General features: G+C 32.6%; 4 protein-coding genes and 1 non-coding gene across 7 annotated transcripts; 4 read left to right on the top strand and 1 right to left on the bottom strand.

Moving 5' to 3' along the window:
* The first annotated feature begins 23,007 nt into the window (after positions 1-23,007).
* Positions 23,008-27,075, top strand: LOC139857118 (calcium uptake protein, mitochondrial-like). Of its 2 annotated transcripts, none has more exons than XM_071845842.1 (7): positions 23,008-23,372; positions 23,488-23,555; positions 24,499-24,722; positions 24,859-24,942; positions 25,368-25,581; positions 26,256-26,552; positions 26,640-27,075. In XM_071845842.1, exons 1-7 carry the CDS (start codon positions 23,051-23,053, stop codon positions 26,802-26,804), a joined length of 1,374 nt encoding a protein of 457 aa, XP_071701943.1. In that variant the 5' UTR covers positions 23,008-23,050; the 3' UTR covers positions 26,805-27,075. The 2 variants fall into 2 exon arrangements, with proteins under 2 accessions (XP_071701943.1, XP_071701944.1); XM_071845843.1 differs by lacking the exons at positions 23,008-23,372; positions 23,488-23,555 and adding exons at positions 23,854-23,993; positions 24,081-24,121.
* A 2,113-nt stretch (positions 27,076-29,188) lies between these two features.
* LOC139858297 (protein ROOT INITIATION DEFECTIVE 3-like) lies at positions 29,189-33,524 on the top strand. Its single transcript, XM_071847154.1, has 8 exons — positions 29,189-29,462; positions 29,935-30,048; positions 30,294-30,427; positions 30,515-30,662; positions 30,822-31,021; positions 31,302-31,429; positions 32,270-32,514; positions 33,169-33,524. The coding sequence occupies exons 1-8, from the start codon at positions 29,247-29,249 to the stop codon at positions 33,337-33,339; spliced, it is 1,356 nt and encodes a 451-aa protein (XP_071703255.1). The 5' UTR covers positions 29,189-29,246; the 3' UTR covers positions 33,340-33,524.
* A 2,291-nt stretch (positions 33,525-35,815) lies between these two features.
* LOC139857111 (protein PHOX1-like) lies at positions 35,816-40,377 on the top strand. Of its 2 annotated transcripts, none has more exons than XM_071845835.1 (3): positions 35,816-38,105; positions 38,367-38,574; positions 39,548-40,377. In XM_071845835.1, exons 1-2 carry the CDS (start codon positions 36,032-36,034, stop codon positions 38,513-38,515), a joined length of 2,223 nt encoding a protein of 740 aa, XP_071701936.1. In that variant the 5' UTR covers positions 35,816-36,031; the 3' UTR covers positions 38,516-38,574; positions 39,548-40,377. The 2 variants fall into 2 exon arrangements, with proteins under 2 accessions (XP_071701936.1, XP_071701937.1); XM_071845836.1 differs by having other exon boundaries at positions 38,367-38,579.
* LOC139857112 (uncharacterized protein At1g05835-like) lies at positions 39,855-41,361 on the bottom strand. Its single transcript, XM_071845837.1, has 2 exons — positions 41,230-41,361; positions 39,855-40,360 (listed from the first exon to the last, which is right to left on the bottom strand). The coding sequence occupies exons 1-2, from the start codon at positions 41,303-41,305 to the stop codon at positions 40,053-40,055; spliced, it is 384 nt and encodes a 127-aa protein (XP_071701938.1). The 5' UTR covers positions 41,306-41,361; the 3' UTR covers positions 39,855-40,052.
* A 3,484-nt stretch (positions 41,362-44,845) lies between these two features.
* Positions 44,846-44,918, top strand: TRNAA-UGC (transfer RNA alanine (anticodon UGC)). Its single transcript has one exon. It is a non-coding gene; the product is annotated as a tRNA-Ala (tRNA).
* Positions 44,919-72,089: the final 27,171 nt, after the last annotated feature.

Genomic DNA, 72,089 nt, shown 5'->3' with positions numbered 1-72,089 from the left:
TCGTCTTTTATATCGTGTTCATAATAATGATAATAATAGTAATCAAAATAATTAGGTGTTACTAATATTAGTTTTAATTACAATAATACTAATAATGATAATTACTATGATATTATTAACGATAATACTAATAACTATTTTAATGATAATAATTAATAATAATAATATTAACAATAACAATAACCATTTTTAAATAATGATATATATATATTAATAATGATCATAATAATAATAATAATAATAATAATAATAATAATAATAATAATTAGATAATAATAATAATACTAATTATAACTTTAACGATAATAACGATAGTAATAATAATAAAAATAACAATTTTTAATGATAATTCCTTTTATTGATAATGATAATAGTAATAATAATATTAAACTAGAACGACGATAATAACGACGATAATAATAATCATTTTTAATAATAATACAAAAATTCAATTGACTATAACTTCAAATCCGTTCATCGAAACCATTCGATATCTAGATGAAAAGTTCTTAATTTTTCGTTAGCTTTCCAACGACATGCATATCTTATACCTTATCTCAACCGCATACGTAACTAATTCATGATTCAACATATCCTATCTAATGGCAATATCAAAAGTACAAGCATGCATAATCCTATATTCTCGAGCACTAGTCAGGGATACACTATTAATATATAAAAATTAAATTATGAGTACTCACGTATCAATATTGAGATTCAATATTGCAGGAAAAGTACGTAGACGCAACGGAGATGATAAACACTAGTTTGACTTATGAGCAATACTCCCGAACCATACCCATAACCTCCATAGCTATAACCCATAATTCCTTAGCTCTATCCCGCTCGAAAAATAATTTCGAAATCACTCGGATAGCACTCCGTCGTAATATTTTATGTATGCTAATAATATCTTGAAATAATACGGAGTAAATATATATATGTAAATCGATTGAGAGAGTTTAGAGAAAAATATTTTCAAGTTTCTATGAAATAATGAAACCTATTGAATTCTATTTATAATAGATTTTTGAATTATTAAAGTGAATTATTAAAGTATGAATTATTAAAGTGAATTATTAAAGTATGAATTATTAAAGTGAATTATTAAAGTATGAATTATTAAAGTGAATTATTAAAGTATGAATTATTAAAGTGAATTATTAAAGTTAAAGTAAAGTAAAAATAAAGTAAAGGTAAAGTTTAAGTATAGTAAAAGTATAAAACTATGTACGTATAATACGCGTATAAATATATATAATATTAATTTAAATTGTTATATATACTTAATAAAATAAAATATAAATATCGTTATCTTTATCATACTAGTTAAGTAATGAGTTGTCAAAAGTGGTTCTAGATATTTGTAAAAGTTATATACGTTTTAATAATAAAGTTCTTTTTAAACTGAAAACATTTTTTTTGTACGTTTGAAACTAAATCAAATAAATATGATAATTTTGTTTTCCAAAACTAAATATATTTAAGAATTATTTTGTTTAAAGGTTAAAATAATGGAAATCGTTATATCATAAAATGTTTTAGAAAAGTAGAATCATATATATTCATAATAGGTTTCAAGTTTTTAAATTACAGTCTGTTGGTGAAGCATGTGATAAAGTCCAAAGGTTAAATAAACGTATGAAATCATCTTAATGAAAAATGTCGAGTTACTTAACTTGTCGATATCCAATATCTAAGTTATTTACACTCCACGTTCTTACTTATAAATCACTTTACCATTTTCCGAATGTTGTCAAAAAGAATAGATTTCTTAAATCACAGTGGACCTCATAACATAGACCCGTAATCATATCACAATGTATCTGATAAATCAGTCATTTGATATTATCTTCTAATTCCGTTGATAACTATTAGAATATATTTTGAAACAAATACGTTTATATAAAGTATTATACGCCTAATACTTTGTTAATGTTTTCAAGTTATAATATATACACATATACATATATAATCATGTTCATTCAATTTAATGGTTCGTGAATCGTTGGAACTTGGTCGAGGTTTAAATGAATGTATGGACACAGTTTAAAATTCTTGAGATTTAACTTAACAAACTTTGCTTATCGTGTCAGAATAATATAAAGATAAGTTTAAATTTGGTTGGAAATTTTCGGGTTGTCACAGTACCTACCCGTTAAAGAAATTTCGTCCCAAAATTTGAATGGGATGGTCATGGCTGACAATAAATATGTTTTCATGACGTACACGAGTTGAAAATTAGAGTTTTATTATCATCAAGTAATATAGATAAAGCAATTTGATTTTTGTGAAGAGTATGAGTGAAGTTAACACAAAAGAATGAAATGAGTAAATGCACGTTCTTTTTAACCAATGACATAGTCACGGTTGATTTTCAGAATTCAAGGAATTTAGAGAAAATCTTCGTAATAAGATTTGGTTCTTTGGTAATTAAGGAAGTTAGGATCCGCTTGATTAAATGCGATAATCTGTTTTGATTGCTCTGTCGGATATTTTACTATATATCCACCCCCTTCGTTTCCTTATTTCCACAACTCACACCTTTTATTCTTTCTCCCTCAATTCATACTTTATAGCATTCGCTAATATGCTCCATCCAGTTCTGATTCTTGATATACTCCTAACTTTCATATCTGTCATTCTTCTTTTTCATCTGCCGCCGTAAGAATCTATTTACTTCTACTATACTCTTGGTTTTATAGTGTTTTTAGTTCTCCCGTGTCTTTATATTGCTATATACATCGATATATATGGTTTGTAATTTCTGGGTTGTTGTTGGGTTTTATATCTTCCCTTATATTTCGATGTCCTTGCTTCTGTCTTCTATAATCATTGTCATCTCCAATTAATACTCTCTTTTATTTGCTGCGATTTATATCCCAATTTCTGTTTCGGAGTTTTGTCCTTTCGTTTCTTCTTCTTGCGAGTAAGTACCGCTTATAATGGTCCATAATTCGCAGATAAAAATTTTAGAATAAACATTGTTAATGTTCTAAGAAGGAAATCGTAATGGCACGATCTTGATTTGTCAAATTATCAGAATACCTCGGAAAAGATCGAATCATCAAGAAAATATTTTCTTGATATTTTTAGAGATTAAGTAGAATACATGAGTCGTATAACATGGCACATGATGATGTTATGATATGTGAATCATCATGCTCCATTTAAAAACTCAGCATGACTTACTGTAATATAATCACGTTGATCAAGTGTCATTATATTATACTAACTCATGCTTCAGCTCACAACACTACTTCAAAAGTATTCCTATTTTAAACTCGAATGTTTCAAAATTTAGAAACAAAAAAAGTTTCTTTTATGATGTAATACAGATAGCGCGAAGAGGTAAATGATTTTAGATAAGAATAATTATGAAAATATCTTCAGAAATATGGAGGATATTTATAATGAAAGATACGATGATATCTTAGAATTTCTAATATCATAGGATGATGAAGAATATTGTCCGCAGGGGTTTAGAGTCAGGAGCAAGGTATTCGTTAATGACTTCAGCAGGTACTGAATCATTTGGATTCTTTGAAGTCAGGTTCAGTCTTTGTGATTTGTCCACAGCCTCCTTCATACTTTGCTCAATCCGGTTTTCAGTTCCAAGACTTCTCTTTTTCTGCGCTTTGCCAGCACACTTATTTATTATCATCAAACTTTTACTGTTAAAGTCGTTTATAGTTTTTGCTGCTTCATCAGCATTTTTCCATTTTCGGAGAACCAATTCGTAGTTCGGAGTGTTTTTCAGAAACTTCACATTCAAACTAAGTCCAGAAGATAGACGTTATATATACACATATAACTGTTGGTGTAGACATACTGCGAGATTTCAAAATACTGATTGCTAATTCCCGATGATTCATATGGCAATTCTCGTTACAAGATGCGAATGATTAAATGATGGAGTTTCGGTAAATATAATGATTCTTCGGAAGGTCAAAGATCAGTGAAGTTGTGAATAAGTTTATTGCTAATGTGGTGGAACATGAAAGGTTCTCTGGTAACAAAAGGATAATCATATATATCAAGATTATGATAAGACTACTCCGAATGAAAAACCAAAGTTGTCTTGCTGGAGCTGTGATAGAATTTGCTACTTTGAAAAGGAATTGCAAAGTTATTTTTGCTAATAAAAGCCAAAGGATCTGACACATATATGTGTTGAATTATGACTTTGGTTTCGAGAGCTTTTTAAGTACATAACTGTGGGTAATATGTGGTTAGATCATCATCTCGATTGCTCATTATTTGAAATGTCTTCAGAAATTTTTCGAAGGACTTGAACACAGATTGTAATCGTTAATATACATTTGATGTTCTAACACAGTTTTGAAGTCAAAGTATAGCTCTGAAAGATGTAGGAATCTAAAAGTGATGGTACCGGTTATATCTCGAATTGAATTCCGAGGTTTCAAAATCAGAATATGTAATTGAGTTTGAATGAGTATGGTTGTTTTGATTTCTATGAAAGAATGTATATTATTGTGAAAGTAGGAAGTATAGTTGATAATTTGCTTAATCAGATTCAAAGAATGTAACATATTAATTGTGAATTTATATATCTATCGGGTATTACCTACCCGTTAAAAAAAATCACAATTAATATTTTGTACAAAAGAATTTTTATTACAGTCTTTATGAAAAAATATATGTATATATTCTCTTCAGATGTAACATAGATTTTAATGAGTTAATACTAAATTAAACTCATTCAATATACGGTTGGAACTAGAATTGAATAATCCCTTAAAGGCTTTAGAGATTACATAAGTATTTCTTCAATAATATTGAAATTATGAATCAATACTTCGTTATTTGTTGAGGCGTGATGTTGGTTTTCGTTAAATTCTTGTGAACTTCGCAAAGTACGAATGATGTTATCTGAAAAGTTTCGGGTACATCGATGATGAAAGTGTAAAATCAAATATATACTTGATTTATTATGAATTAGAATTTGTTGAATTGAGAAAGAGATTGTAGTTAACGATGGTTAAGTTACAGCGAAGGACGTACATTATTGCATATTTGTAATATGAATTAACCGAGTAGTTAAGATTCACACACAATAGCTTAGCACGGAAAGATTTATTTTTATTTCAAATATATATATATATATATATATATATATATATATATATATATATATATATATATATATATATATATATAAAATATACATATAATTTCTTCAGAGGGAATGAGTTAATTCTTCATAACTCGTTGATAAAATATACGCATTATTGATTTGTAATGATGTCCACAGTGATTCTTGAACTGACGGAGTTTGTGATGTTATAGGTGTTGCTGATTCTGATGCTGACTGCACTGACGATGCTGGTGACGCTGATGGTACTGTTGATGCTGTTGGTAAAACAAGTTTAGCTTGTTAACCACACACCATTTTTGTCAGGGTTTCTACTCTTCCTTCTATCATTTTGATTCGCTTAACTGATTTATGATTAGGGCTAGATTAGATAATCTCTAAGACTTTAGAGATTACATAATTGCCGCGAAATGTTTCTCCAATGAAGTTATGAATTAATACTTCGTCAGTTATTGTTGTTGGTACTCCTTGGTATCTGAGACGATCGCTCCAAATCCATATGGACGAATACGTCATTCATCGATTTCATTGCGAGGTATTTGACCTCTATATGATACGTTTTGTAAACATTGCATTCTTTTGAAAAGGCACACCATAAATGAATATTTAAATCAAAAATTTTGGACATCTGATGATTTCTACATATAGACAATCACCGTAAATAATAATTTACAATAGTACTTCCGTTGACAATGTAGTCAAAATAAGATACATGGTGATGATTTGGTGAATGCAACATTTCCTTGAAAAATATGCCATGTAAGACTCCATGCACATAGCTTGTCTAACATATAAGCAAACAGCGGAAGACTTCTAGGGAACCTGAGAATAAACATGCTAACAAGTGTCAACACAAAGGTTGGTGAGTTCATAGTTTTAATGTTTCGTATAATCTGTATATAAAGGTGGATCACAAGATTTCAGTGGTTTCACCTGAAACGTTTATCAAAAGATTCTACAAGATTGAGCACCCTGGTAACTAAGCTTTAACGTCTATACTAAGTACCCCTGTTTTAACATACATGCAACCAACATGTACAATACACACAAACCAACGTGTACTAAACTCAAATAGCATACGTCTGTTTTATAGTTCAGGCTAGGGTTTCTATACCTGGAACAGACGGGGATGTCAAGCCCTATGGATCCATATATAACTACTCGCGCCCACCAGTTCTTATAACCGGCAGTTACTAGTTACCAAAGCTAAGGGATTTTCGGTTCAAACTCGGTGTAGAATTTAGTATGTACTTGTATCCATTGCATTTAAAATAAAGTGCATGTATTCTCAGCCCAAAAATATAGATTGCAAAAGCAATTAAAAAGGGAGCAAATGAAACTCACCTTAGCAGCACATAAAGTTGTTCACCAAAATGTGATCGAAACTCGGAATAACCAAATAACCGTAGATCTCAACCTAGAGAACATATGTTGGTCAATAAATGTTTAACAAGCTAGGTATGGTCATAGTGTATCACAATCCTAATGCTCGAGATCGACATACAAAAGTTATCCAAAGTCGTTTCGAAAGGTCAGTTTTGACAATAGTTCAACAAAACGAGACGTACCTTATATAAGGATTCATTTACTCGGTTGGTAATATTCAAAAATTCAATTTATCAAATCTTACCAACAAGTTGTTTAAATATTAATTGCAGATTCAAAAGCAATTCCAATTAACGTCAATTATAATTCAGTTGACCGTATCTTTTGTTTCGTTCATCGAAATTACGCGATTTCTAAATGAAAAGTTATTGATTTTTCGCCAGCTTTCCAAAAACATGTATATCATATACCTTTTACCAATAATATATGTATTTAATTCGTGATTCATTATAAACTGTTTAACGACGAAATTTAGCATACAAGCCTGTATAAATATATATACTCGAGCACTAGACATGGATACACAATTAATTTATAAAATATAAAATATAAATGCTTACATATTATTATTGTGATTCAATATTTCAGAAACGTACGTAGACGTAACGGAGATGATAAACACTAGGTTTGACTTGTGAATATTACCCACGAATATTACCCCTAACCTCCATAGCTATAACCCATAGTTTCCTTAGCTTTATCCCGCTCGAAAAACTTGTTTTGAAGTGACACGCTCATGACCTCATCGTAGTATTTATTTATAATATTAATTAATAATAATACTACTAATAGTATTAAAATTATTTATAATATTAATTAATTAATAATAATAATAATAATAATAATAATAATAATAATAATATATAAATATATATTACAGAGGGAGATAGATGGATTGGTGTGTGTGTGTGTCTCGAAGCAAAACGAATTCAATTTATAAACTTTTCCTGAAATCTGACCCCATGCGATCGCATGGGTTTTATGCCTATTTTCCATGCGATCGCATGGCCCCAAAATCCAGCTCACATTTTTTTGTATTTTTGTTTGTCGACATAATTATTAATAATATATATAATATATTTAATTTATATAATTAATTATATATTATATTAAATTCACATGCATAGTTAACTTGTAATTTTTGTTCCGATAAGTCGTACGTTGTTACGCGACTTATGTCCCGGTTCCGGTTTTTCGAGTGTCCCTTCGTACGCTGAGAAAACTTATAATTTACATTCTGGGACACGTACCTTTGTCAAAATATAGCCTTAAATTATCCCTAAATTATACCACCCAAAGTATATCTTACACTTTCGAGTATTTTGGTCATTTACTTCTATAAATCATTGTCTCGTTATTTATTAATATAATAGTATTTATCAAACGTTTCATAACCAAGTTAATATCTATTCTCAATATTTATAAACACGTTTTAAAATACGTATCGCAAGTTATTCATATAATTAATTCTTATCAGTTAATATTTCTTATTATTGTATGTGTCCAAATTACGTTATTTAAACAAATAATTCACCATTTATTCCGAATACTGATGTGTGATAAGTGTCGTATAAAATTGTCTTGTAAATAATATGGAAAAATACCTATTTAAGATTGCTACACACTAACGGGCAGTGTACCCGATCGTGTAGTAGTATAGAAACTGGTTTAGTTCCGTGTATCGTTCCAAGGACAGTTATATCAGTCAAACTAGAATTAGAAACTATATTATGATTAACTAAGTGAATTAAAGTAAAAGTACAAGTTTTATGTTTTGTGGCTGTTTTAACGATTTAGCCAAATCAAAGAAGGTTAAATGTAAAAACAATATTCTTAGTCTTTTGGTTTATAAGATACAAATAAATGCAAATAAAGCAAGTAAGATAGTTTTGAATTAAATCAAAGAGATGAAATGTTTATCTAGATATTTTACCCTCGGTATTGGATGTAAATTAGATATTAAGCCCTGATTGAATAATTATGTGTGTAGTTATCTAATAGGTTCACTAAGAGTTCTCTCGGATAAACACGCAAATACAATAACAAGATCAAGGGTTCCCTTTTCACTATAGTTTTTGTATTTGTAATCAAATAACTATAAGTATGCTAATCACCTAAATCGACTCGCCAAGAGTTCTCTTTAGCAAGTACTCAAACTAGAATTACTAAGCGAGGGTTCCCTATAACTTAGACCTTTTCGTTTGTGACTAGTTGATCAACAAGATCAAAGACTTGAATAACAATTGTCTTTGCGTTCGCTCTACACAATTCATTCCTATTTTGTTTAACCGTTTTAATCTAGTTTACCCCCTTGGTCCGGTTTAGCATACAATCAATCTAAGACAAGTTGATTGTAAATCAATATGATACATCAACAAGAGTTCTCTTTATCAACAACATATCAATTAACTAGATACAAATGGTTTTAACAACAATAAGCATGGTTCTCAATTCAAGCTTCAATCTATCACGCATAATACATTCAATCAATAAGATTACATCCAATACCTTGGTTATTAATCTAGACAAACATTATAGAAACTAGCCAACAATAATGGTAACAGACAACAATACAATCAAATTATAAACTGAAATCATTTCTGAGAACAAGTGAATAACCTACAAGAACAAGAGTTCTTGGATGAAGAAGATGTTGATGGATGATGCCTTGATGTTGAGCCTCTTCAAAGAGGTTGGAATTCTCCAAATAGCTCCTGAAAATCGCCTCTAAAACTCTCTGGTGCGTAACTCTCATGAAACAGTCCCAAAAATGAACCTTTAAAGTGGAGAAATTAGGTAAAAAGCAGAAAAGTCGGGTACACCTACTACGGGACGTCGTCCTAAAAGGCAGGACGGCGTCCCGGTATAAAGGGCAAGACGGCGTCCCGTTTCCCTTAGACGGCGTCCCAATTCAAAGGCCAGGACGGCGTCCCGAATAACTAGACGGCGTCCTGGTGGGCTTTTAGGCACTGTTTCGTTTTCTTTTTAATTTTAGTTCATTTGGACGAACCCTAACATATCGGAAGCCTTGTTTTATCATTTTAGAGTGCTATCTTGACCCTAACTCGTATCGGGATCGACCAATGTCATAAATCACCAAAATTCTTTGCAAATCATTCTTCCGATACAAATTCGCGCATCTTGTCTTATCACTTGTAGATCATCTTCATTATCTTCGATTATAGAGCGTTTTAAGTGATATTGCGATAGATATATATGATGTTATTGAGCAATATCAAAACACCCCACACTTAAACCTTGCTTGTCCTCAAGCAATTCTTTCTTTACAACGTAGAACAATATCAAACATAATCACACAATATAGATTACAAACATTACATGAATCACTCGAAGCATACGAAACACACACGTTGATATGAAACACAACTCACACTATATGAAACACACGCTTTAAGTAACACACTCACGCTATATACACTATGGAAACACACGCTTTAAGTATAGTACACTTTTATTGAAATCACACGCACGCTTTATACACAATGGAAACACACACACATTTTTGGTAGATTAGAGCCAAGTATCCGAAAAATTTGATCCTAGGGAAATCAGGACCTTGATGAAAACGTTTTATGGTTTTGAAAATATCATGCTAGTTTTTAATACTAGACACGTTTTCCGATTTTGTCGGATTTTTGAATTTTGAAAAAAATGAGTGCGGGTTTCCCGCTATTGGTCAAGCCAATCCCTCCCACGGTACCTAACATCATGAGATGTCGGTAGAAAATAATGTGCTTAGGAGGATACACATTACGTCCGGATATCATTGATAATCATGAGGTAATTATCTAATCCGTTAAGTCAATCATAAAGATTGAAGTTCATCAGGCTTAAAAGCTGATATATTACCTTTCCGGAGGTTATCCACTGGGAATCTGATCAATCACTGACAATTTGTGTATCATGGTGCGCTTCCCATTTGGCTAGCAAATCTCCCTCATTGAAATAAGCTTTGACTACCAGTTTCCCTGTTTGATGTTGAGGCCTGGTAGATTTCCAGTCGATTTTAGCAATGACTTTTCAAGACTTTTCGTCACCCTACAACTGGTCTGGACTACAACTTCTGAAATAAATCAGCAAGTGTGTCGTTCGGGAGACTTGACTCCCTTTAGGATGGAATGGATACATCCTGTATGGTCATAATAAGTGGTCGGACGCAACATTGTCCTTGTTAGGAGAAACAATGAGGATCGCCCTTAGGGTTTTTGATCTGGCGCGAGATCCGGTTTCCGACCACGCTATACAATCACCGCTCTCTCACGGTTTACACTCGTTTTGGTACAAGTGACCTACAAGTTAGCTCACTAAACTAGTAGGATTTTCACTCAAAAAATTGAATGATGGAGCAACTTCAAAGACTATTAATAATTTAAAATGTAAACCAACATTTATTTTCTAGATTTTAAAACCATAATGTGTATAACGTGGTTTTTGGGCTTTTAATCGTTTTTAAGGCTACTTGAAAATTTTAAAATTTTTTAAATAAGCTTATAATCAATTAAGTTTATAAAATATCTTTTAAAAATTTATATTTATAACGGAAATTCGGTTGTTAAACCTGATCTTAATCCGTCGATAAATTTTAAAATCAATTTTATAAAATTTAACCTTTTACAAGTTATGTTGCCTTGAACGCCTTAATTTTAGTAAAACGAGTTCCCGATAAATTTCTACTCCCCACCCCACACTTGAGATCATGCAAGGCCCTCATTGCATGAAATCAGAAAAAGGATTAAATTTAGAGGGCAAAGTGATAGGGTGATTGTAGAAATTTCCAATTTTTAACCTGTAAATCGTGGAACAAGTAGACGGATGCCGCTGAACTTACTGCCAGCATAAGATCATCGTCTAGTCCGCGATTATCATCATACACACATCATAATATCAAATGTCGCTGAACTTAATGCCAGTCTTTGAAGTTCAATCATGCTGCAAAAAATAAACAAACCACACAAAGCATATAAAAATAACGGTGTTTTTACAACCACATCCGTTTATCAAACCACACATTAGTATATTATTACAAACCGAAATTGTATCAAAATACATCACACAAATAAAATAGTCTCAAACCAAAGTACAAAATGATCAAATAGGCACGCAGGCCTAGTTATCAAACGGCCAACAATAATTACCCGAACCATCGCGGTACGGGCGCCCATGTGGATAATCTCTCTCAAATCTTTCCCGAGCTTCCTGCATCGCAGCTGAAGAGTTATAAATCGGATGAGGTGGAGGTGGGTGTTCCGGATCCGTGTAGTACTGTGGTGTCAGACGTGTCGTACCGTAGTACTGTTCGGGGTTAGAATAAAATAACTCAGAGTTATGGTTATTCCAATCAATACCATAACTGTTCCACCCCTGATCATGTACTTGAGCGATCTGTCATCGCTCCATTCTTTGCTGACTATCCCACATTTGTTGGTTGTGCCTCCTTTGTTCGTTCGGGCTCAATCTCATGTTGTTAACACTACCAACCAAACTGTCCCAATTCGCTTGGTACGGATGCCACGGAACCTGTTCACCAACATTAGTCTGGGCCTCCATTTCTGCCTCCTCTTCCTGCTGCTGTTCCTGTTGAACACCACTGCTACTCGCGCCACCTGCACCAGCTGCCACAAAGGGTACCAAATGCCCATTTCTGTCTTTCATAATGATTTCGGCATTAATATAAAAAACCTTTTTCAATGGTTTCATCACACTCGTAAATTCCTGTAATCTGTCGAAATCAATGTTAAAGTGTCGGGCAAATCTGGTTATGTAGTGCCCCCCCAGAAGTGGCTTCTGTAGCCGTGTCTCAGTAGCAATGGCAAGGAAATAATTACCGATTAGCCCAGGAATGTCGGTATAGGAACCCCGCTTGATTTGATCCATAATCCACAAATCTAATGTTTTCACCTTCTCATGTCCCTCAATCCTTGCATTAAAAGTGCATGCAATGAGTCGGTGAAGCAGCTTATCATCCCGGGCTGCGATTTCGTTGTACCGGTGTTTGCTTGATCGAAAATGTGCAGGCGCATTATTTGGCTTACAAATTCTGCGCCAATAAGAAGTGTCATCAAACTGATGTCGGCCAACATAATCAGAAGCCCTCAAGTATTCACCTAACTGTGTGTCGGTGAGTTCCTCAAAAATACCCAGAATTCGACAAAGCTGAAAACTGCTCAAACCCCTGTCTTGGCCTCCTAGACGAAACCGTAGAAACTCAGTTGACAAATAATCACTTACATTGCTAAACCGCATAGTAGAGTAGAATTCTTTAAGAAGCACCGGGTAGATTGGTTCATTGATGCTAAAAACATGTTCCCCGGCAGCGGCGCCAAAAACTTGATGTGTGATAAGTGTCGTATAAAATTGTCTTGTAAATAATATGGAAAAATACCGATTTAAGATTGCTACACACTAACGGGCAGTGTACCCGATCGTGTAGTAGTATAGAAACTGGTTTAGTTCCGTGTATCGTTCCAAGGACAGTTATATCAGTCAAACTAGAATTAGAAACTATATTATGATTAACTAAGTGAATTAAAGTAAAAGTACAAGTTTTATGTTTTGTGGCTGTTTTAACGATTTAGCCAAATCAAAGAAGGTTAAATGTAAAAACAATATTCTTAGTCTTTTGGTTTATAAGATACAAATAAATGCAAATAAAGCAAGTAAGATAGTTTTGAATTAAATCAAAGAGATGAAATGTTTATCTAGATATTTTACCCTCGGTATTGGATGTAAATTAGATATTAAGCCCTGATTGAATAATTATGTGTGTAGTTATCTAATAGGTTCACTAAGAGTTCTCTCGGATAAACACGCAAATACAATAACAAGATCAAGGGTTCCCTTTTCACTATAGTTTTTGTATTTGTAATCAAATAACTATAAGTATGCTAATCACCTAAATCGACTCGCCAAGAGTTCTCTTTAGCAAGTACTCAAACTAGAATTACTAAGCGAGGGTTCCCTATAACTTAGACCTTTTCGTTTGTGACTAGTTGATCAACAAGATCAAAGACTTGAATAACAATTGTCTTTGCGTTCACTCTACACAATTCATTCCTATTTTGTTTAACCGTTTTAATCTAGTTTACCCCCTTGGTCCGGTTTAGCATACAATCAATCTAAGACAAGTTGATTGTAAATCAATATGATACATCAACAAGAGTTCTCTTTATCAACAACATATCAATTAACTAGATACAAATGGTTTTAACAACAATAAGCATGGTTCTCAATTCAAGCTTCAATCTATCACGCATAATACATTCAATCAATAAGATTACATCCAATACCTTGGTTATTAATCTAGACAAACATTATAGAAACTAGCCAACAATCATGGTAACAGACAACAATACAATCAAATTATAAACTGAAATCATTTCTGAGAACAAGTGAATAACCTACAAGAACAAGAGTTCTTGGATGAAGAAGATGTTGATGGATGATGCCTTGATGTTGAGCCTCTTCAAAGAGGTTGGAATTCTCCAAATAGCTCCTGAAAATCGCCTCTAAAACTCTCTGGTGCGTAACTCTCATGAAACAGTCCCAAAAATGAACCTTTAAAGTGGAGAAATTAGGTAAAAAGCAGAAAAGTCGGGTACACCTACTACGGGACGTCGTCCTAAAAGGCAGGACGGCGTCCCGGTATAAAGGGCAAGACGGCGTCCCGTTTCCCTTAGACGGCGTCCCAATTCAAAGGCCAGGACGGCGTCCCGAATAACTAGACGGCGTCCTGGTGGGCTTTTAGGCACTGTTTCGTTTTCTTTTTAATTTTAGTTCATTTGGACGAACCCTAACATATCGAAAGCCTTGTTTTATCATTTTAGAGTGCTATCTTGACCCTAACTCGTATCGGGATCGACCAATGTCATAAATCACCAAAATTCTTTGCAAATCATTCTTCCGATACAAATTCGCGCATCTTGTCTTATCACTTGTAGATCACCTTCATTATCTTCGATTATAGAGCGTTTTAAGTGATATTGCTATAGATATATATGATGTTATTGAGCAATATCAAATACCGTTAAAAATGAATGATTTCTCAAATCAACGTGGACCTCTCAACAGTGACACGTAATAATATCATAATTCTTAAGAGACTCAGTAAATATCTTTTACTAGAATCATTTGGCATAATCTTTTAACTCTGTAGTTAAATATATCAATCAGATAATCAAACCAATAAGTTTAATGCACAGTATCATATCCTCGACACTTTGTTACATTTTCAAGTTATAGTATATGTATCTATATATAATTGTTCGCGTTTCGTTGAGAACAATCGAAGGTTAATTGAACAGTTCAAAATTTTGAGATTTAACTTCATAGACTTTGTTTATCGTGTCGGAAACGTTAATCATACAAGATTAAGTTTAAATTTGGCCAGAATTTTTCGGGTCATCACAGTATCTATGGTGCGTATGACATTGATGCTCGTGGGACAGATTGTGAAGTTGAGGTTTACGACGCGGTTGTGGTTGGAGGTGGTAATGGTACTATTGGCATTGATGATGGTGGTACTGGTTATGCTGCTGGTGCTGTTGCCGGTGTTTGTAATCTTTGCACCATATTCTCCAAAGCCATTACCCGAGCGCGAAGCTCGTTGACTTCTTCTATTACACCGGGGTGATTATCGGTTCGGACGAGCGGATAAATATAATCTAGAATTTGATGTAGTATATAATCGTGACGAGATACTCTGGAAATGAGAGCGAAAATGGTGTTTCGGATTGGTTCACCGGTAAGTGCTTCAGGTTCTTCGTCAAGAGGGCAATGGGGTGGATGGAAGGGATCACCTTCTTCTTGTCTCCAATGATTGAGGAAGCTACGAACCCATCCTCAATTCATCCAGAATAGATGATGGGTGATTGGTTGATCCATTCCGGTCACACTGCTTTCAGAGCTGGAGTGGGATTCCATTTCGGAATCCGATGAACTTGAATTAATGATGAATTCCATTTCGTACGATTGAATAAGGATTTTTCGATATGAAATGATTTTCGGTTATCGGATGGTATTCTAATTACATAGAATATCCATATATATAGAACAAAAGATTTCGTAGATTACGGAGGAATTTGCGGGATATGTCATGTAAAGTTTAAAGTAACAGATACGATAAGATGTGATTTAGCAGATACGCTAAGATATGAATTTTGTCTATATACTACTCATGCAATTAATGTAGCAAGACGTGTCTTGACTAGTAATGATAAGCATGTAATTTCCTAAGAATGATAAACAGATGATTTCCGACTAAAAATGATAAGCAAAACTTTTGACATGCAGACACGGTCGAAGTCCAGACTCACTAATGCATCCTAACGACTTATCAGTTAGACACACTAATGCAGACCTGGTTCGCTAAGACCACCGCTCTGATACCAACTGAAAGGACCCGTTCATATACATTATAAATGATTCACAATAGTTGATTTCATCACGAGGTATTTGACCTCTATATGATACATTTTACAAACACTGCATTCGTTTCTAAAAGACAAACTTTCTTTACAATGAAAGTTGATGACATGCATACCATTTCATAATACATCCAACTATAATTGACTTAATAATAATCTTGATGAATTTCAACGACTCGAATGCAACATCTTTCAAAATATGCCATGAATGACTCCAAGTAATATCTCTAAAATGAGCAAATGCACAGCAGAAGATTTCTTTAACACCTGAGAATAAACATGCTTTAAAGTGTCAACCAAAAGGTTGGTGAGTTCATTAGTTTATCATAATAATTCATTTCCATTATTTTAATTGATCACAAGAATTTCATTTCCAGTTCTCATAAATATACGTCCCATGCATAGAGACAAAAATCATTCATATGGTGAACACCTGGTAACCGACATTAACAAGATGCATATAAGAATATCCCCTATCACTCCGAGAAATCCTTCGAACATGATAAAAACGAATTCGAAGTACTAAAGCATCCGGTACTTTGGATGGGGTTCGTTAGGCCCAATAGATCTATCTTTAGGATTCGCGTCAATTAGTAGATCGGTTTACTAATTCTTAGGTTACCAAGCAAAAGGGGCATATTCGGCTTCGATCATTCACCCATATAATGTAGTTTTAATTACTTGTGTCTATTTCGTAAAACATTTATAAAAATTGCGCATGTATTCTCAGCCCAAAAATATAAAGGGTAAAAAGGCAAATGAAACTCACCATACTGTATTTCGTAGTAAAAATACATATAACGTCATTGAACAAGTGCAAGGTTGGCCTCGGATTCACGAACCTATATTAATTATATATATTTATGTGTTGGTCAATATTTGTCTAACAAATTAGGTCAAGTCATAGTGTATCACAATCCTAAGGCTCGAGAATAATATGTAAAGGTCCACAAAAGTCAGTTTGACTCAAAATAATTTCCAAAATCTATACATGATTAATATATAGTTTAAATATCGTCGTTTTATATTTTTAAATATTTTTAAAAGATTTATTAGAGTAAATAATATAATTCATTTATTAATAAATAAAATTTTATATTAAAATTTATATAATAAAATATAATAAAATATACTTTTATATATATTAAGTAATAAAATTTATAGAGTTCATTTAATATCATAAAGATAATATGATAGGTATTATTAAAGTAGTTTTATTACATGTAGTAAAATATGTTTGTATCACATATTTATTTGATAAAATAATATCTATAATAATAGTAAGTAAAAGTTATATTATTTTGTAATAATAATTATTATTATTCTATTAATAAAAATATCAATATTTATAATTACTAAAAATGACATTATGATAAAATGATAATTCTAATTATGATAACTTTAATATTTACGATACTTTTTAATATTAACTTTAAAATAATAATTCTATTTAAAATGATAATAATAGTGATATTTTATAATAACAATGACATTTCTATTAAAATGATAATTTTTGTTAAAATGATAGTTTTTAATACTAACGATACTTTTAATAATAATAGTAATGATAAAAATAATAAGAACGATAATTTTATCTAAATCAATATCTTATAATATTTTAATTTTATCATGATACTCATACTCATTATTTCCTAATCGTTTCGTTTAATAGCTTTTAATCGTCTTTTATATCGTGTTCATAATAATGATAATAATAGTAATCAAAATAATTAGGTGTTACTAATATTAGTTTTAATTACAATAATACTAATAATGATAATTACTATTGTGATGCCCCGTACAAAACCATCGTGTACGAATCATCAACAACAGGATCATTACAAGGTTAAGTACTATATGCTGTAATTAAAGAAGTTGCATTCATGATAAAAAGGTGATGTCATAACCGACATCAAATGTTTTACATTTCAAAAGCATGCTTCGCTAAGTAGAAGCAATAAATAAGTGTACGTGACCCCAAAGGTCGTTACATAACATAGTTTCAAAAGAAAATAAGTTTGAATGCAAGATAAGTAGTCATGCGATAACAACTCTAAGCAGCGGGTTCTACAGCACGACTAGTACACAGCGGAAGCAACCTCAAGCACCTGAGAAATACATGCTTAAAAATATCAACACAACGGTTGGTGAGCTATAGTTTAAGTATAACAGTATGTAAGGTAGGCCACGAGATTTCAGTGCTACAAAGAGCGTTTCAAAACAGTATGATAAAGTATATGTTAGCCGTGGGCACTTGGTAACTAACTTAACGCTTAAAAATACCCCCTGAAAGTACACTTGGCGAGTGCGTATGTTTACGAAGTATTAAACACTCGTTGACTGCTAGCGCGACTAGCCCGAGTGGGGATGTCAAACCCTATGGATCCATATCTAAGATTCGCGTTCACCGGTTCATAAACCAATGATTAAACGTTACCTAGCTAAAGGGAATGTTTCTGCCGTTATATAACCCACATATATATAAAGTTTAAGTACTCGTGCCTAGTATGTAAAACATAAAATCCGCATGTATTCTCAGTTCCCAAAATAAGTTAAAGTAAAAAGGGAATGCTATAACTCACAATGATATGTAGCGGTAAAGTAGTAGTCGGGAAAGGTGTGCAAGTAAATGGTCCGAAGTCCTCAACCTAAGTCAAATAGTACTAAGTCAGTAAATCGTCTTAATAGGTTTAAAAGTATGTATTTAAGGTCTTAAGGGTCATGATCAATCATCATCAAACAAAAGGCGTAAAGTAAGTTTCGTTTATGAAAGTAGTTTTCAACAAAGTCTGACTTCAGTCAGTCACCACGGCCTCTACCCTTACTGAATTAAGGTGAGACCAGTGGCCATGGCTCCGTCTATGAGTCCCTTAAGTGTGGTAAAATTTACAGAAGCAAACTCGTCTTGGTTTGACCGTGGCGACGGTCTAAGTGCGAGTAGGTCAGAAATTTCTGCACAACGTTAAAGGACATAGTAACGATCGGAGGGCCATAAATCCTAAACCGTAACTCGGATTAAGTCGAGTCCTATATGAAAAGTTATCTACTCGAAAAGTTCTATCTAAAAATCAAGGTTAGAACAGCCCAGGTCTACTGGTATATTCCAGAAGCATCAGGTCAGTAGGTTTTGGACAGAACAATGAGTTTAAAAGGGTTCCGGTGGTCTTGGTGCTTGATGTTCATCATGGTTCTCATCCTTGATGCATATAGCTTCAAGTGTACAACTCATTGATGTATCTACATCATCTTAGCCAAGTCTTGACCATCATAACCCTAGTGCAAGTCTAAGACATGAAGCACAACTCACTTAAGAGTTGCATGTAGTTTGATGAACCAAAGTTACATCAAAGTCTTAGATCTAACACATACTTGAACTTTAAAAGAAATATTGAACTATAAGCTTGAAAGTAAACTAACTAATCAAGATCATAAGTAGTAGAACATAGTTCTTAGTTTGATCTTGAAGATCCAAGACTCAAAAGTCTAGATCCAAAGTTATATTTAAGGAAAACTTATTTGTGTGTTCTTGAACTTTCAAGGTTAACTTAATTTGTTCAAGAGATATGAGATCAAGACTAACTTGTAGTACTTGACCATATAAACTAACTACATGAAATTAAAGTGTATAAAATAAAGAAACAAGTTAATTAAACAAGTAATTAGTTCAAGGGTTGCTCATACTTTAAAGATTCAACCAAAGTTGATCTTTAAGTAAAGTAAACTTTAAGTTTACTTCCATGACTTACAAGTATGATTTCAACAACAATGAACTTATATCTTTTGAAACAATATATGTAGAACCTAAACTAGAGAGTTTAGTTCTTGATTGTTCTTGTTAAAACAAGATAAAGGATGAATCAAACTAGAAAGTTAGATTCTTGAAACATGTAAGTAAATAACAACAAGTAATTAACTAATCAAAGACTAGTAACAATAAACAAAAGATGATGATGATTATGTTCATGTAGAAATCAGTTTTTAGAAGTAAAAAGGAGAGAAAAGTTATCTTGCTACTTACTAGATTTGAGAGAAAAGCAAGAGAGAAAAGAGAGAAAGAAGTTGCAAGTTTGAATGTGTGTTTGAATGAGAGAAAATACAAGTGATGAAGTAATACAAAAATGAACCAAAAGAACTCCCTCCAAGGCCATAAGGCCTACGGTTTTTGCAGCAGAAAAATGGGGGGAGGGATTAGTTTTGTGGTCACTTGCAAGTAAAGCTTCAAAAGTTGGATAAAGAATGGTTATGCATGGGGATTATGGCAACTAGATTCCAAATGAACCAAAACTAGCTAGTTAATGTTCAAGTATCACTTACACTTTCAAGACATGGGCTAAAAGGTCCATTAATAATGTAGGGTGGGCTTAGAAGCCCAACATCAAGAGTCCATTACACTAACAAAGCCCAAGTTCAATTAATTAACAAATAAAGTCTAACAAAAGCCCAAGTAATTAACCAACAACCTTAGTTAATTAAAATAATTAATAAACTAATCATGAATGTAAATAATACTTGAAAATATTATTCGTGCAAGTTCCGGGTGTCACAAAGACGTTTCGGGCACTTAAAAGTCAAGTTCGGGCAATCATGGCAACATGTAAATGTAATAACGTACATTCGTTTAATCATACGTATTAATAATAATTATTATTAATAAATAAACGTTGGAAATTCCAGGGTCGTTACAACTATGATATTATTAACGATAATACTAATAACTATTTTAATGATAATAATTAATAATATTAACAATAACAATAACCATTTTTAAATAATGATATATATATATTAATAATGATAATAATAATAATAATAATAATAATAATAATAATAATAATAATAATAATAATTAGATAATAATAATAATACTAATTATAACTTTAACGATAATAACGATAGTAATAATAATAAAAATAACAATTTTTAATGATAATTCCTTTTATTGATAATGATAATAGTAATAATAATATAAAACTAGAACGGCGATAATAACGACGATAATAATAATTATTTTTAATAATAATACAAAAATTCAATTGACTATAACTTCAAATCCATTCATCGAAACCATTCGATATCTAGATGAAAAGTTCTTAATTTTTCGCTAGCTTTCCAACGACATGCATATCTTATACCTTATCTCAACCGCATACGTAACTAATTCATGATTCAACATATCCTATCTAATGACAATATCAAAAGTACAAGCATGCATAATCCTATATTCTCGAGCACTAGTCAGGGATACACTATTAATATATAAAAATTAAATTATGAGTACTCACGTATCAATATTGAGATTCAATATTACAGGAAAAGTACGTAGACGCAATGGAGATGATAAACACTAGTTTGACTTACGAGCAATACTCCCGAACCATACCCATAACCTCCATAGCTATAACCCATAATTTCCTTAGCTCTATCTCGCTCAAAAAATAATTTCGAAATCACTCGGACAGCACTCCATCGTAATATTTTATGTATACTAATAATATCTTGAAATAATACGGAGTAAATATATATATGTAAATCGATTGAGAGAGTTTAGAGAAAAATATTTTCAAGTTTCTATGAAATAATGAAACCTATTGAATTATATTTATAATAGATTTTTGAATTATTAAAGTGAATTATTAAAGTATGAATTATTAAAGTGAATTATTAAAGTATGAATTATTAAAGTGAATTATTAAAGTATGAATTATTAAAGTGAATTATTAAAGTTAAATTAAAGTAAAAATAAAGTAAAGGTAAAGTTTAAGTATAGTAAAAGTATAAAACTATGTACGCATAATACGCGTATAAATATATATAATATTAATTTAAATCGTTATATATACTTAATAAAATAAAATATAAATATCGTTATCTTTATCATACTGGTTAAGTAATGAGTTGTCAAAAGTGGTTCTAGATATTTATAAAAGTTATATACGTTTTAATAATAAAGTTCTTTTTAAAATGAAAACGTTTTTTTTGTCCGTTTGAAACTAAATCAAATAAATATGATAATTTTGTTTTCCAAAACTAAATATATTTAAGAATTATTTTATTTAAAGGTTAAAATAATGGAAATCGTTATATCATAAAATGTTTTAGAAAAGTAGAATCATATATATTCATAATAGGTTTCAAGTTTTTAAATTACAGTCTGTTGGTAAAGCATGGGATAAAGTCCAAAGGTTAAATAAACGTATGAAATCATCTTAATGAAAAATGTCGAGTTACTTAACTTGTCGATATCCAATATCTAAGTTATTTACACTCCACGTTCTTACTTATAAATCACTTTACCATTTTCCGAATGTTGTCAAAAAGAATAGATTTCTTAAATCACAGTGGACCTCATAACATAGACCCGTAATCATATCACAATGTATCTGATAAATCAGTCATTTGATATTATCTTCTAATTCCGTCGATAACTATTAGAATATATTTTGAAACAAATACGTTTATATAAAGTATTATACGCCTAATACTTTGTTAATGTTTTCAAGTTATAATATATACACATATACATATATAATCATGTTCGTTCAATTTAATGGTTCGTGAATCGTTGGAACTTGGTCGAGGTTTAAATGAATGTATGGACACAGTTTAAAATTCTTGAGATTCAACTTAACAAACTTTGCTTATCGTGTCAGAATAATATAAAGATAAGTTTAAATGTGGTTGAAAATTTACGGGTTGTCACATACTTTTCATACACATTGATTTTGCGTTAAATTTTTAAAAGTCGACAATTCTATAGCGAAACACGGAGTTGCACATATATTGTTAATTTAAAATAACATTTAAATCTTTTACGGGTTATACCTTTTAGTTTGACTCGACTTGCGTTTCAACGACATCAGCGTTAGTCACGAAATAATTTTACAAACTAAACACAATAAAATACATTGAAAACCGAATTTCCGGCGCGAAGCGAGAATTCGAAAACTAGTTTACATAAAATTCCAAAAAACAATCAAACCCAATAGGAATCTGTGGGCATTGCCCGTCCTTTATAAAGCAACATGGCGGTTATTTTCGCCGGTATTTTCCAAACGACTCACAGATTTATCATTTATCAACCATCGCCATCGCCATCGCCATCGCCATGTATTCTCTCCGACGATCAACTCCTTCAATCCACCGTCAATTACGTTCAATTTCCACCTCATCATCTTCATTCATCGCTACACCAGTTACCGGTAACTCCGATTCCAGAAACCCTAGCTTAATCCGATGGATTTCCGCCGTGGTCGCCGGCTCTAGTGTCGGCGTTGGAATCTCTCTGTACTTATATTCACCATCCGTATCGTCAACGAATGCAGTGAAATCAGCTATGAGTTTTGCCGATTGGTTGACTGAAAGTGTTGATAGAATGAAGAAATTTGTTGACGGTCAACCGTTGTCGAGCTCTAATTTTTTCATCAGAGGTAAAAAAATTAATTTCTCTATTATGAATATTGATAAATTATAAATTATTATATAAATATAAATATTATTATACTTTGTTGTTAATTATTGAAGATATTTGTGATCTCTATACAGATGCATTAAGGAGAAGAATATTTTTTAACTATGAGAAGAGATTGAGAACTTTAAGTCCTCCTGAAAAGGTATAGAAGTGATATCCTAAATTCCTAATTATATGCTGTTTATATCTGCTTAATTGTGTATGTATATGTTGGTAAGATAATATCCATTTGTCTAGTGTTTAGTGGATCTGATAACATGAGTTCAGCAAATATTTGAGCTAATTTTATTGCGACAAGTACAATTAATATCTAAATTTTTGACAGTTTGTTACTGTCATGTGTATGATGCACCACATTGCTTTGTTGCAGTTGATTAAGGCCCCTATTTATTGGTTATCTTTCTTGATTTTCTGTTTAGATTTTGGTAGGAAACTAGGAATCATGTGGTTATTTGGGCTAAGATAGATCTGTTGGAGGTTATGTCTTTCTATGAAATTGAGGACTACAACTTCCAACTCATTAACCGCATTTTCAGAAAATTCCAGGATTTGATCTTCTGCACATTGATACAGCAGAAGAGTAATAATTTATCTTTGCTCAAGTACCTTCTGTTTGCTGTTTCGTATATAGTATCAGTTTCCAAACCTTTTGCGTGTTTTGTCGCAGGCACAACTGGCCTTGGATCTAGCATATTTATGATGGATATGGTTCTAAGGTCGCTTACGTTTGAATCATTTTGAATTTGGTGTATATTTTTAATATGTGTCATTTTTTGTAACTGTCATAAAAATTTCATTTCAGTTTTTTGAGTTTTAAACCTGTGACATGAATGCTAAATATAGCGTGTTTGCTACTAAGAATACTGGGTGAGGGAAGAAATGGGTCTTTTAAGCTTTGAACTGGAGGCCATTTGTTTAGCTTCAAGTTAGTTCAGTATCAATGTTTCTATATTTAAAGCCTTTATTAGCTGCAGTCTGTTATATGCTTGCTAAAAAGAAAAGCTAACAGTACACAAAGTCAGATTTTTTATGAGTTTGTATCTTTCTGTAATGACTTACACAGATGAACCCTGTTTTGTTTGAAGGTATTTGAGTATTTTGCATCGATGAAGAGTAGTGAAGGGGAAACTCTTATGACACCAGGAGATTTGATGCGTGCTATTGTACCTGTGTTTCCGCCGTCTGAGTCAAACCTTGTAAGAGAAGGATCTCTTAGAGGGGAAAGGCAACCAGGGGAGTTGCATTGTGCCCCTTCAGAATTTTTCATGCTATTTGATGTAAACAATGATGGGCTCATATCTTTCAAAGAGTGAGTTAAATCATGTCTTTAGGATCTTTACTTGTTTGCCTTTCATTGTTTGATACCATTGCGCCTTTTGCGTATGACATAGATATGATTTCGCATTGTTATGTATGCTAATGCTAATGCTGTATTTTATCTACAGGTATATCTTTTTTGTTACACTACTCAGCATTCCCGAGTCGAGCTTTTCGGTGGCTTTTAAAATGTTCGACATTGACAATGACGGGTATGCATCTATCATGAAATCTAAAGGTTTAAAAAAGTACAGAAATAGTGATATAGTAATGGCGTTCATATTATTATCTGCTTCTTGTGTTGATTTCCTTAACATATCTGAATTTCACATATGATGAGATCACTTCCTGTCTTAATTTTCTTGGTCTCATATCAAGTTGTAACTTAGTTTTCTTAACATGGAGGTGAATCATAGCTTTATGGTCATCAATGTCAAAATAAGTTTAATAAGGTGTAGATTGTAGGATTATATGATGTTGATCCATTATTGTTGAGTCGTAATACAACCTGATAATAATTTTATAACGTTGTAGTAGCATATTCCTTTTATATGCTTAAAATGTCAGTCTGCAATTTTCTTTACATAGGAAATTTGATTGTTCTTGTAACTGATTAAGTTCATGTTTTTATCCTCAGAGAAATAGATCGAGAAGAATTCAAAAAGGTGATGGCGCTGATGCGTAGTCATAATAGACAAGGGGCTTTTCAGAAGGATGGACTTCGCACTGGACTTAGAGTAGCAGGTCATGTAGAAAATGGAGGGCTGGTGCACTACTTTTTTGGTGAAGATGGCAACCAGAAACTGCAACTCGAAAAATTTGTTCAGTTTATGCGAGATCTCCACCATGAGGTATGTATAGTTGTAATATATGCAATATTCTAACCAGGCAGATGCGTATCAACATATCTTGTAATTATGTATTTCAGAAAATAGTTATTTTGTTCAGTTAGTTTCATATCCGACTCCCATTAGAGGTGGCAATTTCAACCCATATACCTATACTGGGCCATTGAAAGTTTTATTTTATTGTAATGGGGTCAAATGGGTAAAGCTAACTTGTTTAGCTAAAAAGATATAAGTAAAACGGGCTAATATGGTTTGCTCCGATGAGTGTATAGTTTTGGATTTGAATCAAATTAACAAAAACGTGTGTTAAATTTATCATTGCTTAGTTTGAAAGTACGCACACATTTTTTTACAATACATGCATGAAACTTTAGAGTTGCTGGTCAAGCCAACCTGACCCAAAGGTTTTAACTAGTTAGTCAACCAACCTGTCCCGGCCACTTTTGAAATCTACATTAGATCATCTATTCAATATACATTTTTATTATTTGTAAGAAATAGAAATGATTGAAAACACTGTTTTCTGATTGTTAGTTCAATGTTACTAAGATATTTCAATAAATTTAAGGTGTGACCCTTATAATTCCTGTAGGCTACAACTTTTGGGCCTTGCCTTAAAAAAGTTATTTGGTTAAGCTTACCAATTTAATTACATAGTTGTGCTCTATCATGTGTAGATGACACGGTTGGAGTTCTCTCATTATGATTATAAATCATGTGGAACAATACCAGCCAAGGATTTTGTGTTGTCCATGGTTGCATCAGGTGATATAAGGCATATGAGCCGGTTACTTAACCGTGTAGATGAATTAGATAACGAGCCCCATCTAAAGGATATTCGCATTACATTTGAGGAATTTGAAAACTTCGCTGAACTGCGTAAGAAGCTACATCCGTTTTCTCTAGCGCTTTTTAGCTATGGGAAAGTCAATGGGTTTTTGACAAGGAAGGATTTTCAAAGAGCAGCTAATCACGTAAGGCATCATACTATTATTGAGCTATTTTGATTATTTAAATAAAATTGAGCTATGTTTGAAATTATTTGATCTGCTTGTATACAGGTATGTGGTATATCACTCAGTGATAATGTAATCGAGCTCGTCTTTTACTTATTTGATGCAAATAAAGATGGAAATTTGTGCTCAGACGAGTTCTTACGAGTTATGCAAAGACGAGAAAGAGAGATATCTCAACTCACCAAGTCTGGAGTTATGAATGCATATTAAGATTGTGATTTCGACTCTCCAAGCAAACACTCCATTTTGAAGGTATATACACAGCATCACAAACAATATCTTGGTCAAACAAGCCGGGATTTGCTGACTTCTTACTTACCCTCATTAGCAGACTTAGGGTTTTGGGAACAGTAATTTGGTACTCATATCTGTAATTCGTCGTTTGATACCTAATTAATGTCTTAAACTATAGTTTCTTTCAGGAATGTATAGTCAAATGTGTTGCTTGTTGATTATTGTTTAGATGTGGTATTCTTGGCAACTATACAGTTTGGCACTTGTTTCTTTTAGTCCGTTTCTACTAGAAAAATGCACAAACAACAGAAACCTAGGACCAAAGAGGAATTTGCATCTAACCAACAATTTATTGACATCACATATGACATGTATACCGAAAATGTTAAACCAAGTTTTAATAATCGTTAATGAGATATAGCAACGAAAACATCTTGTCACAATACTCACTAATCTGTTAATGAGATATGGTAATCCAAAATGTTTCACTGGGGATTAATTGAATGTCTTAGTTAACATTGACGTTTTAAAGACTGGTGTAAAGATATTCATTGCACCATGGCACCATGCCACCATTTTACATAAGGTTCACTATAAAGTTGGTTAGTGAATTTAGAACCTTAGTAACTTCATGTTATTTGTTTTTTCAGAAAGTTAAAAAGGTAACTTTTACTCCTTCAATAATCATAGCAATCAGTTGCACTAAACTTAATTTAATTGTAAACTATATTACAGATGAAGGGAAGAGGTCATTTTGTAGAAGGTCTAAAGAAGGCCACATCTAAAGAAAATAAAAATATTGGATAAAAGGTCTATTTTAATTAATGATCACGAGGACGACATCGATTTTGGTGAGGCGATGAAAGATTGTTTGGTTGTTTTGAAGGAGGTGACTGTGTTGCGGGGTTGCCGGGTTTAGCTCAAAAGGACCTCTTGTTGTTTGTTCTAAGGGGCCAAGTGATAAGGTTGATGTTGGAATTTGGAAATAAATGTTTGCGTGTTCATGGCCTCTCAAAAAAACAGTCGAAAACAGGAGGATTTAAGTCATGCTATGAATAAGAGGTTTGGGCACTGTGGCATGAATACAAATGTGAAACCTAGCCTCATCAGTGGGGCAAAAGTTGTTGGTTTTGGAAGGCCTAATGGGTAAAAAAAAAATAAAATAAAAAGAAAAATGCGGGTGGTGATATTTCTCTACGGTTGCGGGATGAGGTTGATGTTGGGGTGGATCTTCTGGATAAATATGGTCCTTTTCTAGAGGGTGGTGGTGTGTCTTTTTCGTTGTGGTTAAGGGTTCGTCAAACGCTTTCATCCCGGTCCCCACTAGGTTTTCTCACTGATCAAGTCAAGGGTAAGTTTCTAAAGCCGAATAACAAAGGTAAAAAATCTCTACGGGCGCGAACAAGAATTGAGCTCGATAGCTTTCGTATTGTTTTGTGCATGTTTGTCTGTATTGTGTATGGTGGTTGTTATGTTCGGTGTGTACTTTGTAATTGTGCGTTCTCTTAGGTTTTGTTGGTTTTAGTTTCGTTTGCGTTTTTAGAGGAGACCCGGTGCGAGATAGAGTGTTTAGTTGAATTGGTTTTGAAGTCTTCTTGTTCTGAGGCTCTCGTCGGTTTTCTTGTATCATCTCAGTTTGGCTCTTTCTTTCTTTATTGATGAAATAGTCTTTAGTTTATAAAGTCTTCGTTGTTTATGTCAAAAATAAAAATAAACTTACATTAATTATAAAAAAATATTAAATATTACTATTACTATTACTATTACTATTACTATTACTAATATAACTAATTAACAAAATTTGTCTTATTAGTTATGAATAGTCCTAATTAACATTTCATTTTCCACACACCCACTCCCTAACTTTTATTAAAATACAAATTAAACCCCCATTTTATATTACTATTTAATATTTTATTTTTCACACACTCAACCCCCTAACTTTCATTAAAATACAAATCAAACCCTCCTATTTTATACCTATATTCTAAAATATTATTTATCCCATCACTAACACTAAAAATATTGAATAATAACACTCACCACACTACTACTGTACTACTTTTTTTTTCTCTCAAACGATAAAAAAACAACTTTCATAAAAGGAACAACCCTTCAATGCTAACAAAAGATGTCGAAAAATATTCTTTTTTACAAAATAGATCAACTAACTTTTTTTTTAAAAAAAACCGAACGCTAAAAGAAGCAACTTTCACAAAGGAACAACCCTTCAATGTTAGATGTCAAATTTCGTCACCAAGTTACGGACTCTACAAATAGTTTAATCTATTAACTATAAAAAAATAGTATGGACTAATAGGGTTTTGTACTCCGTTAACTAAACCCTGGAATTGCATTTCTTAAACCCTTTCCCAATCGGTTGATTCCCCCCATCCTTCTTCAATTACGCCGTTATCAATGGAAGACGAAATAGCGATTGCGTCTTCTTCCGCGGATTTCGGAATCGGTTGCTGGAACCTTCTTTCCGGTAAAGAACACCTCCGTTACAGCTCCTGCGCCTCTCCTTCCCACGGCCTTATCTCCGTCGCCGGTCGCTTCCTCGCCTCTTCTCAGCTTCGAGATCCATCTTCTTCTTCATCTTCTGGCTCCGTTCTATTCTGGTCCTGGAACAAAGTAATTCACATTCCTACTGTACATTTTTTATTACTATTATACTCTATTCGATTATTTGACGTTTGAAGGTACACAAAATGTGATAGAGTATTCATATACCTTAATAGTTGTTAAAATTTCCTTCGTATTGATTACTGAAGTTTAATTTTCAATATAATTTTGGATATAAGACTAAACATCGTTTTAATTATTTGATGTTTGAAGGTACACAGAATGTGATAGAGTATTCGCATACCTAAATAGTTGTTAGAATTTCTTTTGTAATTATTATTGAAGTTTAATTTCCATTAACATTTTGGATATAAGACTAATCATTGTTTTCAATTTGGAACATTATTATTTTCCGATTTATAAACGTGTTTCAATAGAAACATATAGAAGTTATATAGATTATTCTTTCGAAAAATAGAGTTTTGAATATCAGAATCGAAGAAGAATGTGTTCATGTTAATGGTTGTTTTGTGTGTTGCAGCCTCAGGTAGAAGTTAAGAGTTTTCCAGCTGAAGCAATCAATCCTCTGGCATGTAATAGTGATGGTACTTACATTGTTGGAGGTGGTGCTTCGGGTGATATTTACTTGTGGGAGGTCAGCATCATACGCACTTTATTTCTTTTTATTATACAGCAATTATTATAATTATTTGTTCAAAGAATTACAGTGTCGAAATTTTTGGTGTGTATGCGTTGATTTTCCTCTCATTTTATCTTCTGTTGTCTTCAAGTTCTGATTAAAGTTTTTTATTTATTTCAAGACTTCGCTTTTTTTCTGAAAGTGATTCAAAAATTGGTCTGTTTTTAGTCTTTCTATAATGTTTTACGTATCTGTTACAGGTTGAAACTGGTAGGCTGCTAAAGAAGTGGCATGGTCACTACAGGGCTGTTACTTGCTTGGTCTTTTCAGAGGATCAGTCACTTCTGGTTTCTGGAGCTGAAGATGGATCTGTTCGAGTGTGGTCTCTTTTGATGTATCAATCGTTAACACCCTTTATAAATTTTAATTATAGTGTTCATGACAGTAAACTAATGCTTAATATCTGTATCTTTTGGGTTAGGATATTCGACGAGGAGCGGCAACAGAGAGCAGGACATCTTTATCATTATAGTTTTTCTGAACATGCTTTGCCCGTTACCGATATTGTTATAGGTCATGGAGGATCTAATGCAATTATATTGTCTGCTTCGCAGGATCGTACTTGCAAGGTTTATATCTTTTACTCTTACTATTATAACTAATATCTTATATGCTTTTGGAGCATATACTTATGAATGGGTTGATTCGGACATTATATCTTATGGTTATAGGGTCATCAAATGGTTGTTGACATTTGGGCTATATATTTAAGCATGACATTGTTACAGGTTTGGAGCTTAGCTAGGGGAACTTTGTTGAGAAATATAGTGTTCCCTTCGATTATCGATGCAGTTGCGTTGGACCCCGGGGAACATGTTTTTTATGCTGGTGGTAGAGATGGCAAGATATACATTGCAGAACTCAACGCTCAAGGCACATCTAACTACACATATGGGCTACATATCATCGGTACATTGTCTGATCAAAGGTATGTCGGTGCCGATACAGGTTCCTGATAATGTTACATAGTTTGTTTTTGCATGCATTAACACCTATTTGGTTTGAATATATATAGACCGATCATCATCCATGCAGATTCTGCTTTGATTTAATTACTCATTGTACAGAAAGCCACATTTTTAAATTTCTAGTAGTGAATTATCCATTGTTATTAATGATTTATATATGTCTTTGGTTAAACATGTGGAGTTCATGTTTTGTGTGTGATTAAGCTATCATCACAATGTTGTCAATTGTGTTTGTAACAGTAAGGCTATATGCTCATTGGCTTTTGCACTTGATGGAATTCAATTGGTTGCTGGATCTGAGGATGGCATGGTTCGAGTATGGGACACTAAAACTCATAATATCATTCGCGTTTTGAAACATGCAAAAGGTATGAAAATCTAATTGTATTAGCTATGCGAACGGGTCTATTCAACTTATGCTTTTTCTTTAACAGGTCAAATGGCCAAATTTAAAAATTAGCTAAAATGATATATTTTGTTTTAGGGATTATTCTTAACGACAACCCTTATGGATGTCGTTAACACCCTTAAAAGTGTTGTACATCTTAATAAACTTTACCCTGAAAATAAATTAACTGCTATGCACAACACTTTCTAGCATGTTAATGACAACCCTTTTAGGATGTCCTTAGAAAAATTCTTTTTTTTAAACGCTATCTCGACATCGAATACTCTCATTTGTCACCCACACACGCGTTAGGAGGAAACTCTTCACACACCATTGCCGCATTGGGTACCCGGTGTGATTTGGATTAAACCGAGTGGCTTACGGCATACACCTCTATTCACCACAACAGAATCCTTGAGAAAATCTCCCCCTGGATTCAAACCTGCGCCAACTAGGACTCAGATCCAGCCCAGAGCTTATGCCACTCAGGCAATGCCTCGGTGCCTTAGAAAAACTCTCTATTTAAATGCATGGAACCTTTTCATATTATTTCCCTAAAATATAAGTGGGTTTTATTGAATTGATGTAGTATTGTAATCACATTTAATACAATAATTACTAAAGAAAGTAATATATAATCGGAACTGTTTTGTGCAACTCGACTCAAACCTCAAAGTTACATGAGTTGGTCTGTTACCTACCTGTCCTATACTATTTTAGTGTTATAATGCTCTGATTTATGTAAAATGCTATTTTATATGTATGTGTTTATAAGCAGCTTTTGCTTTACATTCTAATCTCCTGGTTCGTTCATTATCAGGTCCTGTTAACAATATTCTTGTAATTCGACAACCGCCAGCTCTCTACCCTCGAACATCTGCAAATAATCAAGTTTCAATTCCAAAAAAGCTTCACGCAATGCCACCTGCACTTCAGAAATACACATCGATAGATGAACAAGCAGAATTCAATGCATACATTGCTCCTCGGCCTGATTATCACAGGCCTTGTGACGTGACCTACAGAACTATTGACTCGATGAATAGACAGATTAAAGAACTTCAGGTCAGTGTTTCCATTATTAATATTCATGCTCGTTGAACTGGTTATTAGTTATTACCTCAAAAAAATTAAAAACAGTTGTCTATCATCATTACTATGAAGTTGTGAATTTTGGTGGAAATTTTGGTGACTCGTATTTTATTATATCATTAATATTAATTATTATAATCACTTTTCAATTAATGAAACCAATATCACTTGTAATAATGTTAGTGAGTTGAGACTGTGGCAGTGTGACCACATGAAGTGAATAAGATGTATAAAAACACCTTATATTCCTACCGACCTGTATTTCAGGTTTTTGGCCTGACTCCGCCTGCCTCTCGGGATGGTTTAAGGATTAGGTCCCTGTAATGCGGTTTGGCTTTCCGCCCGAAAGTAGTGTGTGCGTGGAAAATGATCGGGTGGGTGGGTTATTCCTCCGTCAGTGATTCCAAATACTTGCCTTTAAATAAAAATTAAATAAAAACACCTTATATTCACCGAATGTGATTACTCACTTCTATATTTTGCTATATTCATGTTCCTTATTCTCTCAATACTTCATATGCAACAAACCCTTCATCCTAAGTTACTCTTTAAGAATCTTTGGTATCATGTGTTAGATGTCATTGACCGAAAAACATGATTACTTATGTTCTCTCACCTTGCTTTCAGCAACATGGTTCTTCTGGAACATCTGAAATGGAGTTGGAAAGACTGAAACAAGACAACAAAAGGTCCATGCAAATGGTTCAACAGTGGAAGAAGATGTATGAAAATTTGCATCAATATTGTGTTGGTGAACTTTTAAACGGAGAAGGTGATGACACCAACATGAAACTATAATTGAGTCAGCTCATTGACCATTTGACTTCAACAGATTTTCAGGTTTTTCTACTGTTTTCCTTATTTAAAAATCGGATACTACCATAGAAGAATTATGTAGTGCATATTTTTTCTCCCAATTATCTGTAGTTTATTATTCGATATCTTATTTCTTGTACGATTACAAATCTTGTTAATCAAAATTTTGCTGTCTAAGCTCCATAAATTCGCGAATTTAAAATATGGAGTTAAAGTTTAGTAGTAACGCCTTCATGTACTCTTAAAGATCTTTACTCATGCATACTCATTATCGTTGCCGCTACTTTTGAGACGATAATCCTATTAATTGATAGAAATGCTCGAATTTATTGTGGTCCTAAGATTCGATAGAAAAGCTCGTTTAGGCGTGATTGTTACGTACTAAAACTTCGTTTTCAGTATGTTTTTCATCAATGAATTTAACCTTTTAATGTCAAGTGCTTTATGATCACGATAAGTAATAAGATAAGATTAAAGATTATACCAGACGAGTCTGACCAAATTAAAGTTGTTACGTGCTACAACTCAAAAGGACAATAATCGTTATGTGTATGATTGAGTGCGCCAAATAAATCTTCACATGTGGTAATCATTGATGTGTATCTCTCTGCTATTATAAAAACAAAACAAAAAGATCAAGTTTTCATATGTTCAAAACCAATTTTTACGTTAAAGGACAGATTTAAATATGGACGATATTAGATTTCTATGCTCGTTAATACGAGATATTTTTACAAAATATAAGGCATTTAGTATTCGTAGCGCCAAAGAGATTTCTTACATTGGTGACGATACTAGAAGTGTGTCAATCTAGCGCCAATATTCTAGCGTGCTGATATACGCGAATTTGTTGCATTTTTTAGACGGAACATATTTGGCTTTTATGTACAAAATGTACAATATACTTTAAGAGTGAAACTTTATATTAATAAATAAATTAATTTATGTGAGTTCATTTGATGGTGACGGGGTATGTTATGGATATTAGTGAAATGTGATGAGTTTGAGAAGAAATGTTGTGGTAATGTTAAATTCCAAGTCAAATGTCATTGATAAAATTGATAAGATTACTTGAAGCGATACATAATTAATCTGTGTGTTACACAATATAAACTTTTTGATTTATATCACACATAAAAGTTGTGCAAATTTTACTTGTGTGTCCTATACTTCTTTATATTAATGAAATTTATATTTACAGATTTTAGTAATTCTTTACATAAAATCCACATGTTAAGATTAAAATATGAAAAAATTGACCCTACAATTACAATGATAAAGAGTGATACTACAATACCCAAACACAGAAAATATTACTTCGTAACATCAGCTTTAGTTTAGTTGATTTTTTAATGCTTAGAGTATCTTTAATCTTCATTAGTCTCTATATATTATGTTGTGTACTTGTGTAGTAAGTTTTTAAAAACGCTATTGCGAGGATTTCAAGTAACAAAATCACTTATAGGTCAAGTTATAATATTTCCGAGGAAAAAATGTAAAAGGTCAAGTTATGTTTTCTTATGGGCTATTGGGGGATTTGTTTATTTGTGTTTTTTTTAAAAAAAAAACTTTGGAAAGGAATATACGTATATAAATATGTTTAGACAGAGATGCTTATTTTCATATCAAAAACCATTGTTTTTGGAATTATTGTTTACTAGCAACTTGTACTTCTATGCTATTTTTACAAGATTCTTTCTATAATTTGACTAACGCTAGATGTAGCAATATATTTAATTCAAAATGATAATTATGAAATCGTATACAAGTTTTTATGTACCTTATAAGCTTATAGTTGTCGTTTAAAAAATAATTTTTATAAATATACTAGGTAATCAGTAAATAATAAACTTAATATGAGTTAAAAATTACAGAAAAAAACATTACATTACATTTTATAGTACTCCGTATTAGTACTATATTAGTTATATCTTTTACAGTATCTAATATGAGAGAGTTTTAGAGTTCAAGCTTCATTAGAAGCAGTAAAAATGCTAGTATATTAGATAAAAAATGAAATGTTACTCGAATAATCAAATGAGTAGCAAGTCATTTTAACCACTTTACTCGCTTATTCGTAATTTTATTATCACACTATTATTTCTTTTTTCTATGAAGTATGTATATACTTGTAACGGAGTATAATAATTTATTAGTGATTCTCGTATTAATGGTTTAAAATTAAATTTATATGATACTCCGTATATGATATGATCGATGTGGTATTTAATTTACTGTCCGATTGTCACTTAAAATTTAACAAAGTTTGTAGATAGGAATTAAATTGGGAGGGAGGGTAGTAAAGAGGAGTGGTTATTACACGCGTTTATTGTGAGACTGTTTCTTATAATAACCCAAATTCAATTCAAACTGGTTGTACTATGCGCTGTCGTTTTATTCCCCTGGTCAGACCAACCAACACACCACCAATAAGCATTGGCCCTCATTTACATTTCTTCCATATAAAAACATTCTCCCCGCCCCCAAAATCCGCCATCGATTAGGGTTTCGCTCTTCTGCACTTTTTTTACTCCATCACCTATATATACACAGCGATTCAAATTCAGGTTCCACCTTATTCATCTTTTTAATCTGTATACTTTATTATTTATACTTGATTCAATACATATTAGTCAAAGTTTAGGTTTAGCAGTAGCAATTAATTGAACCAGAAATGGGGAAACCTACTGGTAAGAACAAGGTACAGTCAGGTGTTGATAAAGTTACGAAACATAATAATAAAACTGAAAGAAGTTCAAAACAAATCGATGAAGATACTGTTGTATTCGTTCAAATGTCACAAGAGTTGAAAGAAGAAGGAAATCGATTGTTTCATAAGCGCGATCACGAAGGAGCGATGTTGAAGTATGAGAAAGCTCTTAAGTTGTTACCTGCGAATCATATCGATGTTGCGACTTTACGTAGTAATATGGCTGCTTGTTATATGCAAATGGGAATTGGTGAGTATCCTAGAGCGATACACGAGTGTAATTTAGCTCTTGAAGTAGCTCCTAAGTATAGTAAAGCGTTGTTGAAGAGAGCGAGGTGTTATGAGGCGTTGAGTAAGTTGGAATGGGCGTTGAGAGACGTTAGACATGTGTTGAGTATTGAACCGAGTAATGTATTGGCGTTGGTGGTCGAAGAGTCGGTGAAGAAAGGGATTGAAGAGAAAGGGTTGAAAGTTGAAGATGTTGAGAACATTGTGCCGCCTGATTATATCGAGCCGTCTGCTTTGAAAGCGTTGAAGGAGAAGACGAAGAAGAGGAGGAGTCGTAAGGTTGAGAAACAGAGTGTTGAGAAAGTCAAACCGGTCAAAGTTGAAGAAGTCAAAGACGTTAAGGTTGATGAAGTTAAGCAGATTAAGGATGAAAAAGTTAAGAACAAGGTTAAGAGGGTTAAGGATAAGAGAAATTATAAGAAGGTGGAGGATAAGGTAGTTGTTGAGGATAAGAATAGTATTACTGAAGAAAAGGTTGTTACGAGGACCGTGAAATTGGTGCTCGATGATGACATAAGGTGGGCCCAGTTACCTGTTGATTGTAGTATTGGTTTAGTGAGGGAGATTGTGTGGGATCGGTTTCCGAATTTAGAAGGTGTGCTTATTAAGTATAAAGATCAAGAAGGGGATTTGATTACTATAACAACTACTGCTGAGTTGCGATTGGCTGAATCGTCCAGTGATAGTCAAGGCTCATTCAGACTGTATTTGGTTGAAGTTAGTCCAGATAAAGAACCATCTTACGAGGGTTATGCTAGTAATGATTTTCCTAAAGCTAATAGTTTGATATCAAGTGTTTCTGAAAATGGAAATGTTGGGAAAATTAGGGAAGTTGAAAAGGTTACAACTTGTGTTGAAGACTGGATTGTACAATTTGCTAGGCTTTTTAAAGATCATGTGGGATTGGAGTCCGATTCATATTTGGATCTTCATGAGTTAGGAATGGAATTGTACTCCGAAGCAATTGAAGAAACGGTTACAACCGAAAACGCTCAAAAGATTTTTGATATTGCTGGAGGGAAGTTTCAAGAAATGGCTGCTTTAGGTTTGTTTAATTTAGGGAATGTTCATATGAACAAGGCAAGAAAGTGGGTGGATCTTACAGAAGATGGGACCAAAGAGTCGAACTTAGAGGAAGTAAAGAAAGCATATGAATGGGCAGAAAGAGAGGAAGTAAAGAAAGCATATGAATGGGCAGAAAGGGAATATGTAAAAGCCGCTTTACGATACGAAGAGTCAATAAAGGTCAAACCTGACTTTTATGAAGGGTTTCTTGCACTCGGGCAGCAACAGTTTGAACAAGCTAAGCTTTGTTGGTGTTATGCGGTTGGAACCAATACTGATTTAGAGTCGGGGCCTTCGGTTAAGATCTTGGAGCTTTATAATAAGGCTGAGGACAGCATGGAACATGGAATGCAGATTTGGGAAGAGTTGGAGGAACAAAGATTAAATGGGTTGAGTTTGTATGATAAATATAGGGACGATTTAGTCAATTTGGGTTTGGACGGGTTTTTAAAAGATGTGTCTAGTGATGAAGCTGCTGAGCAAGCTGCACATATGAAATCACAGATGTATATATTGTGGGGTACTTTGCTTTATGAACGATCTGTTGTGGAATTTAAGATGGGTTTGTCTGCTTGGGAAGAATCTTTGGCTGCCTCAGTTGAAAAGTATGAACTTGCTGGTGCATCATCAACAGATCTTGCAGTGATTGTAAAGAACCATTGCTCTAATGCAACAACTTCAGAAGGTAATTTAGACCCTTTAAATGAGAAATTTGCAGCAAAATACAACGTTTTTTTTACTTAAATTATAATTCGGTGACTTAAACTCTGATAATCATTGACAAAAACATGCACAAATGCAGGTCTTTTTTTCCATAGTAAGAAATGAAATGAATGTATGTAGCTATGTATTGCAGTTATTCTTTTAAGAATCACATTTATATACGAAATAATTGTTTTTAGAGAAATGGAATGTTTTACTTACTTTAAAACTTGCGCAAGTGCAGGTCTTGGTTTCAAAATTGATGAAATAGTTCAGGCATGGAATGAAATGTATGATGTTAAGCGGTGGCAGACTGGTGTTCCGTCTTTTCGTTTGGAACCGCTGTTTCGGCGCCGTGTCTCAAAACTACACACACAAGTGGAACATCTCTGAGAACAATCATTAAATGCATAATGTGTTATAGTCATTGCATAGAGCTATATGGATTTCAAGTAAGGTTGCTAACCCTTTGTCTAGTTTAGCTTTCTGTTTAACTAGGACACCTACTTTTTTTCTATACTTATTGCATCATAGTAAGGATATGGTTTGATGTTGACGGTACCTGGTTTTAGTTGACTTCCTGCATAAGACAATAGGTATATGCATTTTGTTTTGCATATGCAACTCAAATGATATTACTGAAGACTTCAGTTTTTTCACTTTTTCTGTTGAATTAGGTATTCAGTTGTAATTCTGAAAGAGCAATACTCACTACTTTAGTGTGCATTTTAGTATCATCATTCTGGTCTACTGTATGATTGGCCGATTAGGCTGCTGTTCTGAACCTGCTATGTTGTTTGGTTATTGTACAAAAGAACTAAAAAAGGGTGTTCTGGCTTTAGATAGGCTCTACAAAGCTGCATATAGGGAGTCTATTCGTTTTGTTTGGTTTGACGAAACTAAGTTGTACTCTTGGATTTAGAATAAAGGTAGAAGGTTTTCCCTGTTCGGGCTACCTGGGAGTGGGAGGGCGAGTAATCCGACCCCATTCTCTGATGTACGCATCCCAGCATGATTACTCCCTGGCTGTTTCCATCTCATCCTTGATCACCCCCAAATATTCGTCACAAGATTCGAACCTGAGACCTCTTGCAAGGAACTCAGGTCCCCAACCAGTTGGGATGGGTTGGGAATATATATGTTCTTTTGTAGTGCCACCTCAGGCTAGATTCATCAATTTGTTTTGCTTTCAAGCTCCGAGTTTGTGTGTTTATTGTTTGGTTAAATTGGACTACCTTATATTGGAAATTGTTAGGGATGTACAACTATTGAAATTAGGGAACATCTAAAAAATATTCTACGTTTCACGCTCTTATGATATTCACTCCATACTTATTGCTGTTTTACTATCTAATTTACTATGATCATACAATCAATGCATCTGAACAAATTGACCATTAACATGAAACAATTGATGTATTTCAGGTTTTTTTATAGATTGACGTCTTCAGCTTCAGTTCTATTTTTTCACAATTGGAAGTGAAAAAATTCAAGAGTTTGCAGCATTTTGTTTCCTTTTCTGTTTGTTTGCAGCACGAGGTGTGCTTCTTTTGGCAAGAAGCTACTTATTCATCATCATTTTTTGCTCTGGGGTCGAGTAAATTATCAAGACTACACAGATATTACATATCAAGTAAACATAGTTTGTGAGAATAAGTATTGCGTGTAGAATGAAAATATAGCTATAAACATTCATTTCGAATTGTTACAGGGCGAATTGGGTTGCAAAGTTTGTAATTTTTTAAAAATGTTTCTTCAGGATATATTGAATCTTTTGTGCACACTTGTTGATAATCACTTTCTTTTTAAATTATTCAAGTTTTATCAGCTTTAAATGTATATTAAAATGTCACCAAATAAATACAACCAGAAACTACTTTCTTATAATACAAATTAGACACGTAAACTGCGAAAGCTACTTGAAGTCCCCTCAGCAATTGACTTGAGATGAAATCGGCACGAAAATGAAAGGTGGGTCCCAAGCATAAAGAAACTGGACCGTCGAAAAAGGTGCAATTGGCCGGCCTCCATTAACGCTGCAGTTATTACCGATGGGTGCGAAAACATCTGGATCAACTTTCTCGACGGTTTCAAAACCGTCACAAGAGACGGTAAGGGCTTGCTGAGGGCATTTGCATGTGTTTATGAAACTAACATTCCATTCTTGTTTACCTTGTATTTGTGTAGATGTTCTTTCTGTCCCAATTGTTATGTCTTTTAGTTCACATTGACAGAGACCTATAAAGAAAAAAATGGTTAGCAACATGTGGATAAACTCATACACATAACCAGTTTAAATAACAAATGTGTATATGGTATGTAAAGATTTCTTTTTGGTATTTTTATGGTTTTATACAAGGAAATAAACATAACATATATAACTTAACTATCATATTAAAATTACAAATAGAATTCATCATTTTTTTGGTTGAGAGCTTATTAGTTTAAGATGTGTTTTCATGATACAATAGAATAGAAGTTTAGAAAACGTCTATATGAATGTACCGTTTTCCAGTATAACAATTTCAAAATACAAAAAGATTTTAAGAAATACAAGTATATTTTTTTGCAAAGGGAAATTTGACTTTTTTTATTATAAAACTAGAACTTGTTTCTGATAAACCCTTTGTAAAAACTCCTTTAAATAGTTCCACTTTCAAGTTTCCATACAAGTTGAATGTTTCGGAATAAGTTATGGATCAATTATAATTAGATCATTACTAGTTCATGATATAGAATTCAAACAAAAATACAAGTGTAAATATTCGTATTCCATACAACATACATCACATGCAATTTTGAAATACTAGTATTTTACAAGATTTCAAAAAGGATATGCATTGTTTCTGAAGCATATCATATAATATGGTATATCATAGGGTGATATATACACTTCAAATTCATAAAAGCAAACAATTAACATTAATAATGTAATAACAAATTTCCGAATTAAAAGATAACAAACAATAAACGAAATTTCCTCCTCCGAATCACTCTATTCGTTGAAGTAATAGTTGAGCAAGAATCAAACTGGTTTGTAAGTTTATAAATTTGCATTGAAAGTTTGATATGTGTTTAGAAAGATGATAGATAAGTAAAATACTCACCTTTGATGATAAGATTGAAAAAAAGAAATGCAAAAATGGAATGAATAATTGAAGCCATTGTTGCCTTTGTTGCCATGACTATGATGCTTTATCTCTCAAAGTTTGATGAGTTATAGTTTGTGGATTGTGTACTTACCCTATTTATAACAACTTTAATTCTTGCTGTCCCACTTCAGCTTTCATAACATTGACATATACAATTACCAAGTTTTTGGACTTATTAGTAAATAATACCAAGTGTAAGATAACCAATCAAACAACATAAATATTAGTGGCCACAAGCTTAGAAGTAATTTGGGACTGGGGGTTGGACTTTTTCAAAGTATAGCTAAACTTCAATTTCTTTTAGAGTTGATATAAAAAGCATATATATCTCTCTTATATTATAAAAGGCACTCATCTTTGAAGTTGTTAACATTTTTTTGTTTGTTTATAATTGACAATTTATTTATATCTTTCCATCATTACAACATTTCTTATTTAAATATCATTTGATACGTGATCCATATACTATTATATTAAAGTCTTACGTCACCAAACATGCTTTAAAATATTATATCATTTAAATTTAATAGTTTAAAACACATTTAATAGTGTACGACTAAAAAATAATAGTTACGAATCAACGTGCATATCATATATAATTATATATATGTATATTGAATTAAATATATTAACACGTCAAGGTTTTTAGCTCAACGTATGGATATAAGTCTCAAGATAGTTTATAAACTTAAAAATAAATAAATAAATAAATAACGACACATTTCTTATCATGTAGGGGTCAGTTCAATGCGTCATTGTCGATCTTTAGTTAGGATCAATCCATTCTAGTTAATGTCAATATTGTATTTCTACGTCTTAATTTCTTAATGGTAGCTATCAATACCTAAAAAGACAATACTTATTTATGAAAGGGGTTGAAACGTTTCTATGGCTAGTAGAACTTGAATTTCATGTTCGTTTGATATATAAAGTATTTAAATCAAATCTAAAATTCATATATGACAATTTACTAAGATAATCCATAGCTTATTACTACTACCTAGATCTCAAAATATATCACTGAAGTCAAGTCATTAATCCGTTACTTTTCGATTAGAATTTGATTGACTAAGAAAGATGTGAATAGGATTTTAAACTTAATATAATTATCATTATTAGAAGAAAAAATATTAAGAATTGTTCATGTGGTTTGTATCAGCAATCACTGATGATCCTACTATTAATCATTCATTTATTGTATAGAATAAAAAATAAAATAAATCTTATTATTATCTAAAGGATCAAAATTTAGCTTGACTATAACTTTAGTCTGTTATAAATTAAAATAATTAAAATTTTGCACGAGTATGCATGCACCACTACTATGGGTAAAATTATATTTAGATTCAAAATTATTCTATCACTTTTAGTATCATCATTAAGTATATAGTAAATCAACATACTTGTGTATTATTTAAAGATTATATATAGAGAGAGGGAGCTTGATTTATATTGTAGTATTGCTAGCACATGATATTATTTTCTTATATTAGAATTATATTAGAATGTTGTGATGGTAAGATTGAAAATGGAACATTTTTGTATGTATGATATCTTCTTTCAGTTGGTCTTAAGGTCATTGTTAGTTTTTGGGTCGACGGTTATAGAGTGTGAGAATCGGTTTTAGTTGGTAGATATTGTTTTGTTGGTATCACGAAAGCATTGTCTGGTATACGAGGGGGCGACATATCTGCCCTCAACGAGTAGGCGCAGATTCGATTCCAAGGGCCGGGATCTAATTGGTACTGGCGACAATTAGCTTCGCGGAGGGGGTTTTCCCAACCTTCAACCGTACTGCTAGGGTTGTTGCGAAAGGTGTACATACCAAACAATCGAACACCAAAGGTTTGAAATAAACGACAATGCAAACTTTGAAATAAGCGATATGTTAGAATTATGATTACCATACAGATGTCAAATAAATGATCAATCATGACCACACAACATTTCAATTCGTACTGCGATATGAAACTTATTATTATTATTATTATTATTATTATTATTATTATTATTATTATTATTATTACAGTAATAATTAGCAACACAAATTCACTTTACTACTAATCTGGTCATTGAAGGGCGAAAAAAATTTCAGCGTTTAAAAGGTGTTATGAAGATAAAAGTCAGTCTTCTAAAGGTTTTCAGCTTAAAAATCAATTTTTAGAGTCATAGGTTTTCGAAGATGATTGATAAACACATGGTTTTACATAGGAAAAGAAACTACCTTTCAAGAGATATAAGCCTTTTCTGTAGGATGCTACTAATGTTAGAAAGTTCATAAATTCAAAATTATGCCCTGAATGCTAAAAAAATTAATTAATTAAAATCTTTAGTTCATTACTGATGAAAATCACTGATTTCACACAATTACAACAGCTCATATATAAACACAATAATTCTTGAATGAAAGGGACTGGCCCATATTAGATGAAAGGGTATGGCTATTTGAAGTTACAGCCAATTGTGTTATTTGTTCAATAGGATTAAACCATGATACAACCACCAGTATCATGCTCTCTGCCTTAGACCATACACTGTGGGTAAAAACAAGGAGCGATCTGAGTAGGCAACCCAAACGCCCTCTATGGGGCGTTTTCGAGCAAAATCATCCAGGGCGTCGTTCATCTTTGTCTGGTGAAATTAGGGGCGTTTTACAAAATTCATCTACTTTTTACTTCTTTCTTCACTCAACTCCCAATCATATTTTACCACTATCACCTAAAACCTTCTCAAAGCCCTCCACATAACATTCACCACTGCGCCTCTTCATCCCACAACATTGACACATCACAATCATTCCACCTAAAATATCACCAAAACCACTCCACGTCAGAGACACCATAGTGAGCGGTCTTAGCTAGTAGTAAATTATGATTCTTTGAGACATCAAATATCATATACTCCGTAGCACGGTAAATCTAATAGGCATATTGAATGAAATAAGCAGCCAATAATGACAAGTCAACTCACCTTATCATCGACATCGGTAAAATATCGAACATAATTAACTACATATCCAATGAATTGCAGGTATCTGCCTAAGTTCCAAGTACAAAAGCCACCTGATTAGTAACATTCTAATGTGTATATATATATATATATATATATATATATATATATATATATATATATATATATATATATATATATACTTATAGAGATATAGTGATATAATATAGAAATGGGGGACCTTAAGAGGATATTGAAGAAAACATAAACCCTAGCATGACCAATGTGACTAAGATCATAAGGAGTAACACCATGGCACATTTCCCATATCGCTGCATCCGCATGGTCGAAACGGGAGATGATCGCAACAGGTGGTTTAGTCCCTCGAGTGATCCCAATCGCTGTCAAAAAAAAAAAAAAAAAAAAGTATTAACACCACAAACATATCATCACTTTAGGTTTAAATAACTCTTTTTCGTTGCTCTATGTATTATACAGCCCTAATTCCTCCAATTGATGCTGTTTCGTATCATTATCAACTGAATTCAAGTGATGAAGAACAGAAAGACCTAACGATGCTGCTACTTTTATTTTTAAATGTTTATTCAAAATCAAACAAATCGGGGATGTAGCTCAAATGGTAGAGCGCTCGCTTTGCATGCGAGAGGTACAGGGTTCGATCCCCTGCATCTCCATAAATTTCTCATTTTGACAGAAAACTAAATTTATTCTCCCTTCATTACAGGCATTGTCGCGAAACATTAAAAACGATGTGACTTTTTAGGCTTCTTTCATTTTTGCAGAAATTCAAAAAGTTTCTCGCGCACTGTGGATCTGGATTTTCAAGGTATTATCCACATTCACGGTTAAATTGTACAAATAATTCGAGTTAAAACTAGTTGTATATATTGTATATCTTTTATTGTATATCTTTAATTTAAAATTTAGTTATCTATTCAATTGTATTAACATTTTTGTTTTAGATTAAATACAACATTTTTGCTACAAATTGAATTGTCTATTATTTGTACCAAACTTTCACATAAAAAAACTTAAGTAGTCTATTCAATTATATCACGCTTTCGCAATCTAATCATTTATATCGTACTTTTGCTACTACCTCCGTTCCAAATTTATTGTCCATTATTTCATTTTAGGATGTCTCAAATTAATTGTCCACTTCCATAAATGGAAAAGAATAATGTGATAAAAACTTTTTTCCTTACTTTATTCATGTAGGACAAAATGATAGGTAAAAAGTAAAGGGTATGACTAAAAAGTTAACAAAAAGGTACATATGTGACGATCGGTCCAAATTCATATGGACGAACACGTCATTCATTGATTTCATTGCGAGGTATTTGACCTCTATGTGATACGTTTTGTAATATTGCATTCGTTTGAAAAGGTATTTCATAAATGAATATATAAATTCCAGGTTTTTTTTACATCTGATGATTCTTACGTATAGACAATCACCATTTAAATGGTTTACAATAATACATCTGTTGACAATACAGTCAAAATAAGATACATGGTAATGGTTTGATGAATGCAAGTTTCTTGTATATAGCATGTATGACTCCAAGCACATAACTTGTATCACGTATGAGCAAACAGCGGAAGACTTCTAGGAAACCTGAGAATAAACATGCTAACAAGTGTCAAAACAAAGGTTGGTGAGTTCATAGTTTTAGTGTTTCGTATAATCTGTATATAAAAGTGGATCACAAGATTTTAGTTGTTTCATCCAGAAACGTTTATCAATAGATTATATAAAAGTGGATCCCAAGATTTCAGTTGTTTCATCCAGAAACGTTTATCAAAATATTCTACGAAATTGAGCACCCTGGTAACTAAACTTTAACGTATATATAATTTGTACCCTTTGTATAATCATCTTAATAATACACGCAAACCAACGTGTACGCTTCTCAAATAGCATACGTCCGTTAAAAGGCTAGTGCTCTAGCTCGGACGGGGATATCAAGCCCTATGGATCCATATATAACTACTCGCGCCCACCAGTTCTTATAACTGGCAGTTACTAGTTACCAAAGCTAAGGGATTTTCGGTTCATACTCGGTGTAGAATTTAGTATGTACTTGTATCCATTGCGTTTAAAATAAAGTGCATGTATTCTCAGCCCAAAAATATATTGAGTAAAAGGGATCATATGAAACTCACAGTTTAATATTGATATACAATATTGCAGGAAAGCACGTAGACGCATCGGAGATGATAAACACGAGGTTTGATTCACAAAAATACCCCCGAACATTACCCATAATTTCCTTGGCAATAACCCATATTTTCCTTAGCTCTAGCTCGCTCGGAAACTCGTTTTGAAAATTACTTGGACAGTACTCCGTCGTAATATTTTATGTACATTATTATTTTTGTATCGCAAAAATAATAATACTAATAATAAGATTAATAAGATTAATAATAATCTTAATAATAATAATAATAATAATAATAATAATAATAATAATAATAATAATAATAAATATTATACGGAGTAATATATATTTGTGTATGTGTGTTTGATTTTTCATTCGAGCAAAACACCTGAATTTATAGTACCTGGCCTGGAATCTGGAGTCATGCGACTCGCATGGAAATGGCCTTCTGGCCATGCGACTCGCATGAGGACCAGGGACAGCTCACATTGTTTTGGCTCCTAGCTTGTCGACATAATATAAAATAAATATAAATATAATATATATAATTTAAATTAATTAATTATATATTATATTAAATTCACGTGCATAGTTGACTTGTAATTTTTGTTCCGATAAGTCGTACGTTGTCACTCGACTTATGTCCCGGTTCCGGTTTTTCGAACGCCCTTTCGTACGCTGAGAAAACTTGTACTTTACGTTTCGTGAATCGTACCTTTGTCAAAATATAGTCTTAAATCATCCATAAAATATACCACTGTAGCAAAGTTACTGTAGCAAAGTCAATTTTTACTGTAGCAATTCACTGTAGCAAAGTCAATTTCACTGTAGCAAATAGTGATTTTCGAAAACACTGTAGCATTTTGGGTACTGTAGCAATTTGAAAATACTTTATCAAATTAGTGTTTAACTGGTTCATCTTAAACGCTTTAGTTAACTTATCTAAATATCAACCGAATCAATAAACGAATGTTACTATCGTTTACTAAATAACTTGAAATCATATATATTCAAATAGATATATAAACCAATAAGTTTAATGTATGGTATCATGCAATTAAAACTTTGTTACGTTTTCAAGTTATAGTATATATATGTATCTATTTACATATAATGGTTCGCGAATCGTTGAGAACAACCGAAGGGTAATTGAATAGTTCAAAATTTTGAGATTCAACTTCATAGGCTTTGCTTATCGTGTCGAAATCATTAATCATTTAAGATTAAGTTTAAATTTAGTCGAAATTTCCGGGTCATCACAGTACCTACCCGTTAAAGAAATTTCGTCCCGAAATTTGAGTGAGGTCGTCATGGCTAACAATAAAAATGTTTTCATGCCGTATATGTGTAGATAAATAGAGTTTTATCACCGTTAAATAATATGGATAAAACAATCCGATTTTTCGAAGCGTATGAGAGAAGTTATCGTAATCAAGTGAAATGGAGAATAGAGATGCGTCTTATCTCTTGATGTAGTAACGATTGATTTCCGGATTTTAAGGAATAGAAAATCTTCATAATTTTAATAAGATTTGATTTTTCGGAATTTGCAGAAATTAGGATTTTCTTTGATTAAATGCGTAACCTGCCTCTATTGCTGCGTCCGATATTTTGCTATAAATTGACCTCTTCCGTTTCATTTATTTTCAACACTCCTATAATCTTCTTTATTATTTCATACATCCCAACAGATTGTGAAAATGCTTAATCCAGTTCTGATTCTTGATATTTTCCTGGCTATCGTATCCTTCATTCTTCTTTTTCATCTACCACCAGAGGAAGTTATTTTCTTCTACTATTACCTTGGGGTTATAGTGTTTTCATTCTCCCGTGTCTTTATGTTGCTATACGCATTGATATACACGGTTTGTAATTTCGGGGTTGTTATCGGGCTTTATATTCTCCATTATATTTCGGAGCTTCAAGCTTTTGTTTTCTCTTCCCGACCTTAAGTCAAGCGAATAATGGTCCAGAATTCGTAGGTATGAATTTCAGAATAAAAATAATTAATGTTCTACGAAAGAAACGGTAATGGCACAATCTGACTTGTCAAATTACCAGAATATCCGGAAAAGACCGAATCATCAAGAAATATATTTTCTTGATATATTTAGAGATTATATAGAATGAAAGAGTTATGTAACATGGTTTATGATGAGGGTGTGATCTGTGAACCTTTGTCACGTTCCATTAGAAACTCAACATGACTTACTGTAATATAATCACGTTGATCAAGTGTCATTATATTATACTAACTCATGCTTCAGTTCCCAACACTACTTCAAAAACATCCATTTTTCAAAATTTTCGGAAATTAGAAACTAAAATAGTTTCTTTTATGATGTAATACAGATAGCGCGAAGAGATGAATGATTTCAGATAAGAATGCTTATGAAAATATCTTCAGAAATATCGAGGATATTTATAATAAAAGATACGATGATATCTTAGAATTTCTAATATCGAAGAATGATGAAGAAGATTTGTTCGTAACGGATTTTGAGTTAGTAGCAAGGTATTCGTTAATGACTTCAGCAGATACTGAATCATTTGTATTCTTTGAAGGCAGGTTTAGTCTTTGTGATTTATCCACAGCCCTCCTTCATACTTTGCTCAATCCGTTTTCCAGTTTCAAACCTTCTCTTTTTCTCAGCTTTACCACCATACTATTCTTTATCATCAAACTTTTGACTGTTAAGGTCGTTTACAGTTTTTGCTGCTTCATCAGCATTGTTCCAATTTCAGAGAACTAGTTTCATAGTTTGGGGTGTTTTTCGAAAACTTCACATTCGAAGTATGTAATTTGAGGAGGTAGACGTTATATGTACACATATAACTGTTGGCGTAGACGTGCTGCAAGATTTCAAAATACTGATTGCAAATTCCCGATAGTTGGAACGGCAACTATTGTTACAAGATGTGGATGAGTACATGATAGGGTTTCAATGTATATATAGTGATTTCCGGAGAGATTCAAATAGCAGAGTGACGGAGTCGCTGGTACATTTACTGCTAATATGGTGGAACATAAAAGGTTCCCCAGTAACAAAAACGTATATGCCAAAGTTATAAGTCTGAAAGGTCGTCGTTGACTAGTTGAATGGGTGATAATACTGGATACTTTTAAAAAGGAACTGCAAGGTTATTTTCAATAATAATAATGCCGAAGGATTTATCACAGATACGTGTTAAAGTTTTACTTAGGTTTCGAGAGCTTTCCAGATATATGATTATAAGTACAAATCTTTCTTCTCGTAGATATCGTGTAGTTGGTTTGTCTTCTCGTTTGTTCATTAGTTGAAGTGTTTCTAAGAATTTCGATGGGTTTGAACGCAAAATGTAATCATATGATGTTCTAGTACTGTTCTGAATTCAAAGCATGGTTTTCGAAGCATGGTTTTGAAAGATGTAGGAATCTAAGAGTGATGTTTTTCGTTTAATCTTGACTTGGATTCTGATCAATCGAAATCAGAATATGAAATTGAATGAAAATGGTTATTCTGCGATGAACAGATACGTATATCTATAGGTTTGAGCAGTATAGTTAATGATTGCTGAATCAGAATTGAAGAATGTATAGTGTAACATATTAATGTGGAATTTATATATTTCTAGGGTATTACCTACCCGTTAAAATATTCTCATCATTAACAGTTTGTACAAAAGGATTTTCAATTACAATCTTTATGAAAATATATGTATGTATATTTCCTTCAGATGTAATATAAATTTAATGAGTTATTAAACTCATTTGATTTTCGGTTGGAACTAGAAACGAATAATCTCTTCTATATTAAAGATTACATAATCGTCGCAGGATATTTCTCCAATGAAGTTATGAATCAATACTTCATCGTTTATGGTTATTAGTATTCTTCGGTGCCTATGGTGCATATGAGGTTGATACTCGTGGAACAGATTGTGAGGTTGAGGTTTCCGGTGCGGATGTTGTTGTTGGTGGTACTGGTACTGTTGTTGGTTGTGCTGCTGGTACTGGTGGTGCTACCGGTGCTGCCTGTGATGCCTGCAAATTGTGCATCATATTCTCCAAAGCCACAACTCGAGCGCGAAGCTCGTTAACTTCTTCTATTATTCCGGGATGATTGGCGGTTGGTACGAGAGGATGAATAAAGTTTAAAATTCTAGTTATCATATAATCGTTGCGAAATATCCTGGAAATTAGGGTAAAGATAGTGTTTCGAACGGGTTCGCCGGTAAGTGTCTCAGGTTCCTCACCAAGAGGTGAATTCGGTTGGTGGAAAGGATCGCCTTCCTCTTGTCTCCATTGATTAAGTTGATTACGAACCCATCCCTAATTCATCCAGAATTGGTGATGACTGATTGGTTGATTCATTCCGGTTACACTGCTTTCGGAACTCAGGTGGAAATTCATATCGGAATCCGAAGAACTCGAATTACTTGCAGAATTCATCTTACACGGTTAGATAAATAATTTTCGATGTGAAATGATTTTCGGATATCGGATGATATTTTAATTACATAGAATACCTTTATATAGTACAAAGGATCCGTAAATTATGGAGAAACTTTCGGAAACTGTCAAGTAAAGGTAACAGTAATAGATACGCTAAGATATTCATTTTGTCTATACACTAGTCATGCAATCCATGCAATAAGGTGTGTCTAGACTACAAATGATAAGCAGGTAATTTTCCACACAAGGAATGATAAGCAGGTAATTTCTAACAAAAAAATTATAAGCAACAACTTTTATCATGCAGACATGGTCGAAGTCCAGACTCACTAATGTATCCTAACAATAACCGGTTAGACACACTAATGCAAATTCTGGTTCGCTAAGACCAACGCTCTGATACCAACTGTGACGATCGGTCCAAATTCATATGGACGAACACGTCATTCATTGATTTCATTGCGAGGTATTTGACCTCTATGTGATACGTTTTGTAATATTGCATTCGTTTGAAAAGGTATTTCATAAATGAATATATAAATTCCAGGTTTTTTTTACATCTGATGATTCTTACGTATAGACAATCACCATTTAAATGGTTTACAATAATACATCTGTTGACAATACAGTCAAAATAAGATACATGGTAATGGTTTGATGAATGCAAGTTTCTTGTATATAGCATGTATGACTCCAAGCACATAACTTGTATCACGTATGAGCAAACAGCGGAAGACTTCTAGGAAACCTGAGAATAAACATGCTAACAAGTGTCAAAACAAAGGTTGGTGAGTTCATAGTTTTAGTGTTTCGTATAATCTGTATATAAAAGTGGATCACAAGATTTTAGTTGTTTCATCCAGAAACGTTTATCAATAGATTATATAAAAGTGGATCCCAAGATTTCAGTTGTTTCATCCAGAAACGTTTATCAAAATATTCTACGAAATTGAGCACCCTGGTAACTAAACTTTAACGTATATATAATTTGTACCCTTTGTATAATCATCTTAATAATACACGCAAACCAACGTGTACGCTTCTCAAATAGCATACGTCCGTTAAAAGGCTAGTGCTCTAGCTCGGACGGGGATATCAAGCCCTATGGATCCATATATAACTACTCGCGCCCACCAGTTCTTATAACTGGCAGTTACTAGTTACCAAAGCTAAGGGATTTTCGGTTCATACTCGGTGTAGAATTTAGTATGTACTTGTATCCATTGCGTTTAAAATAAAGTGCATGTATTCTCAGCCCAAAAATATATTGAGTAAAAGGGATCATATGAAACTCACAGTTTAATATTGATATACAATATTGCAGGAAAGCACGTAGACGCATCGGAGATGATAAACACGAGGTTTGATTCACAAAAATACCCCCGAACATTACCCATAATTTCCTTGGCAATAACCCATATTTTCCTTAGCTCTAGCTCGCTCGGAAACTCGTTTTGAAAATTACTTGGACAGTACTCCGTCGTAATATTTTATGTACATTATTATTTTTGTATCGCAAAAATAATAATACTAATAATAAGATTAATAAGATTAATAATAATCTTAATAATAATAATAATAATAATAATAATAATAATAATAATAATAATAATAATAAATATTATACGGAGTAATATATATTTGTGTATGTGTGTTTGATTTTTCATTCGAGCAAAACACCTGAATTTATAGTACCTGGCCTGGAATCTGGAGTCATGCGACTCGCATGGAAATGGCCTTCTGGCCATGCGACTCGCATGAGGACCAGGGACAGCTCACATTGTTTTGGCTCCTAGCTTGTCGACATAATATAAAATAAATATAAATATAATATATATAATTTAAATTAATTAATTATATATTATATTAAATTCACGTGCATAGTTGACTTGTAATTTTTGTTCCGATAAGTCGTACGTTGTCACTCGACTTATGTCCCGGTTCCGGTTTTTCGAACGCCCTTTCGTACGCTGAGAAAACTTGTACTTTACGTTTCGTGAATCGTACCTTTGTCAAAATATAGTCTTAAATCATCCATAAAATATACCACTGTAGCAAAGTTACTGTAGCAAAGTCAATTTTTACTGTAGCAATTCACTGTAGCAAAGTCAATTTCACTGTAGCAAATAGTGATTTTCGAAAACACTGTAGCATTTTGGGTACTGTAGCAATTTGAAAATACTTTATCAAATTAGTGTTTAACTGGTTCATCTTAAACGCTTTAGTTAACTTATCTAAATATCAACCGAATCAATAAACGAATGTTACTATCGTTTACTAAATAACTTGAAATCATATATATTCAAATAGATATATAAACCAATAAGTTTAATGTATGGTATCATGCAATTAAAACTTTGTTACGTTTTCAAGTTATAGTATATATATGTATCTATTTACATATAATGGTTCGCGAATCGTTGAGAACAACCGAAGGGTAATTGAATAGTTCAAAATTTTGAGATTCAACTTCATAGGCTTTGCTTATCGTGTCGAAATCATTAATCATTTAAGATTAAGTTTAAATTTAGTCGAAATTTCCGGGTCATCACAACATATGACAGGCGTTTTTTCTTAAACTCTGTGTATTTTGTCTGGGTACAATAGATTTGAGACGGAGGGAGTAAAAATTTGAGTTTTCTATTTCACCTGTACCACACTTTGACTAATAAGTTGAGTTGTCTATTCATTTGTACTATATTTTTGCTAAAAAGATGAATTGTCTAGAATGTATAAATAGCAACTATTGTTAAAATGCAACCTGCAACTTTATATTACTTCCAAAGCAAATTAAGTATTTATTGGTATTATACTTTGAACTCGATTACCGCCTCAATCGACGTATTATATGGTGGTCAACTTCAAAAAGACAATAAGTGATAGAACTTGCGGGCATAGTTCAACGGTTTCCTATGTACTTTGTGTCATGAGATAGGGAGAGGTCGTGGGTTCGATCCTTAGGGATGACATGATTTTCTTTAAAAAAAATAGAACACCAATAATGGTGGTATATATTGACTCTATATCCCAGGAACAATGCCTGAATGAATGTGTTCCCGGACTACTAATGTCAAAAAATTCGCCGTTAAAAAAAAACAATAAGTGATGTACGAAAAAATAATTGAAAGTCATTTGAAGATGTCGATGTTAGTGATTTTGATTAAAAAACGTTAATTGTTTTTTTTTTTTTTTAATGTAAAACTTCAACTTCACAGATCACAGATGTTTATTATTGCAAACCAGATACTCCGTATTATTGAAATAGATTGTGATCGTATTCTGATGTGGAATGAATATTGGAATTGGAATAAGGTAATACGGAGTAACAGAACTGAAGTTGTGTTCTCCAAAGATTGAGTTCCACTTTATACTATATATTTTGAAGATGAATTTGAAAGAAAGAAAAAAAAGACAATGTGATTATAATGATAGTAATGATAGCAACACACATTACTTAAGGCATTTTCAATCATAATGATATTAACTATTAAGAGTTATAATCATTTGATATTAACTACTCCGTATTAAAAGTTAAAAAAATTAAGCTGTCTATTCAATTATAACATTTGTTCGCTTTAAAGTTAAGTTATCTATTTGATTGTACCACTTTCTCTTTAAATTTGAGTTGATTATTCAAATTTACCCCACTTGCGTTAAAAGATACGTCATACTTTCGCTAAAAAGTTGAGTTGTGTATTTATTTGTACCACACTTTCGCTAAAAAGTTGAGTTGTCTATTAAATTGTACCACACTTTCGTTAAAAAGTTGAGTTTTCTATTCAGTTGTACCACATTTTCGCTAAAAATTGAGTTGTCTATTCAATTGTACCATACTTTCACGTTAAAGTTGAGTGGTCTATTTTTGTATAAAAAGATGTAAACATCTAGCTCTTACTTCTTCAATATTTTCGCTAAAAAGTTGAGTTGTCTATTCAATTGTACCACACTTTCGTTAAAAAGTTGAGTTGTCTATTCAATTGTACCACACTTTTGCTAAAAGTTGAGTTGTCTATCTCTTTTAATCTCTTTTAAACATTATAAGAGGGTCATTATCTTTCATCATTAAAGAAGCAAAAATAATTGGATTAGCTAATCATCCAATTAAATGACTAAAATACCCTCGTAATTAATTGTAATCTACAACAGATACCACTAGATTAACCACCAGACACTGAATCAAAAAACCTAATCGTACTTTCAATTTCTCTCTTACTATCTTTCTCATTACACAAATTATACATCGTACGTGACGATCTTCCATGTTATTCTCAGACGATTTGATCATTTAACACCTGTTTCATCTTCTACTCCAACAGCCAGACACACTCTCCAAAAACCTAAACGTTCATACTCTATTCAATTACCCTCTTTCAATCCTTGAATCTACACCAATTATACTAGCGGTATTTAGATTGAATTAACAATCAATTAATCGATTGTTAATGAAATTCATAACCTGCGAATACTAAATCAAAATAACCTGTTTAATCGGCCACTCGATAAGCCTTAAATTCAATCATGTTAACCCTAATCTCAATATTGAGCCATATTCAAATCGATCATTATCCTAACATGATTACAGAGATTGCAGATAATGAATTTTCACATATCATGATCCTCTCTCTCCATCTGCATATCGAGGTTTGTCTATTATGATCAATTAAATCGTTTGAATATACCGTGGATGTGTTTGTTTATGATACACAAGTATCACCAATAAAAATCAGCGTTTTAGGGTTACTATTGAGTACCGTAGCATTTCTGAAGCACCATATATATGCAAACATGTGTCGATTTATTTATTAATTTATTAAAATGCACGAAGATCTAATCCTGGAGTAACCGCATCTCAAATAAATTGATGCATTTTACTTTAGAGTATTGATGAAATTAGTGTCACTTATAAGAAGCTGAGGTTGCCTTGAATTTTGTCAATAAGTTTGTTATTAATAAAGTTTTGTTTATTCATATGCTCTAATATTCAGCATTGGATTTGTTTAGATCATGTTCATATAAAGTTATAATATGTGTAATTGTTTTATTAATTATGTTACTGTCGCTATTGTAGGTCACTGGCAGGCTCTGCGACTTGGAGAATATGTCAATAATGTTAAATTTCTACATTTATCAGGTTTCAGTGTGTTGAAAGCTCTTTGTTTCAGGATTCTTTCTACATTGACGACACTAGCTGTGTAATAGAAATTGTTTTACAAATTCTATTACTCTTTTATTGTTGTTTTGCTGTTTAATTCTGTTTTTGCTTGCAGATCAACGAAAGTGGCAGAGGTAAAATTCATTCTTCTAACTTCAAATGAATGTTGTTCTTATATATTTTTTTCTTGTTATTCTTGCTCTTCAATACACAAAACACTTTTGAAAAGATGTACATTTTATATGACCAGCATAATGTTTCATGAGCTTGTAGTTTGGTCTAGATTCTCTTTTGCAAAAAAATGCAACTTAAGTTTGAAAGAACTTAAAAGAACTAATCTATGTTATGGGTCAAAACTAACTATTTATATTGTGATTTTGAAGCTTAATATAACTTGGCAATGGGCTGTGAGTTTTTTGTACTCCGCTCTTATTGCTGTGTTACAGAACATAATGGAGTGATTGTGAAAACCCATGAAGTCGGTACGTAAAACTTCCTTTGTTTCATGAATTCCCCATTGACCAACTTAAGGTTGCTACATTTGAGTTTGCTGTGTAGTATATTGTCTTCAGAAACATGGGGAGATCTTAATGATGGAACGGCAGTTCGTTGTAGTTGGGCAAGAAATCCTCGTGACTAGAATAAAGGTTCATACGAAGATATGTATGGTATAAAATTGCATTTATACAGTGGAATAGGTAAGGCATAGCTGAAATTGCTTGTGAGAAAGGTTAGTAGAAGGACGTTCATATTATTTTTGGTCAGACAAGGATTAAAGATGCATTGCCTTGTTGCTATTCACTGTTGGTGGGTCTGTTTTGAGTCTATGTGTGGGTGTCTGTTCTTTATGGTTGGAGATGGGTAGTGTATTTCTTATGGTGGTCTTTCTTTTGTGGTTGTCAAATTAAGAGGTATTCTATTTTTATAATCTGGTTTGTACAATAATAAATTAGTCCTCTACGATTGTTCTGATTTTTATGAAATACCCTTCTCAAGTATCTACGAATTCTGGACATTGATGTATGATGATTGGCATTTGTTCATTCATGTTTTGTAGGTGGCATTCTATTGGCTCCCAATGTTGTGGGCGACTGAGCAATCGCTCTGGCACAACAAGGTGAGGCATTTCTCAAGTAATTATTATTAGTTTGTCCGTCTCTTGAAAGTTTCATTACACAAGTGACAGTTTGGGCAGTTTGGTGGGTTCCGGCTCAATGATTAGGCTCCCATTATAGATTCGAATTTGTTACTATATATTGAAATGGGTAGGTGACGTGAACAAATTTTGTAGTACTTGATAAATGTATATATAAATACCATGTTAGTTATAATATTTTAATTATGCTTACTGATCCGGCTCTTCTTATAGGTGCGAAATTCTTAGTACATATTGGATGTTTAGGTGGTTTGAACCACTATGTTAGACGTCTTTACGGTTACAAACTATACGTACACCACTTCCATATTTGCTATGTATTGAATGCTAGATTACTGCAACAAATTTAAACTAACAACAATTTATGATGTTACAAAAGCTTCGAAGTAGATACGACTATAGTGCATAACCCAAATGGCATCCATACCAGAGGCTTGAAGGTTAATCATACTATTTGTAACATAATTAAAGATGATAGTCTAATTTAATGTTAACACTGTTAGGCTATAAGATACACAGTTAAATAGATCTTATGAAGTTTCTAACACATCTTAGATTGGAGCTAAGAAATCGATCATGTCCAACTCACCAGTCAAAATAATTAGTAGAACTATCTTAGGCAAACCAAATTATAAAATAGGCTCTTATCTAACTATTTGTTGTCTCTATACATTAAGGGGTTAAAGTCCTTTAAAATGTTTTAGTCGGGATCTTATATGGTCCAGACTCCAGTGGGTGCTTATACTTATTTTAGGTGTGACTTTTTATTAAACATCCTTTTATGATCATGTATATTTGGTTTCTTTAGACTTAATTGTATTTGACAACTTGTAATTAGCAGATAATGAGTATTACTTTTATTTGCATGTAATGTAGGGCAACAAAAGGACACAAGTGGTTTTTGTTGATGCATAAACATTTGTGTATTGTAATTTATTACGACATATTTTATTAGAATGCTAATGTATTTTTATAAAGTTTTTTATATTAAAGAGCCCGCAAATTTGCGGGTATTAAACTAGTTTTTGTATAAAAAGATGTAAACATCTAGCTCTTCTTCAATATTTTCTCTTCACTTAATTTTTCTAATTTGACTACATTATGTTTTATTACATTGAGAATTCTCAAAAAGAAGTAAATTTAGTTTTACACCAGGTTATGTCCGCTAAGCACGTCAAATATATCACATAGGTTGGGTGGGTTGCGTCAAAGGGTGCATATAACAACCCTCATATTTCCATACTTGAATTGACTAATTTGCCTATAGGGTTGTTATCCATACGTAATATATAATTAAATTCGACGTTGATCAAATATTTATTTTTAGTCGACACTTTTTGTTAACTAAAGTTTACACTAATTATATAAAATAACTTTAGTTAATATTAATATTAATGCGTATTATATTTAAAACTATATGAAACATAATTATTAATTAAACGATAAATTATTTTAATCATTATATATATATTTTTAGCTTATAAAAAAAAGAGATTTTTTTATAAATTAAATAATGAGCCCATGAATTTTGACTAAATATTTTCAAAAACAAAAACTTATTAAAAACATTTTTAACATGTTTTTATTTTTTGTCAAAATTGACACCTTTATTTTATTTATATTTTTTCTTTTCACCAACCATTTTTTTTCTATAAATACCCACTTCCATTTCATAAAAACTTGTATCAAATCTTTGGAAAAATTCTCTCACAAACTTGGGAAAGTACTTGAGGTTGAGATCTCGGTCACGTCCTTCCGTTCAATTCTTTCGTGGAATACTCTTTTGTGCTACTAAGGTGAACTTCATAGCCCCACTTTTTACTGTTTTATAACTGTTTTACAACTTTTGGGGTGAGACACATGCTTGCTTTATAACTGTTTTACGCTTAGACACAAGTACTAAATTGTTAACTATGCTGTCATGCTTTGATTCATGCTAAATTCCTACCGTAATATCGTTAATTGCTACGTTTAAATGCAAACTTAATTATTGTGAGTAGGCCTATTGAGAGTAACGTCTCTAACCATTCGACCGTTGATCTTTGGTTACATAATAATGATTTCACGACACTGACAGTACAAGGTGTCATAGGGTAAACTTGTTTAGTAGCGATATTACAAAATGCAGCAACACTTTTAGATTGATATTTCTATATCAATAAACTTTAAACTAAATCTTGTGGTCTAAAACTTTGGATATTATTTATAAACCTGTGAATTTCACTCAACCTTTTTGGTTGACACTTTAAGCATGTTTTGTCTCAGGTGATGATTGAGCTAGCTGTTTGCAACTTTGTGATGATAGATTTGATGCTTGCATGGAGTCCACATCGCATATTATATTTTAGTTCATAAACATTTATTTTACGTTTTAATAATAATGTAAACATGTATTACTGCTTCCGCTGTTTTATTAACAAAGGTTTTATTTAAAAAGTCTCATATATAGTCGTTCTCGTTTATGCAACTGTGTTATGATATGATTGGTCACAATTACCCTTGGTCCATTTTGGGGGGTGTGACAGATTGGTATCAGAGCAGGTTGTTGTAGAGAATCAGGATTGCATTTTATGTGTGCCTTATACAATTAGGTACCTTAGCAATGTAGGACTACAACTTTCTTTGACTATAGTGCCTTTAATTGTTGCCTTTAACTGTTAAATGCTACACTATACTTTAGAAACTTTACTTATCTTAGAATGCCGAGCCAATCTAAGAACTCTGCTCATTCTCCTAAGTACTATTCAATTCCGCCACCACATTTAAATGCAACACCGTTCTCGACATTCCTATGTCATTTATCACGGTTTTGTGTACTACATATGTATTACATGAAATATTATCCATGAATTTTTGAAACTCCTATATTTGTTACTATTCATACTCAAACGTATATAACTCCCTGTTATATCACGTACCTATATGCTTTATGCCTTTATGCATCAGTTTGCGAACCGAAAAATATCATTGAGTTATCGAGAATCTCAAAGACATTATAATGTCATCACTACCCATATTCATTACTTTTATACCTTTTATTTCTCGTTATTGAATTTTCTTGACGGATGGCGTCTACGAAACTCTAGAATGGAAGGGTTTGGATTACCGATTTAAAGGATCCTATAGCTCAAGCCCCTAGACCCGAATAGGCCATTACGACTTGAAAGTCTTTAATCTAAAGATTATCAGATTACATACTTATCATTTTATGATCTCGACACGTCATACTACTATTATTGGATTATAGACACATCATATCTTATTATATCTTATCATATCTATCTTAATAAACTTTGTCTAACACTTTTTCTAAATTTCCTCCGTAAATTACGGAAATCTTTTTGCTATATATACGTATATCAAGAAGACAAATATTTCATTCAATATTCAACACTCATCTCATAACAAAAACCCTTATTCCGATCAGATAATATGGATTTCTCACATGATTCCTCGAACTCCTCGAGCTCCAATGGCAGCGTAACCGGAATGAACCAACCAATTAGTCATCATCTATTTTGGATGAATTAGGGATGGATTCGTAGTAAACTTAATCAATGGAGACAAGAAGAAGGTGATCACTTCCACCAACCGAATTCACCTCTTGGTGAAGAACCTGAAGCACTTACCGGCGAACCTGTTCGGAACACTATTTTCACCCTCATTTTCAGGGTATCCAGTCACGAATATATAATATCTAAAATTCTAGATCTTATTCATCCACTTGTCCGAACCGCCAATCACCCCGGAATAATAGAAGAAGTCAATGAGCTTCGCGCTCGAGTGGTGGCTCTGGAGAATATGGTGCGAAACCTACGAGCACCAGCAGCAGCACCAGCAGCATAAGCAGCATCACCACCAGTACCAACAGCATCACCACCAACAGCACCAGCTTCACCAACAACAAACACCATAATCTGTACCTCGGATATCAACATCATACGCTCCATAGATACCAAGGAATATTAGTAATAATGAGTTAAGATGTATTGACTCATTCTTCCTGAAAATTATATATGTATACTTTATATATATATATGGTTTGGAACAATAATAAATCTTTTCGTATTAAGCTATTACGTGTGAATCTTAACTAGTATGTACTACTTGGTTAATTCATATCACTAATATGCTATGATGTACATCCCTCGTTAATGACTTAACAATCGTTAATCACTGCTTCATCACAATAAACTCCATTTCATAATAAACTAAGTGTATTATTCAAATACATGTTTGGTTTTACACTTTCATTTTCGATGTACTCAAAACTCTTTAGAAAACATCATTCGTGCCTTGTGAATTTCACAAGAATTCCACGAGCATCAACATCATATACCGAGGTATATCAATAACAATGAACGATGGAGTATTGATTCATAACTTCATTAAAGAAAGATTCTGCGATGATTATGTAATCTCTCAAGTTTTGAAGATTATTTATTCTCGCTTCAACCGCAAATCAAATGAGTTTAATAGTATATTAACTCATTAAATCTATATTATACGTGAAGAATACATATATGAACGTATATCTTCATAAAGATTGTAATTAAAAATCCTTTTGTACAAACTGTTAATTGTGAAAATATTTTAACGGGTAGGTAAAACCCGAGAAATATTTATATCTCACATTAATATCTTACATTGTACATTCTTCAAATTCTAATTCAATAATTAGTAACTATACTACTTACATCCACATATGTATCCGTTCACTAAAGAACAACCATTTTCATACAAATTTAATTACCTATTCTGATTTGGACATATTGGAATCCAAGTAAAGCTTTAGCAAGTGTAATCTTCCTAAAGATCACTACATTCATGAATTATATTCATTCGTATTCTATGATGAATTATCACATCAAACCACCGAAATTATCGTTCATTACTTTTGAAATCAACAACGCCTATTCATCAACCATTAGATCCGTTGACGATTACAATCAGCGTTTAATCATCTAAAAACGAAATTTCTTGAAACCATCTCGGATTGATAACCGATGAATCAAATATGGCTGCATTAAATGCAGAGGAAACAGCAAAATTGTAGATGGTCTCAATGGCCAAAAGTTTGATAATAAAGAATGGTACGTTGGAAAAGCTCAAAAGAAAATTTGGAACTGAAAAACGGATTGAGCTAACCATGGAGGAGACCAAGGACAAATACAAGGACCAAACCCTATATTCAAAGAATTCAGGTAATTCTGGATCCGATGAAATCTTTAGAGAATATCTTGCTCCGAAGTTATGTTAAAAGCTTGCGGAAAATTTTTCTTCATCAACCTTCGAACTTAGAAATTCCAAAATGTCGTTATAAATATCCTCTATATTTCTGAAGATATTTTCATAACGATTCTTGTCCACAATTAAGTATCTCTTTGCGATATCTTTATAAAGGAAACTATTTTAGTTTCTATATTCAGTAAAATTCAAGTTTAAATTATAAATGTTTTGAAGAAATGTTGAAAATTGAAGCATGAGTTAGTATAATATAATGACGTCAGGCCAACGTGATTATATTACAGTAAGTCATGCTAAATTTTTAATGGAAGATGATGATTCATAGACTTTATAATCATCATTTGCCATGTTACACGACTCTTACATTCTACTTAATCTCTGAACATATCAAGAACATATATTCTTGATAGTTCTATCCTCAGTAATTCTGGTAATTTACCAAATCAAATCGTGATATTACGCTTAGAACATTAGGTTCATTCGAAACTTCATACCTACAAATTCTGGACCATTACTCGCTTAACTTAGAGTCGAGAGCAGAATAAAAAGGTAAAGAGCTCCGACATATAAGGGAAAATACAAAGTCCGATAACAACACGGAAATTACAAATCGTGTATATCAATGCGTATATCAACATAAAGACACGGGAGAATTAAAAACACTATAACCCCAAGAGCATAGTAGAAGTAAACAGATTCCTCTGGTGGTAAAAGAAAAAGAAGCATGACTGCATATATGGTCAATATAATAACAAGTATCAATACGGGATTGAGCATATTAACAAATCTTTTAGAAGTATGAATCTAGGAAGAAAGTATAGAAGTGGTGAAGATAATGAAACGGAAGAAGCTAATTTATAGCAAAATTTCCAAACACAGCAATCGAGGCAATTCACCGCATTTAATCAAAGAAATCCCAAAATTCCGTAAATGCCGGAGAATCAAATCTTATAGATTACGAAGATTTCCTTTAATCCCTTAAATTCCTGAAATCAATCGTGACTACGTCAAAAGTTAAGACGAACATTTAATTTACTCAATCACTCTTTTACGATAGCTTCGTTTATACTCTTCCTATAATCGAATCGTTTTATCCATATTATTCAATAGTGATAAAACTTTATTCTTCAACTTATATTCATCATTACAATATTCTTGTTGTAAACAATGATGATCTCTATCAAACTTCGTGACTATAATTTTCATGAACTACTCTCTGTTTTGTCTACCCTAATATTGTGGCATAACCACTCAAGGTTTTAAATGAGCTCGATATTATTCATAACACATTTTATATATCCAATTTACTGAAATGACTTGTATAACATCATCATTTTGAATGATCTCCGCATTAATAATAAAATGCACTTCGTAGAAGAACTTGTAGAAATTATGGTTTGTATGATTTTAATTCTTGAAACAGAACAATATTCTATCCGTTGGAATTCACGCAAGGCCCCGAGCATACCTGGGAACGTGAAAACCAAATAAAACGTAGATATCCTCGTCTATGTACGAACAACGCCGATTGATGGCAACAACTAAATTTCGGGACGAAATTTCTTTTAACGGGTAGGTACTATAACAACCCTCATATTTCCATACTTGAATTGACTAATTTGCCTATAGAGTTGTTATGCATACGTAATATATAATTAAATTCGACGTTGATCAAATATTTATTTTTAGTCGACACTTTTTGTTAACTAAAGTTTACACTAATTATATAAAATAACTTTAGTTAATATTAATATTAATGCGTATTATATTTAAAACTATATGAAACATAATTATTAATTAAACTAGGGCGCAATGCCCATGCGTTGCACGTAGTAGTTTTCTTATGGCGTATATAGGTGGATGGCTGGTATAATATGAAAGTGTACATGGTGAATATTGTCAAACCAAACAGCAAATATGATATGATGGAAACATGCATTATTTTACAGCCCAATATAGTTGTAACAAATGCTTTGTTTCAGGTAAACAATTTTTCTGCGCAGAAAAATAGAACAGAGAGTAGTGGTTCTTTGGTTGTTCGTTTGGACAGTTTCCAGCAGTTATGGTGGCGTTGTTTTCATTCCAAGGCAAATGTTGTTCGTTAGACATTTGAGCAGCTGTGCAACACGTGTAATACGCTGCAGCAAAAGAATAAGTGTGAATAGTTAAATGTAATTAGATGAAACAACGGTAGTATAGTATGTATAGTTTTATACCGATGTAATAAACAACCATGCATATTAAGTGTAATAGAAAGCTGTAACTTTCCGGTCTGTGTGCCTGGATGAATTTGTAATGTTTAAAAGACGGGTGTGATGCAAGGGAAATAAGAAGGTAAAAATACTGCGGTTGATATTCAATGCGCTTGCTGTAATGTTAAAGTATCGGATAAAGACTGGTATCATTTCGTGTAAATTTAAGATGGGAAAAATGTGCGAGCGCCAATGAGTAAGCTGTAAAAAAGCAACAAACAGAAAATTGTAAGGAAAATGGCATGTAATAACCTGAACAGGGGGTAGCAAAGTTCATTTTACGCGTTATGGACATTAGCTGCATGTGAATACACCCTGTAAATAAACAAAGGCAGAAATGTTAAGACTATTAGAACACTAAAATTCAATGTGTTTGATGGCAATATACAATAATTAGTGATTTTAAAAACGCCAATTGTAGCAGGTTATTGATCGCTAAGGGTACCTTTAAAGAGTCGGGTATAAGTTGGTAAAAGTTTCCCGGTAAACAACGTTTCTTGTGTGATGTTTGAACTCCTCATTATTGTCATTGATCATGAGTATTTTCAGGCCATCCGGGTTGGTTACTCTTGAGAGGGCAACATATAATTGACCGTGGCTAAATACGGGTTTAGGCAAGTAAACACCAACGAACTGGAGGGTCTGACCCTGACTTTTGTTAATAGTCATTGCGTAGCAAGATCTAATGGGGAATTGTATTCTCTGCACTACGAATGGCCATTTTTTTTCTGTCGAAGTCAGCACAATCCTCGGTATTATTACCATGTTTCCTATGTGTGAAACGGTTATGATTCTGGCCTGAAGAACGAACTTTTGAAAGTCGGTTATAATGAGTCGGGTTCCATTACACAGACCTTCACTTGGATATATATTGCGTAAAAACATGACGGGCTGGCCAACTTTGAGTTTCAGTTTGTGCGGTGGCACGCCTGGGAAATTTAATTTATTCAAAAATTCGACTGGATATGATTGATGCTGTTCTAATGCGTCTGTTGAACCTTTGCAAATCTCATCCGAACTTTTAAATGTCCTTTGTGCACCGTTAAGCCTTTTAAACATATATTTGTTAATCTCATATGCGTCGTCATTTCTCGGGGTTAAAATAGCACGTTCGGGCAAATAATCTTCATCTGACTGTTTTAAGTTAAAGGCTGGAAATATAGCATCAACAATTGATTGGATCGGGTTTGGCTGTGGTTCAAGGATGAATTCCTCTGGGATTTTTATCCACGTAGGTTCGTCTTCGCCTTCTTTTGATTTGGCGGGTACTTTTCCGTCTCCTATATCCAGGACCATTGGTTGAAGCGTTGTTTTCGAGTGTCGATTGTTCCATCGTGGGCGTATTCGTTAACTCGCATGATGCGTGACAGGGTATGCAGCTGACAAAATTTCCATAGGTCGGATCTGTTAATGCAAGCTTCAACAATTTCTTGTCTTTTGCCTTTTGGTATTACGGGTAAGATTTGTTGCAAATTGTGACGATCGCTCCAAATCCATTTGGCCGAATACGTCATTCATTGATTTCATTGCGAGGTATTTGACCTCTATATGATACGTTTTATAAACATTGCATTCTTTTGAAAAGGCACACCATAAATGAATATTAAATCAAAGGTTTTCGACATCTGATGATTTCTACATATAAACAATCACCTTATATAATAGTTTACAACAGTACTTCCGTTGACAATGCAGTCTAAATAAGGTACATGGTGATGAATTGGTGAATGCAACGTTTTCTTGAAAAATATGCCATGTAAGACTCCATGCACATAGCTTGTCTATCATATAAGCAAACAGCGGAAGACTTCTAGGGAACCTGAGAATAAACATGCTAACAAGTGTCAACACAAAGGTTGGTGAGTTCATAGTTTTAGTGTTTCGCATAATCTGCATATAAAAGTGGATAACAAGATTTCAGTTGTTTCATCCAGAAACGTTTATCAAAATATTCTACGAAATTGAGCACCCTGGTAACTAAACTTAACGTATATATAATTTATACCCTTTGTATAATCATCTTAATAATACACACAAACCAACGTGTACGCTTCTCAAATAGCATACGTCCATTAAAAGGCTAGTGCTCTAGCTCAGACGGGGATATCAAGCCCTATGGATCCATATACTACTACTCGCGCCCACCAGTTCTTATAACTGGCAGTTACTAGTTACCAAAGCTAAAGGATTTTCGGTTCAAACTCAGTGTAGAATTTAGTATGTACTTGTATCCATTGCGTTTAAAATAAAGTGCATGTATTCTCAGCCCAAAAATATAGATTGCAAAAGCAATTAAAAAAAAAGGGATCTATAAACTCACCTTAGCAGCATATAAAGCCGTTCACCAAAATGTGATCGAAACTCGGATTACCAAATAACCGTAGATCTCAACCTAGAGAACATATGTTGGTCAATAAATGTCTATCAAGCTAGGTCAGGTCATAGTGTATAACAATCCTAATGCTCGAGATCGACATACAAAAGTTATCCAAAGTCGTTTCAAAAAGTCAATTTTGACAATAATTCAACAAAACGAGACGTGCCTTATATATGGATTCATTTACTTGCCTGGTAATATTCAAAAATCCAATTTATCATTCTTACAAACAAGTTTCAAAAGCAATTTCAATCAATGTCAATCATAATTCAGTTGATCATATCTTTTAAATTCGTTCACCGAAATTACGCGATTTCTAAATGAAAAGTTATTGATTTTTCGCCAGCTTTCCAAAAACATGCATATCATATACCTTTTATCAGTAATATATGTATTTACTTCGTGATTCATCATAACTGTTTAACGACAAAATTTAGCGTACAATAATGTATAAATATATACACTCGAGCACTAGTATGTATACACTATTAATTTATAAAATATAAAATATAAATGCTTACGTATTAATATTGAGATTCAATATTGTAGAAAAGTACGTAGACGTAACAGAGATGATAAACACTAGATTTGATTCATAAATATACCCTCGAACATTACCCATAACCTCTTTGGCAATAACCCATAATTTCCTTAGCTCTATCCCGCTCTTAAAACCATTTTGAAAGTGACACACTCATAACCTCGTCGTAGTATTTTATGTATAATACTAATTAATAATATTAATAATAAGATTAATAATAATATTAATCTTAATAATAATAATAATAATAATAATAATAATAATAATAATAATAATAATAATAATAATAATAATAATAATAATAATAATATAAATATGGAGTATGATATGTATGTGTGTAAGACAGAGACCAAAATGCTCGAGCTTTTATAGGTGTGGCCTGATTCTGATGCCCATGCGATTGCATGGGTTTTATGCCTATTTGCCATGCGATCGCATGACCGTCAGATCCAGCTCACATATTTTTTGTAATTTTGTTTGTCGACATAATTTAATATAATATATATAATATATTTAATTTAAATAATTAATTATATATTATATTAAATTCACATGCATAGTTGACTTGTAATTTTTGTTCCGATAAGTCGTACGTCATCACTCGACTTATGTCCCGGTTCCGGTTTTTCGAGTGTCTCTTCGTACGTTGAGAAAACTTGTACATTACGTTTCGCGACTCGTACCTTTGTCAAAATATAGTCTTAAATTATTCCTAAACTATACCACTCAAAGTATATCTTAAACTTTCGAGTATTTTGGTCATTTACTTCTATAAATCATCGTCTCGTTATTTGTTATTATATATATAATAACAGATTGTTTTATGACCAAGTTAATATTATATTTAAATATATATATTCAATATTTAATAAACACGTTTTTAAAATACATAACACAGGTTATTCATATATCTAATTCCAACAGTTAATATTCCTTATTATTGTATGTGTCCAAGTTACGTTATTTAAACAAACACTTTATCATTTGTTCCGAATACCGTTAAAAATGAATGATTTCTCAAATCAACGTGGACCTCTCAATAGAGACCCGTAATGATATCATAATCCTTAAGAGACTCAGTAAATGTCTTTTACTTGAATCGTTTGGCATAATCTTTTAACTCCGTAGTTAAATATATCAATCAGGTAATCAATCAAATAAGATTAATGCACAGTATCATATACCCAACACTTAGTTACGTTTTCAAGTTATAGTATATGTATCTATTTACATATAATTATTTGTGCATCATCGTGAATAAACGAAAGGTAATTGAATAGTTCAAGAATTTTGAGATTCAGTTTAACAGACTTTGCTTATCGTATCGAAATCATATAAGATTAAGTTTAAATTTGGTCAAAAATTTTCGGGTCATCACAGTACCTACCCGTTAAAGAAATTTCGTCCCGAAATTTGAGTGAGGTCATCATGGCTAACAATAAAAATGTTTTCATGACGTATATGAGTTGATAATTAGAGTTTAATCACCGTTGAATAATATGGATAACACAATCCAATTACTCGAAGCGTATGAGGGAAGTTATCGTAATAAAGTGAAATAGAGAATAGAGATGCGTCTTATCTCTTGACGTAGTAACGATTGATTTCCGAAATTTAAGGAATAGAAAGTCTTCATAATCTAAATAAGATTTGATTCTTCGGAATTTAAGGAAATTAAGATCTTCTTTAATTAAATGAGGTCACCTGCCTCGATTGCTCTGTCTTTTATTTTGCTTATAAATTAACCCCCTTTCGTCTCATTATTTTCACCACTCCTACATCTTCTTCCTCATTTCATACTTCCAAAAGATTGTGAAATGCTTCATCCAGTTCTTATTCTTGATATACTCTTAACTTTCATATCTGTCATTCTTGTTTTTCATCTACCACCAGAGGGAGTTACTTTCTTCTACCATTACCTTGGGGTTATAGTGTTTTTCATTCTCCCGTGTCTTTATATTGCTATACGCATTGATATACACGGTTTGTAAATTTTGAGGTTGTTATTGGGCTTTATATTCTCCATTATATTTCGGAGCTTCATGCTTTCGTTTTCTCTTCCTGACCTTAAGTCAAGCGGATAATGGTCCAGAATTCGTAGGTATGAAGTTTCAGATGAACATAACTAATGTTCTAAGAAAGAAATGGTAATAGCACAATCTGACTTGTCAAATTACCAGAATACCTCAAAAAAAAAAAAAACCGAATCATTAAGAAAATATTTTCTTGATATTTTTAGAGATTATATAGAATGAAAGAGTTATGTAACATGTTTCATGATGAGGGTATGATATGTGAACCTTTATCACGTTCCATTAGAAACTCAGCATGACTTACTGTAATATAATCACGTTGATCAAGTGTCATTATATTATATTAACTCATGCTTCAATTCCCAACGTTACTTCAAAACATTTATATTTTAAACTTGAAAGTTTCAGAATTTAGAAACTAAAATAGTTTCTTTTATGGTGTAACACAGATATCGTAAAGAGAAAATTGATTTTCGATAAGAATGATTATGAAATTATCTCCAGAAATATGGAGGATATTTATAATGAAAGATAAGATGATATCTTAGAATTTCTAATATCAGAGGATGATGAAGAATATTGTTCGCAAGGGTTTAGATTCGGAAGCAAGGTATTCGTTAATGGCTTCAACAGATACTGAATCATTTGGATTCTTTGAAGACAGGTTTCGTCCTTGTGATTTATCCACAGCCTCTTTCATACTTTGCTCAATCCGTTTTCCAGTTCCAAACTTTCTCTTTTTCTCAGCTTTACCACCATACTATTCTTTATTATCAAACTTTTGACTGTTAAGGTCGTTTACAGTTTTTGCTGCTTCATCAACATTTTTCCAAAATTCGGAGAACTAGTTTCGTAGTTTGGGGTATTTTTCGGAAACTTCACATTCGAAGTATGTAAGTCCAAGAGGTAGACGTTATATGTACACATATAACTGTTGGCGTAGACGTGCTACAAGATTTCAAAATACTGATTGCTAATTCCTGATAGTTGGTATTGAAATGTCCCGTTCTTATTGATTAAAAACGTTCCATATTAATTGATTTCGTTGCGAGGTTTTGACCTCTATATGAGACGTTTTTCAAAGACTGCATTCATTTTCAAAACACCATAACCTTTATTTCGTAAATAAAGGTTTAAAAACTTTACGTAGATTATCAAATAATGATAATCTAAAATATCCTGTTTACACACGACCATTACATAATGGTTTACAATACAAATATGTTACATCGAAATCAGTTTCTTGAATGCAGTTTTTACACAATATCATACAAACATGGACTCCAAATCTTGTCCTTATTTTAGTATGCAACAGCGGAAGCTCTTAGTATTCACTTGAGAATAAACATGCTTTAAACGTCAACAAAAATGTTGGTGAGTTATAGGTTTAACCTATATATATCAAATCGTAACTAGACCACAAGATTTCATATTTCAATACACATCCCATACATAGAGATAAAAATCATTCATATGGTGAACACCTGGTAACCGACAATAACAAGATGCATTTTTAAGAATATCCCCATCATTCCGGGACACCCTTCGGATATGATATAAATTTCGAAGTACTAAAGCATCCGGTACTTTGGATGGGGTTTGTTAGGCCCAATAGATCTATCTTTAGGATTCGCGTCAATTAGGGTGTCTGTTCCCTAATTCTTAGATTACCAGACTTAATAAAAAGGGGCATATTCGATTTCGATAATTCAACCATAGAATGTAGTTTCACGTACTTGTGTCTATTTTGTAAATCATTTATAAAACCTGCATGTATTCTCATCCCAAAAATATTAGATTTTAAAAGTGGGACTATAACTCACTTTCACAGATTTTTACTTCGTCGGGAAGTAAGACTTGGCCACTGGTTGATTCACGAACCTATAACAATATATACATATATATCAAAGTATGTTTAAAATATATTTACAACACTTTTAATATATTTTGATGTTTTAAGTTTATTAAGTCAGCTGTCCTCGTTAGTAACCTACAACTAGTTGTCCACAGTTAGATGTACAGAAATAAATCGATTAATATTATCTTGAATCAATCCACGACCCAGTGTATACGTATCTCAGTATTGATCACAACTCAAACTATATATATTTTGGAATCAACCTCAACCCTGTATAGCTAACTCCAACATTCACATATAGAGTGTCTATGGTTGTTCCGAAATATATATAGATGTGTCGACATGATAGGTCGAAACATTGTATACGTGTCTATGGTATCTCAAGATTACATAATATACAATACAAGTTGATTAAGTTATGGTTGGAATAGATTTGTTACCAATTTTCACGTAGCTAAAATGAGAAAAATTATCCAATCTTGTTTTACCCATAACTTCTTCATTTTAAATCCGTTTTGAGTGAATCAAATTGATATGGTTTCATATTGAACTCTATTTTATGAATCTAAATAGAAAAGTATAGGTTTATAGTCGGAAAAATAAGTTACAAGTCATTTTTGTAAAGGTAGTCA

The sequence above is a fragment of the Rutidosis leptorrhynchoides genome, chromosome 7, assembly GCF_046630445.1.
Source record: "Rutidosis leptorrhynchoides isolate AG116_Rl617_1_P2 chromosome 7, CSIRO_AGI_Rlap_v1, whole genome shotgun sequence".
NCBI classification, from domain to species: Eukaryota; Viridiplantae; Streptophyta; class Magnoliopsida; order Asterales; family Asteraceae; genus Rutidosis; species Rutidosis leptorrhynchoides.
Note: the sequence above shows the minus strand (reverse complement) of the source record. Positions and strands in the feature narration are given on the sequence as shown.

Bases quoted from the DNA above. Each gene is read 5' to 3' on its own strand.
- LOC139857112 (XM_071845837.1), bottom strand. From the start codon at position 41,305: ATGGCAACAAAGGCAACAATGGCTTCAATTATTCATTCCATTTTTGCA. The intron at 40,361-41,229 runs GTGAGTATTTTA...TTTTCTTTATAG, and splicing joins TTTCAATCTTATCATCAAAG to GTCTCTGTCAATGTGAACTA.
- LOC139858297 (XM_071847154.1), top strand. From the start codon at position 29,247: ATGGAAGACGAAATAGCGATTGCGTCTTCTTCCGCGGATTTCGGAATC. The intron at 30,663-30,821 runs GTTTATATCTTT...ACATTGTTACAG, and splicing joins CGCAGGATCGTACTTGCAAG to GTTTGGAGCTTAGCTAGGGG. The intron at 31,430-32,269 runs GTATGAAAATCT...GTTCATTATCAG, and splicing joins CGTTTTGAAACATGCAAAAG to GTCCTGTTAACAATATTCTT.
- LOC139857111 (XM_071845835.1), top strand. From the start codon at position 36,032: ATGGGGAAACCTACTGGTAAGAACAAGGTACAGTCAGGTGTTGATAAA. The intron at 38,106-38,366 runs GTAATTTAGACC...GCGCAAGTGCAG, and splicing joins TAATGCAACAACTTCAGAAG to GTCTTGGTTTCAAAATTGAT.
- LOC139857118 (XM_071845842.1), top strand. From the start codon at position 23,051: ATGTATTCTCTCCGACGATCAACTCCTTCAATCCACCGTCAATTACGT. The intron at 23,373-23,487 runs GTAAAAAAATTA...ATCTCTATACAG, and splicing joins CTCTAATTTTTTCATCAGAG to ATGCATTAAGGAGAAGAATA. The intron at 24,943-25,367 runs GTATGCATCTAT...TTTTATCCTCAG, and splicing joins TTCGACATTGACAATGACGG to AGAAATAGATCGAGAAGAAT.